The following is a 52198-nucleotide window of genomic DNA, read 5'->3' as shown; positions in this document are numbered from 1 at the left end:
TTCATCTGCAGCAAATTTTTTTTCCTGCACAGAATCACTTCTCATCTTTCCAAAGTGTGAAAACATTTGATTTAGGAGACAGGAAGTAATGCAAAAGTCAGTCTACACAAGTCACAGTCATGACACAGTCAGAAAACACATTAAGAGGATAGTTTCTACTCTTAAAATATACACATTTTTTTCTTGGTTATCTAAAATGGTTTGACTGTTAAAAATGTAAGCAGAAAGACATGCAATACTTTTGTATTCATGTTTTCAAGTTAATAAAACTGCTATTATGTTGACTGTAAATTAGAACCGATTATGTGCCGAAGTCCTGATCAAATGTCACCGCAAAAGGCCACACCTTGCTTTGAATGAAAAGGCCCCATATCGTGCAAGCTCAGTGAAAGAAAAATAAAATCATTCATTTAACCACGATCAAAGTGTTTTAGTAAAAGATACAGCACTGACTGTCACATCAACAAACAGGCCCATTGAAGTATTGTGGCAGTTTAACATGGAGTGACACCCTGCCTCGAGGCAAAGAAAATGGCTAAAAAAGATATCAGTTACTTTAATTAACATCGAAAACATCCAACTGGTGACAAGTCAGCAGACCTGGGATGGTGATCTGTCTGCATGATTTTTGATGTAAAAACTGAAATGTGAAGACATTTCTGAGCACTGGAGGCACTCTGCATGATTAACCACATTGTCAGATAATATTAAGCATTTTCACAAAGCCTCTGCATGTAGATCACATAAACAAACACAATGCAATAGAGGAATTTTGCACGTTGTCTTAACTTGTCACTAAGGAGCTTGTTTTTATTTATAGATAGCGGTGCTTCAATCAGCAGCCACTCAGCAGAGTGCAACTCACTTTGCTTTGGTGATAAGACAACATGTTGTTTAATCAGAACATTCCTGCAGGTTAATGTCAATACACTCTGGCACGCCATGTGGAGAAGGTGATGGGTAATTACATCCATTCAGACAACACACACGCGTACTCCAATGTGTTTGCTCAGTTTCTCTCAACAGCAACAATTACATGAGGCCCACTGTTTTCTTTTTTATTGCTTTGAGATCATCAGGTATGCACGAGTGCAGTAGAACGCACAGAAAAGCTCAAATGAATCCAGAAGAACTCAGTGTGATTTAACAGATAAGTAAGGGTTCATAAAATTAAACTGCAGACTAGAGGAGTCTATGTGATTGTGAAATGCATGAACAAATCGAAACAAAAAAGATAAATAGCATCTTTTGTGATTCATACTCCGTGTTGATCACGTGGTTTCATCAGAGCTGTGTAGGTGGTATTCAGTGTGTGTCAGTTGAAGCCTGCAGGTGAGGCAATAATGGAGTAATGGGCAACATGTTGCCAAAAAGAAAAACAGTAATAAAAGCACTGTGGAGTAGCTAGAGGAAAACCACCAAGATCTCAAATGACTGGAAGGGAAGCTGTGGAGAGAGAGAGGGGCGTAGTGAGCTGAGATAAGTGGTACGTTTGGGTGGTACTCAACTGGATAACTAGTCATATATCAGCACATGCTGACTGTATTCTAGCCCTCAAGTCTAAAACGTGGCGATAAAATATCAATCAATCAGGATGACATTCAGAGAGTAACTGGAATTTCTGCACAGTGCTGCTTTTCATATGGCGCCAAATAAATGGAGAGAAAAGTCTGATGTGAAAAACAAGAGGAATAAGTCAGGGGTGCGCAGCTATGAAGCTTTAGGTTGGATGTTGCATTTGTGTTACACTGGATGTATCTATTTTCATTAACAGGGGGTCTTGACTGATCTGGGAATGATAAATATTAAAATATTTACCAGTAAGTGGACCGACTGAGTTGCATTTAGAAAGAAAAGTCCTTCTGTTGACTTAGTGTGGACAAAGCTTGCATGTACATTCTTGACTTCATGATAGCTGCAAAAACATATTATTAAGTCAATCCAATAATTGCCACAGTCATCTATAATGTGCCTCGCTGCAGTGCGCCATGATCCCTGTGCATTAACAGTATGTGCCAGTAATCAGCAGTAATCCCAAATCTTATTGTCTTCATCCCCAACTTAGTTGAAAGTTGCTTATGGAGGTGGATGTGTTGACAAGAACGCTCAGTAGCTGTTGAACATTCTATCTGCAGATGTAAATGATGGAGATGTTTGGAAGTTCCAGAAAAATTTAGCAAGGCAGTCTTTTGTTAAACTGCCATTTCCAAAATTTCCAAGGTTACGATGCAACTTTCATGTTTGTCCAGTTTGATATGTAACATTCCCAGTAGAGATACAAATTACAAATTGACGGTTAATTTCTAACATAACTACTACTTAGATCGTTATTTTTCTATCTAAACTAATATTTTAACTTTTTGGTTTTGGCTTTACTCTATTGTCTATCACTGTGTGACCCTTACCAGGCTTGTTTAAAATATTCATGGATGTTTCTGTGTAAACTTTCCTCTTACAGACCTTGGACAATATTTGCTTTTTTGTATTTGTTCAGCCACATGAAGTGACTCTGAAAGCACAATTTCTCCTTTTAAGACACAAGACACTCTAAAATGTGTGTTGTCTAACCTTTATATAACAGGACTCACAGGGTGTCACAAATGAACGTACATACAAAGCAGTTTTACATGTATTATGGGATGTTAAAGCTCTTATTATGTAACACCTTGGACAGTATGTCTCTGTATGGTTTTATTTTATTAAAAAATGTTGAACAAAATACACCCAGAATTGTGTAGTTTTATTGAATTGCTTTTTGTGTGTGAACAATAAAAGAAAGGTGTGAAACTGCATTATTCTTTGGAAAACACTCATCATGCACCATATCAATCAAAACTTTATTGCTACAGTGAGGTGAAAGCATCTCACTTGGATGCATTTTATTTTTCTACTCATGAAACTGGGAGAAAAAGAATTTAATATATTCTTGTAAAAAAAAATCCCAACCTTTTGTTCATCGGGGCTACTCAAGAGTCATCGTCTATTTTTAAAATGCATGGTAATCAATCTTAAATGAGGGTTTCAAGTGTTTTTTTATGGAGAGCTCTTGATGTGCTATGAAATAAAAATTAGTGAACAACATAAACACCATAAATATACAGAGAGGTCAGCAGGTCGCTCTCTGTGACATCCAGTGCAAAAGTCTAAGTCAAAGTTCAAGACATGCCACCTTGACGTCTAATTTTAGTTCAGTATGTAGCCAAGCAGTCCCTTTTTGTTCCCTTGTCCTCCTGCTCCACCTGTCATCTTCACAACGTAGTGCTGAATGTCTTCACTGGGGCCTCAGTCAAGGTTTTTAAAGTCTTTCCTGAATTTGATCACAAAGGAAGATCCCTGCAATGAGATAAGAGCAGGAATTAGGCAGAGAAACAGCTGGGCCCAAAGGACAAAACTAAAACTAGGTTTAAAAAAGAAGAAGTCATTGCCATCATCTGCCACAGAAAAAGGCTGCTGGACTGAAGTCGCCTCAGATCTGAGTGAGGATTGGCTTTCCTTTGTGGGGAGTCAAAACTTACTCAGAGTCTGATGGAAACTTTTTTCTATTTCTGTGGAAAAAGTCAGTGTGTCATTGTAAAAAATAAAGGCAACAAATGAGCAACAATTTCACCAGTTTGTTTTCATCATTTTACTTGTGACAATGACAAAATTAAATGAATATCTGAGGCCTGTTTGTGGGATTCTTTATTTTCTCCTCCTGTGCTGTTCAACTTGTTCACTCTAATTTTTCTTTGTAGTCTTTTTGAAGGTCTATTCATCAGAGTGTCACATTTGCCGCCAAACTCTGACGCTGAACCAGTTTTGCAAAACAGGACTGAACAGGATTATCCGTTTGGTTTCTCTTTGTGAAGAAACTGATATGAACTCCTTGTGAAATAAAAGGTGAAGCCAAAGTGATGAAAGTGCTGCGCATTCCTGAAGGTGTGTTTTTGCAGATAGAGTCGAGTACAGAGCAGAGTTGCTGTGAAGAGCCCAGACAGATGCAGAGACAGAGAGCACTCATGACACTAACACTAAACACTGAAGCACAACCAAGGAGTCAGTCGCTTTTACTTACACAGAAACCACTGCACTCACTCACTGCAGAGCTTACTTCTTCTTCCCGCCTAATGACATATTTTCAGTTTTTTTCTTCTGTGCCTCATTGAACAAAAGACACACCTTTATGTTAGCAAGTGGTTTGAGGAGTGTGTGTGAATCTGTGTCCATGTATTTGCAGGTTATGCGTGTGTGAGACCCCACCCATGTGAAACAGATTGCATGACTGGCAGTAAAAAGCCTAAATGACACCATGCGTGACAGTATGGATTCGATCCTCTTTGCAGTAAGAATATAACCCCTTGTATTATGATTTTATTACCAATTTCCCCAGCACTAATTTAGCATGTTAACATGTGCCGCTGCATGTGTGTGCAGGTTCAACAAGTTATACTCCCAGTACTGCGACCTCTTATTCCCTGAGGTCACAGTATGAAATTCTCACACAAAAGCATGATAACAACAATAATATTCTCATGTTTTTGTAATGTAATGGAAAAAGCAAAACCATTTTTCAAAACCATTTTCTTACATTGTTGTTTGTACTCTATATTTTTAGTTTTATATTACCAAATTCTAAGTCACAACCTTGAAGCAAGCCTTTGTTATTTTGGGAAATATGTGCAGTTGCTTTCTGGCAGAGAATTAGCAAAAGAACAATTGTAAATATGTCAGCTGGGAGTTTTGCAGGGGATGTACAGGCCTGTTCCCTGGCTGGGAACTGCAGCTTCTTGGAGCCTCTGCTAATTGCCTGAAGGGTGTGAGGGTAGAAGGTGTTGCTTTACAGACTGTAGAGCATTTGAGGTAAACCTCTGAGTTGCGATTTTGGGCCATATAGACAAAACTGACTGATTTGCTTGCAACTTGCCAGAGGATCACAACATGGCAGAAGTGTAGCATCAGTTTATGCGTGGGTTAAAAAAATCGAAGCTGTAACGTGTTAATCAGAGAGCTGTAGAGCTGCTGGCAGGTGGCTGTTATTACCAACTGAAAAGGGAATCTAGCTGCTTCTCCTTATTTACAGTCTTTGCGCTAACATAAGCCAACCAGCTGCAGCCTTTTATTAAATTAACAGATATGAGAGCAATATTGATTTTCTCATTTAACTACGAACAAAAGAGCAAATTAACATACTTCCCAAAATGTCAAACTATTCCTTCCATGTTGTGAAACATCTCTCATCATCTGAAGTGATACAAACTATTGACAACATCACATCATCCTGATAATTAAATGTAACAGCCACTTTAGCATGCTGATAAATGAAGAGAAGTCAGAGAAAGTGTATGTGCAGTTTGTGAAAACTGGAATATATTTGTCTCTGTGGGTTTTAGCCATTTAGCTTTGTTATTATTCACCACATTTGTTCACATTTTGATGTTATATTGTGAACATAAGCTTGTGGTCATTACGATATACTCATTCAATCTCTACAGAGTGTCAGGTGATTGGCAGATCTGTTATTTGGCCATGATTTTACACAGAATAGGTTCTACCTCTGTCATGGCGTCATCAATCTGCTTCAGCTCCTCATAGTGGTCACGAGAGTCTCTCAAAGGTTGAACCATGATCTCTTCAATCTGAGGGAAAAGCTGGTGGAAAACAAAACTGTATAAAGACTAATTCATAATCAAAGACACTGTGTTTACATCAGCACACATTTGTGAAGACATGGTTCTACCTTCATGACAGTCTCAAACATTGGGATGAGGACAAACTTGATGAATCCAATCTGAGCAGTAGGTTTGGTGACTTTATCTCTGTCCATGAAGGGAGCCACTGGGAGACCCTCAGACTTCTCCCTGTCACTCTGGAAACCAAAGAAGTAGAAGCTTTGTCATCAGATCAAATGTACTCAGGCTTTTCTTCAAGTTGACATTCTTAGATCATGGATTTTCGGGTAAAAGCAAATGCTTTGATTGGTGTCACCTGCATGAAGTATTCCTCCAGTAGACAGTCCACCCATGGCTCAGCAACCTCAGTTGGTCTCACCTCATTGGAAATATCACAGCACTTGATCAAAACCATCTTCAGCTGAAAACACAAACACACATGTATAAACACATACAGAATACGCTCACAGACTGAGGATAGAGAAGTCTATTCATTGCTGCAGTAACAAACACAGATTTGCCTTCCAGCATCTACTGTATTTCTGTGACCAGTTTCCCAATTACACTAATACAGCCCATTTGGCTGCTGAAGATTACAGCACACTCAACAGATAAAGGCCTTCTTCTTTCAAGGTCACATCTCTTCAGTACTGTGCAATAAACTGTTGATGTCAGGTGGAGTTGCAACGTGATCTCGTAAGGCATGATGCATACATACGCATGTCACATGCTCCTCATTGGTGAAGTCAAAGTTGTCCACTTTATGCTTGAAGGAGTCTAGTATCTCCCCATGTCTGGCCATGTCAGTGGCCAGAATGAGGGTGATAATTGCCTGGAAATACAAGAGCAAAACCAAAGTCTGTCGGACATTTGCTCACATTAGAATCATAAAATCATCACATGCTTCAAACTGGCATGTAAATATGTCTCAAGTGTGTGCAAGATTGCAAATCTCACCTGTCTGATCTGTTTGAATGCCTCAGGATCCACATTTGCAAAGATATTGCACTCGGGAAGAGAAAGGATCTGGAAGGCCACGGCACAGTGATGGTTCTCCAGGGGAGAGATGTCATTGTAGCGCACTGCCAGCTCTGTGCGAGCATTGATTTGGTACCTGATAGACAGAAGACACGACTGAATGGATGATTTTAAGATGGATGGATAGTATACTTTCATGAAGCTTCCCTGATAAGAGAGGTTCCCACCTGCCTGAAACCCCAACCAAAAACAGCATGATAATCTGGATGTTTTCATACCTAAACTCTCTCCAAGCTGAACTAGTTTCACAGTTCATTGACAACAGTGTTGTGCAGAGGATGTCAAAACATGCTGGGGGTCAACGGGCATCTGCAGTGCTCGATCTGTCAGCACCTCTACAGACAGAATAGTGAATCTTACGTGTTGTTGTAGCCAGGGTGGTCCAGGTCATGACACACTGCAGCTGTCATTAAAATGCCCATGTCTGTGAGAGTCAGCTTCTCCTGGACAACAGTGTAAATTAAACGTGTTATCAAAACATGCAAGATGTCCAGTCTGGAAAAAGAGGATGATTCGGTCTTTTAAGAAAAAGAGGTAAAGGAGATGTTTTATTTTGCAACCACAAACATGCCCCATACCTGTAGGTTGCAGAGGTGGATCATGCCATACATCATCTGACTAACACAGAAGCAGTGACGAAAGTTGTGGAAAGGGTTGTTACGGTAGTTCTCCTGAATTGCCAACTATGAGACAGATAATTATTCATTCAGTGCTCTGACTGCAGAGTCTTAAATCAAAAGGGTTTCCATTGTTGTACCCTTTGATAATTACCTTGCAATCTGTGTCATAAATCTGATATTCCTCTTAGCAGAATCACTGCCTTTTAATTAAAAGCAAATTTGAAATCTGGACCGTGTGCACGGCAATATTCAATACATCCTGTTTTATTATATAGTTTTAACTTTACCAGCCAGCGTTTGAGAGTGATCGGGTTCATGTTGAACTCCTTCACCAGTCCCAAATCATGGTACATATACTCTAGACAGCTCAGCATCTGCAGCAACAACGAAAGAGGAAAGAAATACGACATTGGTGGCTTGGATAACACAGAATGGAAATGAGAGAAGGAGACAAACAAACCTCATTGTGTTCCCAGTGCCAGACATCAAATGTTGGCTTCTTCAAAGCCTCAACGGTCTCCTGAGAGAGTGTGTACTGTATATAGTACACAAAGAAAATCCTTAGAACCTTTTGATCTTCAGAAGCGGACATTATTTAATAGTGAAGACAGGATTCATCATAGGGAACAAACCTTTGGGTAATTGGGGACATCTCGTCGAGGAGTGACCTTCTTCCCATCATCTGAGAAGTTGTACTTGCACGGACAGTTTACCCTGAGATCAGAAGGGAGAAAGTTTTATCTCATACTTTGATAATATTTTACTTTCATATTTCATTTGACATTTTGCTGTTATAGAAGTGATATTAATAGGGGCGCATTGGCCTTGTGGCAAACTTCTTTTCACCTGCCACCTCCTCTTGAGGTCATCTCATCTCGTAGCTTCTTCAGATCATTTTTGCACTTCTCAATCTCCACCACTTTCAAGCCCTCCACTGAAACGTAACGAGGATATTGGCTTAAAAACTACGTTTCCTGCAGAATATCACAGGTTATATTGCAATATATTAAGATTTCCTTTCACAGCCTTTTATAAAATGATGTGCACAATATACTACTCACATTCCACTCTCTTCTCCAGCATTGCTAGCCGGTTGGTGACCTCAGTCTTCAGCTCGTTGATGCGAAAAGCCCTGAAAGAACGGCAAACAACGAGGACAGAGAATTATATAATAATGACGTGCACCTCATATGGCTCAATGGCTGTGACTGTGGGTTTATCATTGAAATGCACAGGTGTCAGGTATGAATATGTGTTATGTGTGAAGGGGGGAGGCTTTAGTCATAACATAACGTTGAAGGTGTTACCTGCTGAACTGATCGGCCACCTGGGACAACACGTTCTGAAACATGTCCTCCTTCTCTGCAGACATAAATATATGCCTCATACATCATCATGAACAGCAACTGCATAGTCAGGTTTAAATGTTTTCAAGCTCATTACTTTCGCTGTTGATGTGTCGCTGAGGCATGAATGTCTGTGAAAATGAGCTTGTTAAAATAAAAACGAAAGCTGTTCCTGAAACTTTACCTCCAAGCTGACCGGTAGACAGAGGGACAACTTTGTACAAAGAGCTGCAGGGAAATCAGATGGACAGGTATTATTTATAATCGTAGAAATCTATATTTACAGTACAGCACCATTAAAATCTAGTGGTGATTTTTAATGTATTTTTTTTTGTTTAAAAAATCTCAGCCTTGTGGTGTCTTAGCTGTGAGCTAATGCCAATGTGACATAGAGATGTTATCATCATTAACATATAAATCTAGTTTTTTCATGCTGGTACATTACTTTGGAGAGTTGGTGGGCATGGTGGGGTCAATGGAAACTAAGGCACCTTCTGGATCCACCATCATGATGGCAGTGTTCCTGCAATGTGGAAAGAAGAGGGCTGTAACCAGTACAATTCACTTTTTACATTTTAAATAAATAAATGATGTATTTATTGCATTTATAGCACATTATTTTTCATTACATCAATAAATATCTATAAAGTCTTTTGAAAATGAAGCTGTTTTTATCTCGATGTGAGATGGTGTGAAATACTACAGAAGATTTAAACAGAAATGATGAAAGCATATTTGTCACAATAAATTTGCCACAGATTTTTTTCATTTGCTGTTACAGACAAAACTTCAACTGTGCATTAAGCTTTCCAGGAGTGTGCTGTAACATATTAAACTTTACAGTGTGGAGTCAGTAAAGATGTCAACTTGTGCAGATTGGAAGAGGGAAAAAAGCCAAGAGGAACAATCTATACGATATCATATCTTACTCAGTAAAACAAAGCAGAAGGCAGACAGCAACAAAATCTTACTTTGTCATTTACAGTTTTCTGCCTGTGTGTCTTTATGATGATTACATGCATGTGTTCCTCTCTCTCTACATGTTTCAGTATCTGTGTTTATCACAGTTTATTGTGACTGCATGATGAACCTACTGTGCTATAATCTTGTGCATCAGGAAACAGGTAAACAAACAACAGACCTTGGAATGTTAGATGAGGAACACAGAAGCTCTTTGATGTCACATGGACTGCAGTGTCGGCTGAACACCACCTGCAGAGAGTAAACATGGAGGTTTTATTAAATCAGACAAATTTTTGGACCCTGATCTAAATTTGTATATGTCTGCAGTGGGACGCTGAAAGAATTTGTCACTGGGAAAAAGGTCACAAAAACAAAGCATTGCTATTATATAAATTTCAGTGGCACACATGCACACAAACAGCTGCTTTGGTTATCACTCGCCTTAGTGTTGTCTAATTTCATGTGCTTTTCAGGAAACCAAATCACATACAAACATAAAGTAAGTTCTCTTTCTATGTTTGAATGAGGCTAAGTTGGAAAGACCACTGGCAGAACAGTGTGAAAGAAAACAACAGCTGGAGTTGGAGATTTCATGGAGCTCTTTAAGATAGTAACATTTTGCACGCCTGTCATACGCAAACAAATCAGCCCAGTTTACAAGACCCAGTACAGTGTGTGGAGTGTACATAATCTGTGTGGAGGATGGACAGTGAAAGGGGCTGCGTATACTTGGAGCAAAAACTGCCATCTTGAAGTGAGCAGGTGTAGCAGACAAACAATCAGCGTCAGGCCGTGGGCTCGGGGCTCTTGAGCAGACATGTGTCATCAGCAGCTCTCTACTTGAAGCACTCTAAATCACCAGATCAACAAGTGTTTCGCTCATCTGTAACTCAGTATGTTTGGAACTGCGAGACATGAAACCCGAGCCAGAAACCATTTGTCACGACTGTTTTTATGATCACTAAGCTGTTGCTCTGTTGTTCAGAGAAGTCACAAATGTTACACTCCACATATTTTTCTTCTTCACCGCTGATTCACTGCAGACACTGTAAACACTGATGTAAAGAGAGAACTAGATCTAACGGTAGTGCAGCAGAAATGAATGCTGTTGTGTGAGCTGTTAGCAACAGGTGTTTGGTTCTGTCAGTAACACCTGTAAGGCAAGTTGATCTACATCACTGTCTAATTTTAGCTCCTCCCCTGGAGAGGTAAATCCACTGAGAATAGTTGCTATCAAGTCTACAAGATGAGTTATAAATGGAATTACTTAACTGCCATAGTTAAGATTGGTTTTATCAGTAAAACCACTATCAAATTCTCATTAACATTGTAGAAAAGCAAAATGAGTGTAAAATTACTGGATGTGTGCCCAAGGTGATGATTATTAACTTGTTTTCGACTTGTTTTCCCCACGTAGCATTAATTTAAGAAACTTGAAATGCGATTTTTATGCATAGTCTGATACATAATCTACATGAAAACACATTCTGATTAATATACGAATGATCAAAATGTTTTACATGTTAATGTTATTTATTTTTGCTCTAAGTGTTGTGAAGTAGCATTATTCAAACATTAATAAAATATTATATCTATCTTAAAGCTGCATATGTACAATCTAAACCATAAGAAATTACGATGCATAATTATGCAAAATGTTTTACATTTCTATCAAACAAAATGTCAAGATTGAAACAAACGAGAACATACCTGGAGTTTTACCCACCTTTTGCACCTTCCCATCCACATCCAGGTAAATGGCTTTGGGGGCATAAGAGGAGGAGCTGGAGCCCATGTTGACCTCCCTCTCCTCTCACACACCTGCAGAGAGTCTGTTCTGGAGCCCTTAATAACAAACCTGAAGGATTGTTTCCTTTGGATCCACTAGATTTACAAATAAAAGGACAACACATTTGTTTTCTTTCTGTAATTTTATGTATATATAGCTGAGTGCATACAAACACTGGTTATAAACAGTAAATCTTGACTGAAGGACATAAGAACACATCAGCCTGCTTAAATAACACTAAACTCTAATGCAAAACATTAGTATTCTAACAAGTGTAAAAGATAGTAAATAAACATTATTTTCCATAGTACACAGTCAATGCAATGCAATTTAAACTGTAAAACATTCACTTTAAATAAATCAGAAATCATTGTACTCTTAATATAGTTAATAAATCACAGTCAAAACATTGCAAAGCGTCAGCACATCTGTTGAACTCACAGTGTTGGTGATGCAGCTTCCCCTGTGGAGGCTGGAGGTAATGTCCCAGGTGCTGAGGATGCAGCTGACTCACATGCAGACACAAACGCACATATGCAAAGGGAAAGCTGAGGCGACAACAGAGGGAGAGAAAGAGAGAGGGAGAGGTTGTGAATGATGGAGCCAGTGAGGAAGGGTATGTGTGACGGAGCCAGAGGGGTATGGAGTACTGTGAATATAACTGGCACTTGTAACTGGTTGCCATGGTACCGTTGCTATGGAGAGAAAAAAAAGACAACCCTAATGTATTAAGTGGCTCTGGGCTTTTACCTGAGCTGCTCACAAAACCGCTTACCTGCATATTCTGAGTCACTGATTATTAAAAGAGAAAACAAACAAACATTATGACGTTATCAGATACTAAATATAAAGAATGCCCTAGCCTGCTATCTGGCAAAATAACAATAAAGAGCAATTATTAGGGGTTCAGCAGATGCACGCTGCATAACGCTAGCACTGATTAGAGCACTCAACCATATCTGGAAAATCAACGAAAATTATATCTTATCAGGGGGAATCCACTTCTAAGCTAAGGAAGGCCATATTTTCAAGTGGCCTTGATTTTTTTTTCGGCCAGTGAACTGCATTCAAATAAACATATATGCGAATGTTCATTTGATCCTGTGTGTGTTTTTGTGTTGTCCTCCCCAGTTCACTCATCCACTCTATTGTTGATAGCAGGTCTGGCAGATGGTTTGGTCAGATGAGTTCAGCCGGGCACTTGAGAAGATTTAAAGGTGCTTTTTATTTTTAGCAACACTTTCTAACCGATAGAGTGCAGCCTAAAATGCATAAAGCACATGTTCTGATATTATTTTGCAACATATTCAGGCAATGTAAAACACTTGGTAACAGTCTGAGATGACATTTCAGTTAATTTCATGCTAGTTTTATTTGTTTTGGCCTTAAATTTCTAATTTATCTGTCTGTATACGACACATTTCGATAAGTAGAATTTATCTTCAAGAAGAACATCTATATATTGTTGCAAGTATAAGCACAGGAGTATTGAGAAACTATTATACTACTATTATAGTATTAAAAGAAAATGTGGTTCTTACATAAAATATAAATGACTTATCATAAGTTTCAACACTTTTACTTCTGTAGTTGGCTGAAGTGCAACTAGTTCTTGCTTTTTTTAGATGGATAATTTATTCCCAAAGTTCCTAACTTAATGGTGATACTAGGGAGAATTAATTTTTTTTTCATCACCAGCTGATTTATGGGCTGGAAAAGAAGAATAAACAAAATTCTGTCATACAAATTACTATTGCATTCTTTAGGCTGTTCTTTCATCTTCTTTGATGTCTTTTTTGTAAAATATTAGATTACTTGACCTCTTTTGGGTCACCGACAGTTATTTAGATGAAACTCTGTGATACTCTAAAGGGGAATTGTTACTTTTGTGGAGCTACTATTAACTCTTAGACCAGGGGTGGGCAATTAATTTTCACACGGGGCCACATGAGAAACTTTGATGGTTGTTAAGGGCCGGACCAATACGCTTACAGCTCTGCTCAATATACACCTCAATAAAAACAGTAAATCAAACATTACAATGGTACAATGAAAATGTGGAACACAGAGCACAACTATTTAATGAAAGATTTAGTTTTTTTCATTTAAACTATGAATGCTGCCTATTGAGTTGTAGATATTTTTGATGGTGTGACTTCCTACAGTGTGGGCATGTGGATGAGAATGTTGCCCTCCAACTGGTTTGAGAGAAACTTCAGCTTTCTCATAAAAGTGGTCACCAGGCTGTACATTTCATGTGCAAAGAGGCCCTTGCCTTGCAGCTTGGTATTTAGTTCATTCATTAATGCAGTCACATCAACAGCAAAAGCAAGGTCTGATATCCAGTCTGCATCTGAGAGCTCGTGATGTCCCTGCCTTTCTTCTCACAAAACTGTTGAATCTCTGCTCTCAGATCCCAAACTCGTTTAAGCACCTTGTCCAGGCTGATCCATCTGACAGCTGTCTGGTAACCAAGGTAACCATGTTCACTCTCATCTCCTCCAAAAAGACAACAAACTGTCTGTAATTCAGTGCTCTTGCCCTGACGAAGTTAACTACTTTAGCTACAACATCAGTCACGTGGTTGATTTTTAGCATTAACTTACACAGCACCTCCTGATGTATAATACAATGCAAAAATATCAGTTTCTGTTCTGGGTTTATTTCAGTCACTTTATCTTGCATCCGTTTCAAAAGTCCAACATTTTTCCCTGTCAAATTTGGACAGCCATCAGTTGTAACACCAACCAAATTCTCCCATTTTAGTCCCAGCTTGTTCATGCATGTATTTACCTCAGTGAACAAATCACTCCCCGTCGTGGTTCCTTCATTGGCTGCACAGCTGCCAGCTCGTCTGTCATCTCAAAGTTTTTGTTAGTCCACATACAAAGATGAGTAACTGGGCTGTGTCACGGACATCACAGCTCTCGTCCAGAGCCAAGGAGAAAACGTCAAAATCGTCCACTTTGTTGCGCAGCTGAAGCTCCAGATTTTCTGCGCTGCTCTCCACCCGCCTCGTTACGGTTCGCCTCCAAAGGGCCACATTAACGAACGCTCCTTTCTTCTCCAGGCATATAAACGCTGCAGAGTCCACGAGACATTCTTTGACAAACTCTCCGTCAGAGAATGGCTTACTGACATCCCTTTATGTGTGAGCTTTGGTAAAAAGTCATTGCTGCTTTAGCAGTTTAGCTAGCAAACCTTCAGACATCCTCCCCGCTCTGTATCAGTCAAATGTTTGTACTTCTCCGCCATGTTTGGTCTCGTAATGTCGATTCAGATTATAATCCTTGAGCACCGCGACCTGTTCGCCACAAGCTAGCCCACAGCTTTACCTCTGACTGCAGTGAAGAAATACTTGGAAGTCCATGTCTTGTTAAAAACTCTGCATTCGGAATCAATCTTTCTTTTTTGCCGTTAGCTTCTCGGGCTGAAGCTGACCAAGAAACCAATCAGTGCATAAACCTTATGCTAAGTACTGAAAGCACGCGCTAAAACGTAAGGTCGCGCGTGACCTTACGGCCTAAGGTCACGCGCGAAAAAACGGTAACTTAGCAGATCTTTCAAAATAAAAGAGTGCAGGCGTACTGCTTGCATGTATTGTGTTGATACATATTTGCATGGACTTTTAATATTTTACAATGACCTCATACGGGCCAGTCAGGGTCATCCGGCGGGCCGGATGTGGCCCGCGGGCCGTACGATACCCAGGTCTGTCTTAGACAGAAATTGGCACCATTGTTGGTCGCAGACTGTTGGTTTAAATTTTAATGAAGCATTGCATTTTATGAACTTGTTTGTGAAGCATGTGGAAGGGAAAAAAGTACATTTGACTCTGTAATACAATGGACTGGTACAAGTATAAAATAAAATAGAAAAGAATGACCCCCAAATTGAAAACAGACATGCAAACGGTGTATGAGACAGAAGTAGGACATGATAAAAACAATGCAAATTTTAGTTAAACAATATTATGTAAAAATTAAGAGTTTCAGGTTATTAAGAGTTACAGGGAAGTGTAGCAGGTTTTTGAGTCACTATGTCAAGTAACTTCCTGCTGCCACCAAAAGCTCCTCTCTTCTACCTTTGTTCATTGACCTAAAAAGAGACCAAAGCCGGTGCTGTTTTGCTGTTATATCCTGGACTTGACACACACATACACACACACACACACACACACACACACACACACACACGCAAAAAGCTAGATAAGAGCTTTCCAACAATACAGTCACCCGCCTCTACTGGGAATCTCACATCAACAGGTTGGTGTGAACAAGGACGTTAGTAAGAAGGCTCAACCAGCCAGCAGGAGGAGGTAATTAATTAGATATGGAGAGCATCATGCATCCTCTCATTTCAACTCATAAGACTCCACCTCCCCAGATACCTGCCAATACACAAACACATACACACGTACTGTTTGCACAACACACAGATGTGATGCTGCTCCCCAGAGTCTCATTACTGCCCCAGCTTCCCAGCTCTTCTCCCACACTGGGGGAGAAGTGGAGCATGATGGGACTAATATACCAGTGACTAATACACAATATGCGAGATCTGAATAGATTAAAAGCGATTTGCAAGTTCAATAAGAATGACTCACTTTTATTATCTGAGGACATTTCATTTTCCACTTACTGTAAGCCACAAATGATTATGCACGTGTTTGTGCGTTTGCCCGCTGCTGCACCCGTGTGAGGCCACGATGATGCTGCATGTGTATTCATGAGCCTGTGTGCCAAGGAATAAATGGTGTTTCGAGCAGAACAAAGACAGCAAAGCCCAGATCAAAACAGGCAGATTATGCAACCGCAAGACTCGCACCTTTCGTGATGGAAGATACATTTCAGGATAAAAGCAATCGATAAAATCATGCAGATTTTCATGACAAAAGATGTCCAGCTGGAGCTCTGAAGGGAACACATTATCCTGATAATAGTGATAGACCGGACCACTTTATACACGTGTTTGTATATTCTTACACAAGCATGTACTTTGTTGTTTGAATTGTGTGTTTATCTCTTTTCAGGTGGGTAGGAGGTTGCTGTTTGACAGCACCTGAAAGCTGATCAAAATCCTGCTGAATGCTTCATATTCACATGCATATATTTTGAATGTATCTATGATTTTGTTATCCTGATTTTACATTCTGTAAATTTGCTAAAGTGGCTCATCTGTGCATACATGTTCGATGTCTTTCTGTCCAGGAAGAGGCATCATTTTCTTGTTTCTCCTCATGTTTTTTTTCCATTTAATCTTTTTGGGTGGGTGTTTTACTTGATCCAAACAGAGGGATCCATTTAAGAATAGAGAGTACATATACTGGACTGCAAGGCCCCTTGAAGCAAATCTGTGATTTTGTTTTGTACAGTTATATTTATAGAAAATCAAGTGACGGCTACATGATTGCATTGCATCAGAGACTGCCTGTCTTGACTGCACATGATTAGCTGAAAGCCTCCTCTTGAAGTTTGATTAGCTCCAATTTAAAAATATATTTATTTAATATTATTCATGAACACTTATGATATAACTGTTTAACTATTTTTAAAGCAAAGCTTTATTCCAATTGACCTCCTTACATCAAATAACCAATGATCAGTTACTCATGAAGGACCTTTAGGCAAAAAAAGAGCAAAATGCTCATTACACATCTGAAAGAATAACAGATGGCATTGCACAATATATTCCAAAATGTTAGATGTCAGCAGCTATACTGTATGGATTCAAAAGGTAGATTTAAAGCTTATAAAAAAAGAAATAAATGCACAAATAAATCTTTTTGATTCTTGACCAGTGTGCATTAAAATATATATTTATGGAAATGTGTGAGTGACACCTAATGGATTATAATGGAATTACACTTGGAATCAAGAATAGAAGATCACATTAGGGAACAAAAGAAACTAAAAGGCTGACTTGTGGTGTCATTACTTGTAGTGTGTGTGAATAACACCAGTAATAATACACTATTATTGCAGAAATCTAGTAAAAAAAAAAAAAAACAACAACTAAAAACCACAAAAAAACACTATTGAGTGAATGTTATGGTGCTGATTGTTATCAAACCAGATGACACACAAACTATTTGAATTTTCTTTATTACCTGAGGTTATATGATGACCTAATGTGGAACAGAAAACAGTGTGTGGTTTAATTGCTTAAAAGAACAAAACAAAACTCCCAACCCTTAAAAACTATTAACTTACATATGTACAGGCACGAAACATCAAAACATCCCAGTAAATTCTGAATTCAACAAGGAGCAAAATATATAGCAGAAGATGAAATTCTTCACTGCCTCAGTCGCATATATAAGATATACTACAACTTTTCTTGTAATCAAGAGACCACAGAAATACTGTGCATAGCCATAGAGAAAGAGATGATAAATAACAGATTATGAGGACAGACAGTTAGCTGAAAGTGAACTCATCTCTTACTCTAATGCATCAAATCCATTATTCTCATTGCAGAATACAACAGAAAACCAGCAAATTACACATAGAATTCACATGTCCAAGCAGCTGTCAGTGCTGTGGTGGACAGAGAGTCTGATCGCTGGGATCTGTGCACTCTGCCTCTACAGGCAGGTGGCTGGTGGGGATGCCTACTGGAGGACGGACCTTTCTGATGGGGCTGAAACTGCGTGGAGAGGAGCCTGGGGAGTGAGCAGGGGAGCGGATGGGGCGCAGGGGAGGACCTGGAAGAGGCTGAGGAAGAGGCTGTGCAAGCGGAGAGGGGCTGCGGGGATACCTGCGTGGGGCTGACCAGATAGGCCGCTCAGTTCTGTTGGAGGAAGGTGGAAGGACTGGAGCATAAGTGGCAGGGATACTGATTTCTGATTGGCTGACAGTGTTGCCGGAACATTCTTCCAAACGCTCCAGAGTCTCCTGAAATGAGATGATGATGACATAAGTCTAAAAATCATCATCAACTGTTACTTGTATTAATCATGTAAAGAAGCCAATATATGTACAAAAACATCAGCTGAAGCCATCATGAATCTATGGATGGCAGTTATAGTGTGTTGGTCAGTGCAGCACTTTGGTCCACATTAAAATATCTCAGTAACTAACTGATAGGTTGCTATGAAATTTTGCTCTGACATACATAATCCCTCCAGAATAAATCTTAATAACTGCTGATGATCCTCTGACTTTATGTCAAGGCCCACCAGCATAACCTTCAGCCTTCAGGAACATTAGTTTGACCATCATGATATCGTGATCTTATATTTTTTTCAGTGATGCCACAAGAACATTCACATTTTTGCCCAGAATTTTGTACAGACATTTATGTTTCCCTCAGGAACAACAGCTTGCATGGTCGTTTAACTTTTCATTTAGTTCCATCAGGTTGAGTCAGTTATTTATATAGCACATTTAAAACAACAGCTATTGAGCCAATAACAATAAATAAGGCTGCTATGCAAATTTACTTAAGTTTGAAATATTAACTTTAAGACCCCGAAGAGTTATTTGTAATGTAAATTACACCGAGTAATTAAAACATTGCAGTTAAAACTGTAGGAAACTATATGAAATACGAATTTAGCAGAATAAATTCAATAGTATGGCTAAGCCCTACAAAATTATTAATTCACCTTTATAGTTTGAAGAAAAAGTTACAAAATTATACATGGAAAACCCGTACAGTCATAGTTTACATTTTCCAAAATGTTGTGTTTCTGACCAACTACTTGCAAAACTAATGACAATCCCACCAGCCTCAACTGTACTTTGTGCTCAGAGCTGATTCACAAATGTTGGCATGCTAGCATTAAAAAGTAAGATGGTGAATATGACACATTACACCTGCATAATTTCTGAATTTGTGTACATACTACCATGACTTTAAACTCTTGTTTTTATTATTGCAAAGCTGCTAAATTGATTTTTTTTATAACAAAAGACTGCCTTACATCTTCGTTGAGAACATAAAGAGGCATGGGACTCCTTCGGCCAAGTGTGGTTGGTTTGGGTACAACATCAACTGCAAAAGATGGATTAACATTATTATCATGTGTTTTAAATTGACATTCTGTTCACAATTTAAGTTTGTAGTTTTTAGACATTTAAAAATGGCAAACTGTTACTGTTGCTCACCGTCATGGCCATTTTCACTTTGCTCCACATAGACTGGAGCTCTTTGGGGGACAGGTCGGTGCTTCTTTCTAATGCAGAGAAATGAACCGAAACATAAAAAACAAACAACAGCAACAAAAAATTGCATAAAACACACCTAAACAATGATCATTTATGGCTTTTTATGCAAACTACAGGTCACTGTGTTTATCATTTTTCCACCAGATGTCCAGGAAAGTACATTATGGCAACACTGTTGAGCTACTTGAGATTCTAGCCACATCATTAAGTGCAATATGGAAGCCAAGGAGAAAGAGAGGGAGAGAGGAGGGAAAGGGAGAAGGAGGTAAAAGAGCAGGCCTTACTTGGAAGGTTTCCAACAGGCACACACTGTCACCAGGGTGATTAGGAGGAATATGCCCCCGGTGGACAGGATGATGTATAGCGAGCTCCGTCCTAAACCCGAGCAATACAGAGAAGTGGACAGGAATACAAAGCAAGACAGAATAAAAGCGAGAGAGAAGGAGAGGGAGGTTTGTGTCAGTTACAATCTGGCTGAATCACTGACTTGTGCTTTTGCTTCACATATAGAAACTTCAAAGTTGTAATAAAACCTTTGCCAGTCCTCTTTTTATGTGCTGTTTGACAGGCAAAATGCGGGGTTTGCAGGATTAGATGAAGTTGCAACTTCAAGGGAATGAAACACGGCATAGATTTTACATTGCTCACCAAGTTTTGAGTGTGTTGGCATGAATAGGGAGCAGTCAAGCAGCACATTAAGGTAGTCACTGTGAGACTTTCTGTTGTGCATGCAGAGGGAACAGAGAGCAGTCTGAAGGCCTGTAGCTGTCTCTTCATGCAGCACGTCGGAGTACAACAATAATGAAGTCAGGATTACTGAGGTCCACTGAAGCAAAGCGTCCTACCCACCTGCCTTCTTTTTCTTCTCCCTCCTCATAAATAACTGTCCATTCATTGGATTAGAATGCCTCTCATCTCCCTCAGCCCGACATGTGGCTCTATACTGGCGCCCAGTGACTGCCACTCTGAGCCAACTGTGCTACAATCACTGCCTGGATTTGCACTAGTTGTAAACAACATTGTTAGAGAGGCCGGCGTGCTTATGTATGGGTCAGCATGAGATGATAATTGCTTCTGCTAGCTGCTGAAAATGGAGGGTTTATGAACAATGAGATTAAAATATGCAGTTTTCATAATCAGATACATATTTTCAATTTAGCTGGTATTGTTGAAAGAAATAACTGGGCCTGGAAACCACTAAGGGAATGTAATAGAAGTATATTTTCTCAATAACTGTGCCTAAATACAATTTTAAGAAAATTTCTGTTTCTATTTACTGATTCAACTCCATTTCAGAGCCAAATATTGTAACATTTTACGCTGACAGCAATAGCTAAACTCTAAAAAATCATGTCTGGGCTCAACAAAAAAAGTCAACACAACAATTTTGAAGCTAGGACAACTTCTAATGAAACAATGGTCGACCAACAAACTATAGTGAGTTAGGGAAATTTGTTTTTCCTCTGCTTCAAAAGCATTACCACTTAGTTAATAATTGGTGGCATTAACACAAGTTTCTAAATTGATTAGTCATAAAATTAAGTTGTTTCAAATAGTATCTACATGTTTAAAAAAAATTGAAACCTATTTTGTACTCAATTACCATAATTATGAAGACAAGCTTTTAGGTTGGCTATTTAAGTTGCTCTAATGTTAGGTAGGTATGGGATGGGGCTTGAAATCCAGACCTTAAGGTGAAGAAAAACATTGTTACAAAGCCAGTCTAATTAAGTTGTATCAATTTGAATTTAGTTCTGAATCAGCTAATGTGGAGATCTAAATAATAATTACACAGAATAGCAAGTTAATGCAATTACCAACATTATAATGTTGACCCAAACCATCAAAATAATGCAATCTAAATCACTATCTATAAAATTTTATTTGAAATGGTGAGTTCAAAAACGTGGTGAGAATAAGTCCCTTGAATTACATTTTACAATGTAGTTAGTTTGCAGATTAACATTTTACAGACAAAACATATCATGAGCCAATTAAACATGACACCTTTCTATGGATAAAACTGTTAAACCTTCAGGATTTATACTTCACATCCACCTATAACATAAATGCTGCAACAGGTTATAGAAAAAGTATTAATAAAACAATATTAGATTATATAAATAACAATATAACACTGACCAAGTACATTCAGTTTACTGAGTGTTTTTACATTTACGCCCTTAGATCAATTTTGCTGTATTTGAATCCAAAGCTTTTATTAGTTGTGGAGTATATGAGTCCAACACCCACCAGTTGTTACTATACCACCATCATCTCTTCACTCTTAATGTAAACTTGTATAACTTAAGATCCTACCAGTGTAGCGTGCCACCTACTGTAGACAGTGAGCTTGACGGGGATGCTCTTCATGCTGCTGATGGGGTTCTCCACCATGCAGGTGTAAATGTCATCATCCGACATCAAGACACGCGAGATGGTCAGCACCTTTTGGTCATGTGAGAGCAGCAGACGGGAATCATTGCTCAGCACCTTTCCTCCCTTCAGCCAGCCGTAGATGGGCTTTGTGCCGTTATCGTGGGAACAGTGGAGGTTGAAGTACTCGCTGTACTCCAGGACTGAAGAGGCCATCATCTGGATGTAAGGTTTGGACACAGGAACTGAGGAGGACGACAGGACAAAGACACAGGAGGCTTGAGATTCAAATTCAAACATTTGAGAGGGTGACTGGCCTCTTGTTATTTAAGAACAACTGATGAGTGGAATCCAAGTAAGTGTCTTTAACAGAACACCCCCCAAAACTGTGAATCACTCCGACTAACTGTTTTAAAAAGTAAACAACAGAATTATAAGTACAGTTTCTCTGGGCGAGATAATGTACCCAGTAAAAAGAAATACTGATAATATGGTAATGTTCAAAGACTGTAAAAACTGTGAAAATAAGAGAAAAGAATGTTTGTAATAATAATATCTGTAAAACATATCTGTATTTTTATTACTGATTTAAATACAATAAAAATACAGTAAACGGTGTTATGTTATGGTCACATTGTAAACAATGAATTACTATTTGTAAAAATGCAAATGTTTGATGTTGAGAATATGTACAATTTTGTGTATTTTTTCAGTCAACATATAAATTCAAACTTATTTCTATGATTTCACTAGTTTCTGTCTGCTATTTAAAAAACAAAAAACAAAAACAAAACAGAGAACATCTATGAAATAATACTAATTTTAAATGTATTTATTTTTTTGCCATTTCTTAATCTTTAATATATGTATTTTTTCTTTCAAATAATGGCAAATATGTGTAAAATAAAGATTTTTCTTTTGGTTTAAATCAAGAAAATCTGTGCATTTTTTAAGTAAAACATTATTTTTAAAAAATTACTTCTTTAAAAAGATAGATTTGTGATGTGGACATTACTTACACTTTTGGTATGTTTTTTTCAGGATTTTACATGTGAATGAACACTGTATGATAACAGTAAATTAAAAAAAATGTTGCAAACTGTCAAAAATGCAGTTTTTTAAAGCGGATTTTCAACTTGTATTGATTTTGTTTTAGCTTGTAACTCCTCCTCAGTGTCCTGCCCTGATTGCTCAGATGTTCTGAGTCATTCAAACACCCAGCTCTCTGAAAAGTGAGTAATTCTGTATACCGTCCACAGTGAGCTCAATGTAGTGCTCTCCAGTGAAGGTGTCATCTGTGATGGAGATTTCCACTTCGTACGCCCCTTCGTCTGACAGCTGCAGGTTGTGAAGCAGCAACGAGCCATTCTCAAACACCAGGATGCGGTTCCGGTACTCCGGCCTCAGGTTCCCTATGATGTCTGTTCCTATCGACTGTACCACAGTGACAGATTTCACTTTGTCCCTTTTTAGCTGCCACTTGATGACAGGTTTATCATTGCTGCTGCTGGAGTAGCTGACTGATAAGAGGGCCTCCTTGCCCACTGTGCCTCTCACCACCTGGGTTTGGCTGGTCACATTCACCCCAGACACTTCACCTGCAAAAATATCAAAAGACACACTAGTGAGGACTTCAACTAATAAGCAAATAGAAAAGAAAACGAGGGGAGTATGGTGTTGTTTAGGGAGACAGAAAACAGCAGTTTAGTAGCCTTTGATGCTCTGCCAATGAGCAGAGATCACAAACTGTGAAACAATACATGCAAAAATTATGCAACAACCATACAAATTACTGCGACACTAATTAATACAATTACTGCCAGTGCAAACATGAATGAAAAATCAGAAGAACAAAGAGACAATGGTCTTGTGCAGCAGGGGTGGGAAATAACATTTACGTTGTTACAGTGCATTGATTAGGCACTTTAATTTCACTGAAATATCTCTATTTGTGAGACTAGTTTTCCATTCCTATAATGAAGACATTGTATTTCCTCTTAAAATATTGTATTTACTGCTGTTCTTTGTTTATTTTCAGCTTTAAAAAATTCTCAACTTGGCAAACCAATGGTAAAAATTGGAAAATTCTTAAAACTGAGTACCTTCATTTGTGATACTTACACTGCAAGTGCATTTGATGTTGCACAGGTAATGTTTTTTTGTTAATAAAGATCTTCACAGTCACCACACACTGCTAAGATGCAAAAGGTCATTAATTCTGAATATGTAAATGCTTGCACTTGACCTACATTCTCCAGACTTTACTGGTAATTAAAATAGAAAAGGGGAATTTTTTTTTAGTGCTTTTACCACTCCTGCTTAAAACTTCTTGCTGCCATATTAGTAACAGTAATGATTATTTTTTATCCACTTCTTAACTAACACTAATTTTGGATGTCAACAATAAAACATTGAATAACATCCTGATTCCTTTTGTTTAAACAAGTACATCCTAAATTGATTCGATCAGAAAGGGCCTTCACTTTTTAACTCTGTGCAGGCTTAATGATCAGGAATTCTGTGTAATTTTTTTGCTTTACACCATTCATTAGTCAGCTCACTGTATGCCTTGCATGCAAACAAACTCACAGGTTGCTTTTACTCAAGCCCATGATAGTTAGTCATGTCTTGATCATTAATCTGTTCCTCAGAACTCCCCACCCCCAGGAATTCCTCACGACCTCTTGGAGCGAACAAGCAATACACTAATTTTGATTTGTGTTCCCCAGTTGTCCTCCACCTCCTGCAGCGATGCAGGAATAAGGTATTATAGCGTGAGACACATTTCAACTTTTATAGTGGAGCCCTGTCTAGGAAACCAAACACAGCAAAGCTATTATGTTCACAGTGGAGGTTCCTATAACTCAGCTGTAGCTGGACACATGGAGGTCTAAACATTGGCTGTGGGCCTGTGAGGGGCATCCTACTGTTCGGCCTCAGTGATGGAGAGATCAGTCCAGGAGAGAGAGAGGAGAGAGGGACTCTGCACTGTTCGCTATTCTTTGCAGCAAGGCAGTTAGTAGGGCATCGCCTCAATGCCGTGGTAACCATTTGGTCCGCCTGACAGGGGTTGCCAAGGCAATAAGACAAAGGGCATGATTGTTGGGACTAGTTTCCTCCCTTGAAAAGAGTGAGAGAGGGTTAGAGAGAGAGAGAGAGGCAGAGAGAAATTCTTTGTCACTGGTGAAGTTGGAGATAGACACAGGATCCAGTGATTCGAAAACCAGAACTGGCCTCGTTGGGTAAACTGGTTACATGGTACATTTTCGCAATCAAATCAAACCTTTGAAAACCAAAATCAGCACGTGGAAAAACTTCTGACTTCTGATCACTATTTCCCTCGAATGAACTCAACCAAAGCTTCCCACGCACACAAGTAGGCTCAATTCAACAGCTCTCCACAAAACCTCACAATCATCACACTTAACCTATATGTCCCCTTCTTGCACACCTTCAATGGCCTCTCCAGGCTCCTTTGAGCCTAAAATGGGGGTTCAATATTGAGCAGCACCCATGAACGAATCCATTGTGCTGTAAACCCATTGAACACAAGGACAAGAAAAAAAAAGCATCTGCGACTAACTTAACCTGGATTAACTTGATTTCAATAAGAGAAAGGATGTGAGTTTTGCTCTGGTGTCACAGAAAAGTACACAAAGGAAGTAATCCAAAGACTGTAAATGAAAACAGCAATTGAAAAAAGAGCTTTACTAGATTTCTAATTACTGAAAATGGGCTTATTGATAACTCTGATTATGTCAGTGTAAATTCCACTTGTTGAGTTGTGGTCTGACACATAGAAATCTCCAGGAGTCTTCTTACCATCTTTCCTCTGCATAGGCTAACAAATATTAGCACTTACCTGTGAAGAGAAGAAGGAGGAGGAGGCCAAGGAGTGTCAGTAGTGGAGGAATGTCTGTGAATCTGTCGCCTGAAGAGGAGGGCTTCCTCTCCACCTTCATCTTGTGTCCTGGGCAGAGTCTTTCTCCCACTTAGTAAGCATGGTTTATCCACCCCGGGCACGTCTCTGCGGCTCAACACTCTCCCCACTGCCTGCCTGCCTGCAACACTGGCCTCTGCCTGGTCACACTGAGCCCTACTTTCCTCACAGCACCCCAGTCACAGCCAACAACAGCCAACTGTGTGTGTGTGTGTGTGTGTGTGTGTGTGTGTGTGTGTGTATGTGTGTGTGTGTTCATGTGAGACAGAGACATAGTGTAGATGAGCTCCTCTTTTCCACTCCACATTGCCCTTTCAAAATGACGCTCAAAGAAAATAGTGTTTGCTTCTTCGGGGGGCAATTATTTGTCTTAAATTGTCTGTTACCGTTCAAAGATTCTCCTGTAAAAAAAAAAAACAACAAAAACTGTTTTTTAGACTTTAAGTAAATCATCAAAGCTTTAAATTCAATATTGAGTTCAACTACTTTGCAAAAAATCCTGCAGAGAAGAACTTCTGTGCTTCAGCAGCTCTAAGAGGAGCCCACTTGAGCTCAGAAATGTCCAAGATTGAAAACAACTCATTTCCCCCCTCTTTGGCCCACTTTGTTGCATTGTGTAAACTCCTCTCTGAACTGGAGCCTCCCAATAAACTCCCAATTTGTCACTTAGCAACCAACCCTGCAGTTGACCCACCAGCAGAAACATTAAGCCTCGACGCATTTAGTTTTTTCTTCTCTACCGTCTCACATGCATGATACTTGGTATTTCACCTGTCTGAGGGTGACATAATAGAAAAAAATAATAAAAAACACAAACAGAAACAAGGATCTGTACCTACTTTTGTCCTCTAGGTGGTGTAGAAGCTACACAAAGCCCGTGAACTGATGGAGAAGAAATCAGGAGCAGGAAAGAACATTTAACCCATGTGCGCAGTAGGGATGGGGGCGTAATCGCCCCCCAGGGTTTTAGGGTACAGACATCCACTCCTTCAGAATGTTTGTTTGTTTTTACTATTAGTATTTATGACTCGCGTACACGTACAGGGTGCAGTCGGTCGGGGTAGACGAAACAATAACCGACCCCATAACCTCCTTACACATGAGAGAGATCGACTGGATCTTTTTTTCGCTGCTGCTGCTGCTGCTGCCGCTACTGCATGACAGCAATGGTACCGCCGGTGCTAACAACAAGAACAAGAACAAGAACCACCTCAGAGTCCTAGAACCGAAACGGCCTCCTTTGGCCTTCCAGAGTCAGACGAAGGAACCACCGAGGCGCGATGGACACTGCTCCGGCAGCTCGATCCCGGGGATGAGAGGGGACGAGCCCGACGAGGAGCAGCACGACCGAGCCCGAGGAGCGCGCCCGGCGACGAAGACGGCGAAGCCCAGTGCCCAGGTCGCCCGGGGGCAAATGACGACGGCTTCAACGACGATGACGAGGCCGATCTTCACCTCCACCTGATCTCCGTCACCATGTCCACACAGTCAGGAGGGATCTGATTGGCTGCTGCAGGTCGTGTGGTTATCCAGAGGCGAGCAGAGGGAAGCAGCTTCCCCCTGATCAGGTTTGTCAGCAGCACATCCACTGAGGTGGACTCTCTAACATCAGTCAAGATCTCATTGTTGTGGAAGTCCAGAGGAAGGCGACACTCATCCAGACCATCAAAGATCAACACAACCTGGAAGTCTTCAAAGCTGGAGATTCCTGCTGCTTTGGTTTCACTAAAGAAGTGATGAACAAGTTCCACCAAGCTGAACTTTCTCTCTTTCAGCACATTCAGCTCTCTGAAAGTCAATGGAAACGTGAAGTGGATGTCCTGGTTGCTTTTGTCTTCAGCCCAGTCCAGAGTCAACTTCTGTGTTAACACTGTTTTCCTGATGCCAGCCATTCCCTGTGTCATCACTGTTCTGATTGGTCCATCTCGTCCAGGTGAGCCTTTAAAGATGTCTTCTGGTCTGATGCTTGTTTCTGCTCTGTCTGCTTTCCTGGATGCTGCTTCAATCTGTCTGACCTCATGTTCATCACTGACCTCTGCAGTCCCTCCCTCTGTGATGTACAGCTCTGTGTAGATCTCATTCAGGAGGGTCGGCTCTGAAAATGGAACCAGTCATCTCCACATTTAAACCACCTCGCTGTGACGTGGATGTTCACAACAGACAGAAACACTTTGGATTTCAGAGCAGGTCGGACAACGCGTCGTACAAACTGGTTCTGTTCTAGAATAAGTGACTCTTTCTGTCAGTTCCAGCTTACATCTGATCAGCAGATGAACGGACGTCTTAAAAGTTCATTAATTCATCCTTCGACTGGTCGCTCTTGAAGGACAGACAGCTGGGTTCAGGACAGACAGCTGGGTTCAGGACAGACAGCTGGTTTCAGAACAGTCTGGTCTCTGCTGCTGGATCCTCTAACAAAACCACAACAGAAAAAAAAATGATGAAAAACATCTTCAAGCTGTTAATAAACCCAACAAAAACTTTGAGTCTGAAATGTCTTTCTGTCAGTTTTACTGTCTCACCTTCCACCTGCAGATCGTCTGAAATGAAGGGGATGCTCCTTTGACCAGTCACTCTTCATGGACACACAGCTGGATCCAGGTAGGTCCAGGTCCAGGTCCAGGTCCAAGCCCAGGTGCAGGTCCAGCAGAGTGTGTTTTCTGCTGCTCTGGGATTCAACACACAGAGTTGTGAGTGTGAATAATGACAGCAGTGATGTGATGCTGAGCTCTGACAGAGATGTTCATCTCACCTCTGAGCTTTGCTCTGGTTCTCCTGTTCCCCACACAGAGATCTTCCCTCCTCTCTGTCCTCACACTGATGCATAGCAGACAATCACAACAACCTACTGGGAGAGTCACACATTAGTTCTCCTCCTTCCTCTCAGTCACATGACAAACACACTCGGCTCTGATTGGAGGAAACCTGTCCAGCTTTGGGACAGCTGCTTCACCTCAACATTCCATCTAAAAACTGAAAAGCTCTTCAACATCTGATATGTTTCTCTTTGTCCAAGTCCATTATATCCAGTCAGAGGCTGCAGTGGCAGCTGCTCCAATCATCCAGAGTCAATCATGTTACCTTGATGCTGATGAATCCACATCAGCTCCAGAGACGTTCTACCTTCATCTGTGGAGGAAACAGCCAGAGCAGAGCTGAAACAAGATAACTTCTCCCCACAGGAACAGTAAAGTCTGATCTGACCTTTAATGTTCACACGTTGCTGTGATTCTTCCTCATGTTCACATCAACCACATCTACATCCTTTATAAAAGCTGCTTTCTGTTCACATCAGCCTCTGAAACACGACTGTGGAGAGTGTGAAGAAGAAACGCGAGAAATGAGAAATGAATGACTGTGGATGTAGAAACTGGTCAGTCTGAACTTCTGATAGAAATGTTTCATTGACAGGTAGAAACGGTGAGTCAGACAGATCCTTCAGGCTCAGCAGGAGTCAGAGAGACAGTCAGAGTCTGTTGAAGGAAAAACCTGCTGATGTTCACACAGTCTGTTACCATTCTGCTGCCTGTCTGTCCTCAGTTCTACTGCTGATACCAAATGAGAAATGAAACAAGGAATCTGCACAATCCCAGATCAGACATTAGATGGAGTTTCTTTTGTCGTTTTTTTTTTTAAATCTTGAAACTAGAAAAAAGTTGATTTTAACTTGAAACAAAACACAAAAGAACAAAGACCACACACAGTTAAGTTTGTGTCGTCATGTCACAGTCAGAAACGAGGAAACAGGAAATGATGTCGTATTTACTAGTTTCTGCCACTTTGGATTGAATCCACTAATAAACTATCAGACGTCTGATCAGCTGAACTGGTTGGATTTAGTTCAGACACAAACACCAGCATTATTCTTTCTGCTGCTGGTTGTCAGGTTTGTTTAATCCTTCAGCTTCACACATGAATAAAGTTAAAGACATCTGGAACAGGCGTTCAACGTGTAGGGAGGAGTTTTAATGCTTTTATCTCCTTTTCTTCTACGTTTTGACTTTACTGCACTTGGCATGAATATATGTGATGTTGTTCTCTGCAGCCCTGCCTCAGTCAAAAGCTCACTGTTTGCGCTGTAATATTCACATCTTTAACAAACTCTCCTCATAGCTGCTGTTATGCTGACATCTGCTGGACAAACACAACAACTACAGTATACATAAAGAGAAGCACTTGGCTTCAGAAACAGGATTTTAAATGATTTATTGAGTCAACCTGCTGCCCATTCATTACAAAGATGTGTTTTACTGGATTTGTTTCACTGTTGAATCTGGTCGAAAAGCATTTAGGTTCATATTAAGGCTCCTTAACCCTCGTGTCGTCCTGTGGGTCAAAATTGACCCGTTTTAAAGTTTGAAAATGTGGAGAAAAAAACTATTTTCACAGTGAAACTTCTGATGTCCACATTTACAACATTTTTGGGAAATCTCTGAACATTTTTTGGTGGAAAAAAAGAAATGTTAAAAATGTTTCTTTAAGAACATTCACATAAAAATCAACCAAAATCCAGCGAATTTTGCTGGATTTTGGTTGATTTTTATGTGAATGTTCTTAAAGAAAATATTAGAGGTTTTACTGATATATATGTAGTCACTTTAGATATTTTTCAGATTTTTTTGGAAGATTTTTGCTCATTTTTTGAAAATATTTACAAGAATTTTCTTGCCAAATTTGGGGAATTTTTTTTTTTTAAATAAAATTTTTAAGGGAAATTTTTAAGGAATTATTGGAATTTTCTTCCTGAAGGTTTTGCATATTTTCAGAAATTTGGGGAATTTTTTTTGCTGAATTTTAAAAATTTTTTTCAGACAAGGAAACAATATTTTTTGGTGCCCATAAATGAGGACAACATGAGGGTTAATGAAACTGACTGAAAGAGAACACAGAAATTAACCACCTTGGAACAACATTTAGCTAAAAGGCAGCACACATGTGGTATCATTACACAAGATCTGTCTCCACACTACATACAGGTGCTGGTCATATAATTAGAATATCATGAAAAAGTTTATTTATTCCAGTAATGCCATTCAAAAAGTTAAACTTGTATATTATATTCATTCATTACACACAGACTGATATATTTCAAATGTTTATTTCTCTTAATTTTGATGATTATACCCGAATACTAATGAAAATCCCAAATTCAGTATCTCAGAAAATTAGAATATTGTGGAAGGGTTCAATATTGACTACATCTGGTGCCACACTCTAATCAGCTAATTAACTCAAAACACCTGCAAAGGCCTTTCAATGGTCTCTCAGTCTAGTTCTGTAGGCTACACAATCATGGGGAAGACTGCTGACCTGACAGTCGTCCAAAAGACAACCATTGACACCTTGCACAAGGAGGGCAAGAGACAAAAGGTCATTGCTAAAGAGGCTGGCTGTTCACAGAGCTCTGTGTCCAAGCACATCAATAGAGAGGCGAAGGGAAGGAAAAGATGTGGCAGAAAAAAGTGGACAAGCAACAGGGATAATCGCACCCTGGAGAGGATTGTGAAACAAAACCCATTCAAAAATGTGGGGAAGATTCACAAAGAGTGGACTGCAGCTGGAGTTAGTGCTTCAAGAACCACCACACACAGATGTATGCAAGACATGGCTTTCAGCTGTCGCATTCCTTGTGTCAAGCCACTCTTGAACAAGAGTGGTGTCAAAAGCGTCTCGCCTGGACTAAAGACAAAAAGGACTGGACTGCTGCTAAGTGGTCCACAGCTATGTTCTCTGATGAAAGTGAATTTTGCATGTCCTTTGGAAATCAAGGTCCCATAGTCTGGAGGAAGAGAGGAGAGGCACAGAATCCACGTTGCTTGAGGTGGAGTGTAAAGAATCCACAGTCAGTGATGGTTTGGGGTGCCATGTCATCTGCTGGTGTTGGTCCACTGTGTTTTCTTAGGTTCAAGGTCAACACAGCCATCTACCAGGAAGTTTTAGAGTACTTCATGCTTCTTGCTGCTGACCAGCTTTATGGAGATGCAGATTTCATTTTCCAACAAGACTTGGCACCTGCACACAGTGCCAAAGCTACCAGTACCTGGTTTAAGGACCATGGTATCCCTGTTTTTAATTGGCCAGCAAACTTGCCTGACCTTAACCCCACAGAAAATCTATGGGGTATTGTGAAGAGGAAGATGCGATACGCCAGGCCCAACAATGTAGAAGAGCTGAAGGCCACTATCAGAGCAACTTGGGCTCTCATGACACCCGAGCAGTGCCACAGACTGATCGAGTCCATGTCATGCCGCATTGCTGCAGTAATTCAGGCAAAAGGAGCCCCAACTAAGTATTGAATGCTGTACATGCTCATACTTTTCATGTTCATACTTTTCAGCTGGCCAACATTTCTAGAAATCCTTTTTTGTATCGGTCTTAAGTAATATCCAAGTGGGACTAATAAACTGCAGCGTGCGTCAACATATTAACATCTATCTGAGAATGTGCACAACTCTGAGAGTAAACTGAACACACATCATGTACTTCTGGATGCAACGTGTTCTGTACATATGCTGCGTTCCAAATCACTTCCTTCTTTTTACTTCCAGTCTGAACTCCAGCTGCCCTCATAAAGTCCTGATTGTTTCACGCAGCACGGATACGACTAATAATCACTTCAACTTTCACCGTCTGTGGAGTGAAACGGGCTGTCATCTGTTTGCTCTCTAAGCTTGTTGATACTCGTGTAATGTTGGTGATGTAACTGTGCAGAGGATTGTGGCTCAGAATGGACGGAAATGCATGTTGGCTGCACACTTCAGAATCCCTCCACATGTAGTAGAAATTCTGGTTTTAGTAAACTACATTTAAAATGCTGTGTATCAGGACAGACTAAATCTGTTTCTGGTGTCATACATATATGAAAATATTGGAATGCAGTCATAGTTTCAACATTTTCTTCAAACTCACTAAAAGTTTAAAGGACAAAAAATGAAAACTGCTTTAACAAGGGAGACAGTAGAAGTAAAAGTTTTTCACACCCACACCATGGTACACAGATACATGCAGACTGTGCAGTAGATCAGAGAGACACTTACATCCACCTCAACGTCTCCATTGAGGAGAAACTCCATCAGCACCTCTGGGAAGTCCTTCAAGGCTGTTGGAAAACCATCCAGGAGACCTCATGAAGCTGATGGAGAGAATGCCAAGAGTGTGCAAAGCTGTCATCAAAGCAGAAAGGGGGCTACTTTAAAGAATCTAAAATATAAAACATAATCTGGTTTTTTCAGTACACTACACAATTCCATATGTGTTCTTTCACAGTTTTGTTGTCTCCAGTATTCATTTACAAAGTGGACAGTAATTAAAATCAATAAAAACCACTGAATGAGAATGTGTGTCCTAACTGTTGACTGATATCCAGCAATTGTGTCCGCTTGCACTTGACAAAGGCTGCTAAAATTAACCGTAACAGTTAAAAATGAGGAAACCGAAAATGCTAGTGCAGTTGGATTTAATATGCTGCCACAGGCTAAGCTAGCAAAACTCTGTCCGACTTTGCTACTGCAGTGTGAGCCGCTGTGGCGCTCAGAAAACACTTTCTGTTCCACATGTCCCGCTGGTTTAAAGTCTTATCTGTTGGCCGACCAACAAAATATACAGAACAGGGCTAGCTAAATGGCTAACAAAATATACAGAACAAGGCTAGCTAACCGGCTAACAAAATATACAGAACAGGGCTAGCTAAATGGCTAAAGAAATATACAGAACAGGGCTAGCTAACCGGCTAACAAACTACACAGAAAAGGGCTAGGTAACTAGGCAGCACAATTTACCAAACGGCGCTAGCTAGCAAACCCGAGCAGTGGCGCCAAGGTGGTGACGTCATCGATCACGCTGCCTGCTCTGGACCAATCAGCAGCCGTAGCTCCACCGCTCTCTATATAACCTCGGTGTCTCTGCTCATCCGGCAGATGCAGCTTCGTCGTCGCCACGTCAGGACATGTCAGGACATGTCTACGTCAGCGGAGAAGTTGCTGCTGGCAGTACTTTTGGCGGTACATACGGTAAGAAGATAAATTCTTTTAACCAGTAGCGTTGTGTTTTATCATGTTTGAGCGCTTTTGGACTGCAGTTATTCCAGACTAAGAGGCTAATTGAGCTAGCGGGCTAATTTAGCTCGCGGGCTAATTTAGCTAGCCGGCTAATTTAGTTCGCGGGCTAATTTAGCTAGCCGGCTAATTTAGTTCGCGGGCTAATTTAGCTAGCCGGCTAATTTAGCTAGCGGGCTAAAGTAGCACTGGTGTTCAACGGCTAATTTAGCTAGCGAGTTAACTTGGCTTCTGAATACTTGTGTTAATTACTGTTGCAGTTGTCTATCATTATTAACGTGAGCTTCTCAGCTTGTATCTCTTAAAGTTAACTGAAATCCATTCAGCTGCACCAAAGTTCAACATCCACTGGTTTGAATTGAACTGCTCTTCACATAATATTGCACAATATTGCACAACATTACCTCTGATTTTTCATAATTTCATTACATCCCCTCTCTCTTCAACTGCTGAATTTTAGTACAGTGTGTTAAGTGAGATTAATAGTGTATAAACCAACAACCGGCCATTGTTTATTATTTATTATTTACTGTATTTGTAGTATAACACAAGATTGTCCTGTACACATTTTTTTTAAACTTGCAGTTGATAAAACAGCTTTCAGCATTTTCATGTGTGTGCGTTTTGGGTTGTCTTTGGTTGTTTTATTTGTCATTCCTAACAGTATTTGCTATGTATAGTATATTCTTTTAACAAGCCTTGCTAGGCATGTTGGTTCTATCATTTTTGGGTCTATTTCCTGTGTATCTGTTGTGTGCGTGTTGTGTGTCTGCTATGTGCCTGTGTCTCTAATGTGTGTGTGTGTGTGTGTGTGGTGTGTGTTGTGTCTCTGCTATGTCTCTATTGTGTCTCTATCGTGTGTGTTGTCTCTATCGTGTGTGTGTTGTGTTCACTTCTTTGTGTAGCCAGTTGAGCAGGTACTGTTGTGTCTCTTGTGTGTGTGTGTGTGTGTGTCTATGTGTGTGTGTGGTGAGTCTGTTGTGTCTCTATTGTGTGTGTGTGTTGTGTGTGTTGTGTCTCTGCTATGTTTCTATTGTCTCTGATGTGTGTCTGTTGTGTCGCTATTGTGTGTGTGTGTTGTGTTCACCTCTTTGTGTAGCCAGTTGAGCAGGTACTGTTGTGTCTCTTTTGTGTCTCTGTTGTGTGTGTGTGTGTGTTGTGTTTCTATTGTGTCTCTGTGTGTCCGTTGTTCCTATTGTATCTATTGTGGGTGTGTCTGTTGTGTCTCTATCGTGTGTGTGTGTGTGTGTGTGTGTGTGTGGTGTCTGTTGTGTCTCTGTTATATGTGTGTGTCTGCTATGTTTCTTTTGTGTCTCTGATGTGCTTGTCTGTTGTGTCTCAGTCGTGTGTGTGTTGTTTTCACCTCTTTGTGTAGCCAGTTGAGTAGGTACTGTTGTGTCTCTTTTGTGTGTCTGTTGTGTGTGTGTGTGTGTGTGTGTGTGTGTGTGTGTGTGGTGTGGTGTGGTGTGTCTGTTGTGTCGCCATTGTGTGTGTGTGGTGTTTCTGTTGTGTTTCTATTGTGTGTGTGTGTTGTGTCTCTGTTGTGTGTGTGTGTGTGTGTGTGTGTGTGTGTGTGTGTGTGGTGTGTCTGTTGTGTCTCTATTGTGTGTGTTGTGTCTCTGCTGTTTCTATTGTGTCTCTGATGTGTGTCTTTTGTGTCTGTATTGTGTGTGTTGTGTTCACCTCTTTGTGTAGCCAGTTGAGCAGGTACTGTTGTGTCTCTTTTGTGTGTCTGTTGTGTGTGTGTGTGTGTGGTGAGTGTTGTGTCTCCATTGTGTGTGTGTGTGTGGTGTGTTTGTTGTGTCTATTGTGTGTGTGTTGTCTCTCTGCTATGTTTCTATTGTGTCTCTGATGTGTGTCTGTTGTGTCTCTATTGTGTGTGTGTGTTGTGTTCACCTCTTTGTGTAGCCTTTTGAGCAGGTACTGTTGTGTCTCTTGTGTGTCTCTGTTGTGTGTGTGTGTTGTTTCTGTCGTGTCTCTGTGTGTCCGTTGTGTGTCCGTTTTCCCTATTCTATCTATTGTGAGTGTCTGTTGTGTCTCTATCGTGTGTGTGTGTGTGTGTGTGTGTGTGTGTTGTGTTGACCTCCTTGTGTAGTCGGCTGAACAGGTACTGTTGTGTCACCACCTTGAACCAGCTGGTTTGAATTAAACTGCTCTTCACTTAATATTGCACAACATTACCTCTGATTTTTCATAATTTCATGTTTAGTACAGTGTGTTAAGTGAGAGTAATAGTGTGTAACCTAACAACTGGCCATTGTTTATTATTTACTGCATTTGTAGTACAACACAAGATGGCACATCCTACTTGTAGATCTATAACTGCACGAGCCATAAAATCCACAAAAAGAGCCTACAATAAATCATCTCAAATAAAACAAATGTTAAAATCCGACATTTATAAAGAAGAAACCGTTTGACTGTACACATTTTTTAAATTTGCAGTTGATAAAATAGCTTTCAGCAGTTTCATGTGTGTGCGTTTTGGGGTGTCTTTGGTTGTTTTATTTATCATTCCTAACAGTATTTGCTATCTATAGTATATTTGCAGCTGGGCGGGTTTGGCCTATGGACTTGCAGCCGGGCGGGTTTGGCCTATTGGTGTTGCAGCCAGGCGGGTTCGGCCAATTGGTGTTCCAGCCAAAGTGTTCGAGCCAAAGTGTTCCAGCCAGTGTTCCAACCAATGTGTTCCAGCCAAGTTGAAAGCTGTGCAGGGAGAGGATCCAGCTAAAGCTATTTGATCACAGGTGTCTTTTCGCTTGCTCGCTCCGCCGCCCTTCGCCCGCCCGCTCGCTCCGCCGCCCTTCGCCCGCTAGCTCGCTCCGCCGCCCTTCGCCCGCTAGCTCGCTCCGCCGCCCTTCGCCCGCCCGCTCGCTCCGCCGCCCTTCGCCCGCCCGCTCGCTCCGCCGCCCTTCGCCCGCCCGCTCGCTCCGCCGCCCTTCGCCCGCTAGCTCGCTCCGCCGCCCTTTGCCCGCTCGCTCGCTCCGCCGCCCTTCGCCCGCCCGCTCGCTCCTCCGCCCTTTGCCTGCTCGCTCGCTCTGCCGCCCTTCGCTCGCTCGCTCGCTCGGCTGACACCGGTGAGAAAATAGCTTTAGCTGGATCCTCTCCCTGCACAAAAAAAAGAGCTCATTTTTTGCATTGTGTATTGTACCGCAGTTAATGTATACAAGCTCATTTTTTGCATGTTTGGTACCACAGCTAATGTATACAATCTCATTTTTTTGGATCTATTGTACCGCAGCTAATGTGTACGAACTCATTTGTTGTATCTATTGTACGACAGCTAATGTATAAGAGCTCATTTTGTGCATGTATTGTACCGCAGCTAATGTATAAGAGCTCATTTTTTTGCATCTACTGTACCACAGCTAATGTATACAAGCTCATTTTTTTGCATCTATTGTACTGCAGCTAATGTCTAAGAGCTAATGTTTTGCATCTGTTTTACCGCAGCTAATATCTAATAGCTTATGTTTGGCATCTATTGTACCGCAGCTAATGTATAGGTGCTCATTTTTTGCATGTTTGGTACCTCAGCTAATGTATAAAAGCTCATTTCTTTCTTCTATTATACTGCAGCTAATGTATACGAGTTCATTTTTTGTATCTGTTGTACCGCAGCTAATGTATACGAGCTCATTTTGTACATGTATTGTACCGCAGCTAATGTAAAGAGCTCATTTTGTGCATCTATTGTACCGCAGCTAATGTATACGAGCTCATTTTGTCCATGTATTTTACCGCAGCTAATGTATACGAGCTCATTTTGTCCATGTATTTTACCGCAGCTAATGTATACGAGCTAATTTTTTGCATTGTGTATTGAACCGCAGCTAATGTATACGAGCTAATTTTGTGCATCTATTGTACCGCAGCTAATGTATGCGAGCTCATTTTGTGCATCTATTGTACCGCAGCTAATGTATACGAGCTCATTTTGTGCATCTATTGTACCGCAGCTAATATTTAGGAGCTTGATTTTTGCATCTGTTGTACTGCAGCTAATGTCTAAGAGCTCATGTTTTGTATGTATTGTACCGCAGCTAATGTAAAAGAGCTAATTTTATGCATCTATTGTACCGCAGCTAATCTATACGAGCTCATTTTATGCATGTTTGGTACTGCAGCTAATATATACGAGCTCATTTTTTGTATCTTTTGTACCGCAGCTAATGTATACGAGCTCATTTTGTGCATGTATTGTACCGCAGCTAATGTATACGAGCTCATTTTTTGCATGTTTAGTACCTCAGCTAATATATACGAGCTCATTTTTTGTATCTATTGTACCGCAGCTAATGTATACGAGCTCATTTTGTGCATGTATTGTACCGCAGCTAATGTATACGAGCTCATTTTTTGCATGTTTAGTACCGCAGCTAATATATACGAGCTCATTTTTTGTATCTATTGTACCGCAGCTAATGTATACGAGCTCAATTTGTGCATGAATTGTACCGCAGCTAATGCAAAAGAGCTCATTTTTTGCATCTATTGTACCACAGCTAATGTTAAAGAGCTCATTTTTTGCATCTATTGTACCGTAGCTAATGTATACGAGCTCATTTTTTGCATGTTTAGTACCGCAGCTAATATATACCAGCTCATTTTTTGTATCTATTGTTTTGTATGTATTGTACCGCAGCTAATGTAAAAGAGCTAATTTTATGCATCTATTGTACCGCAGCTAATCTATACGAGCTCATTTTTTGCATGTTTAGTACTGCAGCTAATATATACGAGCTCATTTTTTGTATCTATTGTACCGCAGCTAATGTATAGAGCTCATTTTGTGCATGTATTGTACCGCAGCTAATGTATACGAGCTCATTTTTTGCATGTTTAGTACCGCAGCTAATATATACGAGCTCATTTTTTGTATCTATTGTACCGCAGCTAATGTATACGAGCTCATTTTGTGCATGAATTGTACCGCAGCTAATGCAAAAGAGCTCATTTTTTGCATCTATTGTACCACAGCTAATATATATGAGCTCATTTTTTGCATGTTTGGTACCGCAGCTAATGTATAGAAGCTCATTTTTTTTCATCTGTTGTACCGCAGCTAATATTTAAGAGCTTGATTTTTGCATCTATTGTACCGCAGCTAATGTCGAAGAGCTAATGTTTTGTATGTATTGTACCGCAGCTAATGTAAAAGAGCTCATTTTTTGCATCTATTGTACCACAGCTAATATATACGAGCTCCTTTTTTGCATGTTTGGTACCGTAGCTAATGTATAGAAGCTAATTTTTTGTATCTATTGTACCACAGCTAATGTTAAAGAGCTCATTTTTTGCATCTATTGTACCGCAGCTAATGTATACAAGCTCATTTTTTGCATGTTTAGTACTGCAGCTAATATATACGAGCTCATTTTTTGTATGTATTGTACCTCAGCTAATGTATCCAAGCTCATTTTGTGCATGTATTGTACCGCAGCTAATGTATACGAGCTCATTTTTTGCATGTTTAGTACTGCAGCTAATATATACGAGCTCATTTTTTGTATCTATTGTACCGCAGCTAATGTATACGAGCTCATTTTGTGCATGTATTGTACCGCAGCTAATGTAAATGAGCTCTTTTTTTGCATCTATTGTACCACAGCTAATATATACGAGCTCATTTTTTGCATGTTTGGTACCGTAGCTAATGTATAGAAGCTAATTTTTTGTATCTATTGTACCACAGCTAATGTTAAAGAGCTCATTTTTTGCATTTATTTTACTGCAGCAAATGTATACGAGCTCATTTTTTGCATGTATTGTACCGCAGCTAATGTATACGAGCTCATTTTTTGTATCTATTGTACCGCAGCTAATGTATAGAGCTCATTTTGTGCATGTATTGTACCGCAGCTAATATGTACGAGCTCATTTTTTGTATCTATTGTACCGCAGCTAATGTATGGAGCTCATTTTGTGCATGTATTGTACCGCAGCTAATATATACGAGCTCATTTTTTGTATCTGTTGTACCGCAGCTAATGTATAGAGCTCATTTTGTGCATGTATTGTACCGCAGCTAATGTATACGAGGTCATTTTTTGCATGTTTAGTACTGCAGCTAAAATATACGAGCTCATTTTTTGTATCTATTGTACTGCAGCTAATGTATACGAGCTCATTTTGTGCATGTATTGTACCGCAGCTAATGTTTAGAAGCTCATTTTTTTAATCTGTTGTACCGCAGCTAAAATTTAAGAGCTTGATTTTTGCATCTATTGTACCGCAGCTAATGTCGAAGAGCTAATGTTTTGCAGCTGTTGTACCGCAGCTAATGTCTAATAGCTAATGTTTTGCATCTGTTGTACCGCAGCTAATGTTTGAGCTAATTTTTTGTATATTGTTGTGCAGCTAATGTCTTAGATGTAGTGTGTTACAGCTAATGTGTTATGGCTAATGTACTACTAATGTGCAGTTGTTCCAGCCGAGGTGTTCCAGCCAAAGTGTTCCAGCCAAAGTGTTCCAGCCAAGTTGAAAGCACCACAGCTAATGTATACGAGCTCATTTTGTGCATCTATTGTACCACAGCTAATGTATACGAGCTCATTTTGTGCATCTATTGTACCACAGCTAATATTTAAGAGCTGATTTTTTGCATCTATTTTACCGCAGCTAATGTCTAAGAGCTAATGTTTTGCATCTTTTGTACCGCAGCGAATGTTTAAGAGCTAATTTTTTCCAGCTAATGTATGAGCTAATTTTTTGTATCTAGTTTACAGCAGCTAATATAAAAGAGCTCATTTTTTGTATCTATTTTACCGCAGCTAATGTATACGAGCTCATTTTGTGCATGTATTGTACCGCAGCTAATATTTAAGAACTTGATTTTTGCATCTATTGTTCCGCAGCTAATGTCGAAGAGCTAATGTTTTGTATGTATTGTACCGCAGCTAATGTAAAAGAGCTAATTTTATGCATCTATTGTACCGCAGCTAATCTATACGAGCTCATTTTTTGCATGTTTGGTACCGTAGCTAATGTATAGAAGCTAATTTTTTGTATCTATTGTACCACAGCTAATGTTAAAGAGCTCATCTTTTGCATCTATTGTACCGCAGCTAATGTATACAAGCTCATTTTTTGCATGTTTAGTACTGCAGCTAATATATACGAGCTCATTTTTTGTATCTATTGTACCGCAGCTAATGTATACGAGCTCATTTTGTGCATGTATTGTACCGCAGCTAATGTATACGAGCTAATTTTTTGCATGTTTAGTACTGCAGCTAATATATACGAGCTCATTTTTTGTATCTATTGTACTGCAGCTAATGTATACGAGCTCATTTTGTGCATGTATTGTACCGCAGCTAATGTAAAAGCTCATTTTTTGCATCTATTGTACCACAGCTAATATATACGAGCTCATTTTTTGCATGTTTGGTACCGTAGCTAATGTATAGAAGCTAATTCTTTGTATATATTGTACCACAGCTAATGTTAAAGAGCTCATTTTTTGCATCTATTGTACCGCAGCTAATGTATAGAAGCTCATTTTTTTAATCTGTTTTACCGCAGCTAATATTTAAGAGCTTGATTTTTGCATCTATTGTACCGCAGCTAATGTCGAAGAGCTAATGTTTTGCATCTGTTGTACCGCAGCTAATGTTTGAGCAAATTTTTTGTATATTGTTGTGCAGCTAATGTCTTAGATGTAGTGTGTTACAGCTAATGTGTTATGGCTAATGTACTACTAATGTGCAGTTGTTCCAGCCGAGGTGTTCCAGCCAAAGTGTTCCAGCCAAGTTGAAAGCACCACAGCTAATGTATACAAGCTCATTTTTTTTCATCTGTTGTACCTCAACTGTCTAAGAGCTAATGTTTTGCATTTTTTTACCGCAGCTAATGTCTAAGAGCTAATGTTTTGCATCTATTGTACCGCAGCTAATGTGTACGAGCTCATTTTGTGCATGTATTGTACCGCAGCTAATGTAAAAGAGCTCATTTTGTTCATCTATTGTACCGCAGCGAATGTATACGAGCTCATTTTTTGCATTGTGTATTAAACCGCAGCTAATGTATACGAGCTCATTTTTTGCATTGTGTATTGAACCGCAGCTAATGTATACGAGCTCATTTTTTGTATATATTGTACCGCAGCTAATGTATACGAGCTCATTTTGTGCATCTATTGAACCACAGCTAATATATACGAGCTCATTTTTTGCATGTTTGATACCGCAGCTAATGTATAGAAGCTCATTTTTTTTCATCTGTTGTACCGCAGCTAATGTCGAAGAGCTAATGTTTTGTATGTATTGTACCGCAGCTAATGTAAAAGAGCTCATTTTTTGCATCTATTGTACCACAGCTAATATATACGAGCTCATTTTTTGCATGTTTGGTACCGTAGCTAATGTATAGAAGCTAATTTTTTGTAGCTATTGTACCACAGCTAATGTTAAAGAGCTCATTTTTTGCATTTATTTTACTGCAGCTAATGTATACGAGCTCATTTTGTGCATGTATTGTACCGCAGCTAATATATACGAGCTCATTTTTTGTATCTATTGTACCGCAGCTAATGTATAGAGCTCATTTTGTGCATGTATTGTACCGCAGCTAATGTATACAAGGTCATTTTTTGCATGTTTAGTACTGCAGCTAATATATACGAGCTCATTTTTTGTATCTATTGTACTGCAGCTAATGTATATGAGCTCATTTTGTGCATGTATTGTACCGCAGCTAATGTAAAAGAGCTCATTTTTTGCATCTATTGTACCACAGCTAATATATACGAGCTCATTTTTTGCATATATGGTACCGCAGCTAATGTATAGAAGCTCATTTTTTTAATCTGTTGTACCGCAGCTAAAATTTAAGAGCTTGATTTTTGCATCTATTGTACCGCAGCTAATGTCGAAGAGCTAATGTTTTGCAGCTGTTGTACCGCAGCTAATGTCTAATAGCTAATGTTTTGCATCTGTTGTACCGCAGCTAATGTTTGAGCTAATTTTTTGTATATTGTTGTGCAGCTAATGTCTTAGATGTAGTGTGTTACAGCTAATGTGTTATGGCTAATGTACTACTAATGTGCAGTTGTTCCAGCCGAGGTGTTCCAGCCAAAGTGTTCCAGCCAAAGTGTTCCAGCCAAGTTGAAAGCACCACAGCTAATGTATACGAGCTCATTTTGTGCATCTATTGTACCACAGCTAATGTATACGAGCTCATTTTGTGCATCTATTGTACCACAGCTAATATTTAAGAGCTGATTTTTGCATCTATTTTACCGCAGCTAATGTCTAAGAGCTAATGTTTTGCATCTTTTGTACCGCAGCGAATGTTTAAGAGCTAATGTTTTCCAGCTAATGTATGAGCTAATTTTTTGTATCTAGTTTACAGCATCTAATATAAAAGGGCTCATTTTTTGTATCTATTTTACCGCAGCTAATGTGTACGAGCTCATTTTGTGCATGTATTGTACCGCAGCTAATATTTAAGAACTTGATTTTTGCATCTATTGTTCCGCAGCTAATGTTTTGTATGTATTGTACCGCAGGTAATGTAAAAGAGCTAATTTTATGCATCTATTGTACCGCAGCTAGTCTATACGAGCTCATTTTTTGCATGTTTGGTACCGTAGCTAATGTATAGAAGCTAATTTTTTGTATCTATTGTACCACAGCTAATGTTAAAGAGCTCATTTTTTGCATCTATTGTACCGCAGCTAATGTATACAAGCTCATTTTTTGCATGTTTAGTACTGCAGCTAATATATACGAGCTCATTTTTTGTATCTATTGTACCGCAGCTAATGTATACGAGCTCATTTTGTGCATGTATTGTACCGCAGCTAATGTATACGAGCTAATTTTTTGCATGTTTAGTACTGCAGCTAATATATACGAGCTCATTTTTTGTATCTATTGTACTGCAGCTAATGTATACGAGCTCATTTTGTGCATGTATTGTACCGCAGCTAATGTAAAAGAGCTCATTTTTTGCATCTATTGTACCTCAGCTAATATATACGAGCTCATTTTTTGCATGTTTGGTACTGTAGCTAATGTATAGAAGCTAATTCTTTGTATCTATTGTACCACAGCTAATGTCGAAGAGCTAATGTTTTGCATCTGTTGTACCGCAGCTAATGTTTGAGCAAATTTTTTGTATATTGTTTTGCAGCTAATGTCTTAGATGTAGTGTGTTACAGCTAATGTGTTATGGCTAATGTACTACTAATGTGCAGTTGTTCCAGCCGAGGTGTTCCAGCCAAAGTGTTCCAGCCAAGTTGAAAGCACCACAGCTAATGTATACAAGCTCATTTTTTTTCATCTGTTGTACCTCAACTGTCTAAGAGCTAATGTTTTGCATTTTTTTACCGCAGCTAATGTCTAAGAGCTAATGTTTTGCATCTGTTGTACCGCAGCTAATGTATACGAGCTCATTTTGTGCATCTATTGTACCGCAGCTAATGTATACGAGCTCATTTTTTGCATTGTGTATTAAACCGCAGCTAATGTATACGAGCTCATTTTTTGCATTGTGTATTGAACCGCAGCTAATGTATAAGAGCTCATTTTTTGTATATATTGTACCGCAGCTAATGTATACGAGCTCATTTTGTGCATCTATTGAACCGCAGCTAATGTATACGAGCTCATTTTGTGCATCTATTGTACCGCAGCTAATGTATACGAGCTCATTTTGTGCATATGTTGTACCGCAGCTAATATTTAGGAGCTTGATTTTTACATCTATTGTACTGCAGCTAATGTCTAAGACCTAATGTTTTGCATGTATTCTACCACAGCTAATGTATACGAGCTCATTTTGTGCATGTATTGTACCACAGCTAATGTAAAAGAGCTCATTTTTTGCATCTATTCTACCACAGCTAATATATACGAGCTCATTTTTTTGCATGTTTGGTACCGCAGCTAATGTATAGAAGCTCATTTTTTTCATGTTGTACCACAGTTAATATTTAAGAGCTTGATTTTTGCATCTATTGTACCGCAGCTAATGTCGAAAAGCTAATGTTTTGCATCTGTTGTACCGCAGCTAATGTCTAATAGCTAATGTTTTTCATCTGTTGTATCGCAGCTAATGTTTGAGCTAATTTTTTGTATATTGTTGTGCAGCTAATGTCTTAGATGCAGTGTGTTACAGCTAATGTGTTATGGCTAATGTACTACTAATGTGCAGGTGTTCCAGCCAAAGTGTTCCAGCCAAAGTGTTCCAGCCAAAGTGTTCCAGCCAAGTTGAAAGCACCACAGCTAATGTATACAAGCTTATTTTTTTTGTGTTGTACCTCAGCTAATGTCTAAGAGCTAATGTTTTGTTGTACCGCAGCTAAATTTTTTAGCTAATTTTTTTTTCTATTGTACTGCAGCTAATATTTAAGAGCTTGATTTTTGCATCTATTGTACTGCAGCTAATGTCTAAGACCTAATGTTTTGCATCTTTTGTACCGCAACGAATGTTTGAGCAAATTTTTTCCAGCTAATGTATAAGAGCTAATTTTTTTGTATCTAGTGTACAGCAGCTAACGTAAGAGCTCATTTTTTGCATCTATTGTACCACAGTTAATGTCTAAGAGCTAATGTTTTGCATCTGTTTTACCGCACCTAATATCTAATAGCTTATGTTTGACATCTATTGTACCGCAGCTAATGTCTAAGAGCTCATTTTTTGAATGTATTGTACCGCAGCTAATGTAAAAGAGCTCATTTTTTGCATCTATTGTACCACAGCTAATGTATACAAGCTCATTTTTTTACATCTATTGTACCGCAGCTAATGTCTAAGAGCTAACGTTTTGTATCTGTTTTACCGCAGCTAATATCTAATAGCTTATGTTTGGCATCTATTGTACCGCAGCTAATGTATAGGAGCTCATTTTTTGCATTGTGTATTGAACCGCAGCTAATGTATACGAGCTCATTTTTTGCATTGTGTATTTAACCGCAGCTAATGTATACGAGCTCATTTTTTGCATTGTGTATTGAACCGCAGCTAATGTATACGAGCTAATTTTGTGCATCTATTGTACCGCAGCTAATGTATACGAGCTCATTTTGTGCATCTATTGTACCGCAGCTAATGTATACGAGCTCATTTTGTGCATCTATTGTACCGCAGCTAATATTTAGGAGCTTGATTTTTGCATCTGTTGTACTGCAGCTAATGTCTGAGAGCTCATGTTTTGTATGTATTGTACCGCAGCTAATGTAAAAGAGCTAATTTTATGCATCTATTGTACCGCAGCTAATCTATACGAGCTCATTTTATGCACGTTTGGTACTGCAGCTAATATATACGAGCTCATTTTTTGTATCTATTGTACCGCAACTAATGTATACGAGCTCATTTTGTGCATGTTTGGTACTGCAGCTAATATATACGAGCTCATTTTTTGTATCTATTGTACCGCAGCTAATGTATACGAGCTCATTTTGTGCATGTATTGTACCGCAGCTAATGTATACGAGCTCATTTTTTGCATGTTTAGTACTGCAGCTAATATATACGAGCTCATTTTTTGTATCTATTGTACCGCAGCTAATGTATACGAGCTCATTTTTTGCATGTTTGCTACCGCAGCTAATGTATAGAAGCTCATTTTTTTAATCTGTTGTACTGCAGCTAATATTTAAGAGCTTAATTTTTGCATCTATTGTACCGCAGCTAATGTCGAAGAGCTAATGTTTTGCATCTGTTGTACCGCAGCTAATGTCTAATAGCTAATGTTTTGCATCTGTTGTACCGCAGCTAATGTTTGAGCAAATTTTTTGTATATTGTTTTGCAGCTAATGTCTTAGATGTAGTGTGTTACAGCTAATGTGTTATGGCTAATGTACTACTAATGTGCAGTTGTTCCAGCCGAGGTGTTCCAGCCGAGGTGTTCCAGCCAAAGTGTTCCAGCCAAGTTGAAAGCACCACAGCTAATGTATACAAGCTCATTTTTTTTCATCTGTTGTACCTCAACTGTCTAAGAGCTAATGTTTTGCATTTTTTTACCGCAGCTAATGTCTAAGAGCTAATGTTTTGCATCTATTGTACCGCAGCTAATGTAAAAGAGCTCATTTTGTTTATCTATTGTACCGCAGCTAATGTATACGAGCTCATTTTGTGCATGTATTGTACCGCAGCTAATGTTAAAGAGCTCATTTTGTTCATCTATTGTACCGCAGCTAATGTATACGAGCTCATTTTTTGCATTGTGTATTAAACCGCAGCTAATGTATACGAGCTCATTTTTTGTATATATTGTACCCAGCTAATGTACGAGCTCATTTTTTGCATTGTGTATTGAACCGCAGCTAATGTATACGAGCTAATTTTGTGCATCTATTGTACCGCAGCTAATGTATACGAGCTCATTTTGTGCATCTATTGTACCGCAGCTAATGTATACGAGCTCATTTTGTGCATCTATTGTACCGCAGCTAATATTTAGGAGCTTGATTTTTGCATCTGTTGTACTGCAGCTAATGTCTGAGAGCTCATGTTTTGTATGTATTGTACCGCAGCTAATGTAAAAGAGCTAATTTTATGCATCTATTGTACCGCAGCTAATCTATACGAGCTCATTTTATGCACGTTTGGTACTGCAGCTAATATATACGAGCTCATGTTTTGTATGTATTGTACCGCAGCTAATGTAAAAGAGCTAATTTTATGCATCTATTGTACCGCAGCTAATCTATACGAGCTCATTTCATGCACGTTTGGTACTGCAGCTAATATATACGAGCTCATTTTTTGTATCTATTGTACCGCAGCTAATGTATACGAGCTCATTTTGTGCATGTTTGGTACTGCAGCTAATATATACGAGCTCATTTTTTGTATCTATTGTACCGCAGCTAATGTATACGAGCTCATTTTGTGCATGTATTGTACCGCAGCTAATGTATACGAGGTCATTTTTTGCATGTTTAGTACTGCAGCTAATATATATGAGCTCATTTTTTGTATCTATTGTACCGCAGCTAATGTATACGAGCTCATTTTGTGCATGTATTGTACCGCAGCTAATGTATACGAGCTCATTTTTTGCATGTTTAGTACCGCAGCTAATATATACGAGCTCATTTTTTGTATCTATTGTACCGCAGCTAATGTATAGGAGCTCATTTTGTGCATGAATTGTACCGCAGCTAATGCAAAAGAGCTCATTTTTTGCATCTATTGTACCACAGCTAATATATACGAGCTCATTTTTTGCATGTTTGGTACCGTAGCTAAATTATAGAAGCTAATTTTTTGTATCTATTGTACCACAGCTAATGTTAAAGAGCTCATTTTTTGCATCTATTGTACCGCAGCTAATGTATACAAGCTCATTTTTTGCATGTTTAGTACTGCAGCTAATATATACGAGCTCATTTTTTGTATCTATTGTACCGCAGCTAATGTATACGAGCTCATTTTTTGCATGTTTAGTACTGCAGCTAATATATACGAGCTCATTTTTTGTATCTATTGTACCGCAGCTAATGTATACGAGCTCATTTTGTGCATGTATTGTACCGCAGCTAATGTATACGAGCTAATTTTTTGCATGTTTAGTACTGCAGCTAATATATACGAGCTCATTTTTTGTATCTATTGTACTGCAGCTAATGTATACGAGCTCATTTTGTGCATGTATTGTACCGCAGCTAATGTAAAAGCTCATTTTTTGCATCTATTGTACCACAGCTAATATATACGAGCTCATTTTTTGCATCTATTGTACCGCAGCTAATGTACAGAAGCTCATTTTTTTAATCTTTTGTACCGCAGCTAATATTTAAGAGCTTGATTTTTGCATCTATTGTACCGCAGCTAATGTCGAAGAGCTAATGTTTTGCATCTGTTGTACCGCAGCTAATGTTTGAGCAAATTTTTTGTATATTGTTGTGCAGCTAATGTCTTAGATGTAGTGTGTTACAGCTAATGTGTTATGGCTAATGTACTACTAATGTGCAGTTGTTCCAGCCGAGGTGTTCCAGCCAAAGTGTTCCAGCCAAGTTGAAAGCACCACAGCTAATGTATACAAGCTCATTTTTTTTCATCTGTTGTACCTCAACTGTCTAAGAGCTAATGTTTTGCATTTTTTTACCGCAGCTAATGTCTAAGAGCTAATGTTTTGCATCTATTGTACCGCAGCTAATGTGTACGAGCTCATTTTGTGCATGTATTGTACCGCAGCTAATGTAAAAGAGCTCATTTTGTTCATCTATTGTACCGCAGCTAATGTATACGAGCTCATTTTTTGCATTGTGTATTAAACCGCAGCTAATGTATACGAGCTCATTTTTTGCATTGTGTATTGAACCGCAGCTAATGTATACGAGCTCATTTTTTGTATATATTGTACCGCAGCTAATGTATACGAGCTCATTTTTTGCATCTATTGAACCACAGCTAATATATACGAGCTCATTTTTTGCATGTTTGATACCGCAGCTAATGTATAGAAGCTCATTTTTTTAATCTGTTGTACTGCAGCTAATATTTAAGAGCTTGATTTTTGCATCTATTGTACCGCAGCTAATGTCGAAGAGCTAATGTTTTGCATCTGTTGTCCCGCAGCTAATGTCTAATAGCTAATGTTTTGCATCTGTTGTACCGCAGCTAATGTTTGAGCAAATTTTTTGTATATTGTTTTGCAGCTAATGTCTTAGATGTAGTGTGTTACAGCTAATGTGTTATGGCTAATGTACTACTAATGTGCAGTTGTTCCAGCCGAGGTGTTCCAGCCGAGGTGTTCCAGCCAAAGTGTTCCAGCCAAGTTGAAAGCACCACAGCTAATGTATACGAGCTCATTTTGTGCATCTATTGTACCGCAGCTAATGTATACGAGCTCATTTTGTGCATATGTTGTACCGCAGCTAATATTTAGGAGCTTGATTTTTACATCTATGGTACTGCAGCTAATGTCTAAGAGCTAATGTTTTGTATGTATTGTACCACAGCTAATGTATACGAGCTCATTTTGTGCATGTATTGTACCACAGCTAATGTATACGAGCTCATTTTTTGCATGTTTAGTACTGCAGCTAATATATACAAGCTCATTTTTTGTATCTATTGTACCGCAGCTAATGTATACGAGCTCATTTTTTGTATATATTGTACCGCAGCTAATGTATACGAGATCATTTTGTGCATCTATTGAACCACAGCTAATATATACGAGCTCATTTTTTGCATGTTTGGTACCGCAGCTAATGTATATAAGCTCATTTTTTTTCATCTGTTGTACCGCAGCTAATATTTAAGAGCTTGATTTTTGCATCTATTGTACCGCAGCTAATGTCGAAGAGCTAATGTTTTGTATGTATTGTACCGCAGCTAATGTAAAAGAGCTCATTTTTTGCAAATATTGTACTACAGCTAATATATACGAGCTCATTTTTTGCATGTTTGGTACCGTAGCTAATGTGTAGAAGCTAATTTTTTGTATCTATTGTACCACAGCTAATGTTAAAGAGCTCATTTTTTGCATTTATTTTACTGCAGCTAATGTATACGAGCTCATTTTTTGCATGTATTGTACTGCAGCTAATGTATACGAGCTCATTTTTTGTATCTATTGTACCGCAGCTAATGTATAGAGCTCATTTTGTGCATGTATTATACCGCAGCTAATATATACGAGCTCATTTTTTGTATCTATTGTACCGCAGCTAATGTATAGAGCTCATTTTGTGCATGTATTGTACCGCAGCTAATGTATACGAGGTCATTTTTTGCATGTTTAGTACTGCAGCTAATATATACGAGCTCAATTTTTGTATCTATTGTACTGCAGCTAATGTATACGAGCTCATTTTGTGCATGTATTGTACCGCAGCTAATGTAAAAGAGCTCATTTTTTGCATTTATTGTACCACAGCTAATATATACGAGCTCATTTTTTGCATATATGGTACCGCAGCTAATGTATAGAAGCTCATTTTTTTAATCTGTTGTACCGCAGCTAAAATTTAAGAGCTTGATTTTTGCATCTATTGTACCGCAGCTAATGTCGAAGAGCTAATGTTTTGCAGCTGTTGTACCGCAGCTAATGTCTAATAGCTAATGTTTTGCATCTGTTGTACCACAGCTAATGTTTGAGCTAATTTTTTGTATATTGTTGTGCAGCTAATGTCTTAGATGTAGTGTGTTACAGCTAATGTGTTATGGCTAATGTACTACTAATGTGCAGGTGTTCCAGCCGAGGTGTTCCAGCCAAAGTGTTCCAGCCAAGTTGAAAGCACCACAGCTAATGTATACGAGCTCATTTTGTGCATCTATTGTACCACAGCTAATGTATACGAGCTCATTTTGTGCATCTATTGTACCACAGCTAATATTTAAGAGCTGATTTTTGCATCTATTTTACCGCAGCTAATGTCTAAGAGCTAATGTTTTGCATCTTTTGTACCGCAGCGAATGTTTAAGAGCTAATGTTTTCCAGCTAATGTATGAGCTAATTTTTTGTATCTAGTTTACAGCAGCTAATATAAAAGAGCTCATTTTTTGTATCTATTTTACCGCAGCTAATGTGTACGAGCTCATTTTGTGCATGTATTGTACCGCAGCTAATATTTAAGAACTTGATTTTTGCATCTATTGTTCCGCAGCTAATGTCGAAGAGCTAATGTTTTGTATGTATTGTACCGCAGCTAATGTAAAAGAGCTAATTTTATGCATCTATTGTACCGCAGCTAATCTATACGAGCTCATTTTTTGCATGTTTGGTACCGTAGCTAATGTATAGAAGCTAATTTTTTATATCTATTGTACCACAGCTAATGTTAAAGAGCTCATTTTTTGCATCTATTGTACCGCAGCTAATGTATACAAGCTCATTTTTTGCATGTTTAGTACTGCAGCTAATATATACGAGCTCATTTTTTGTATCTATTGTACCGCAGCTAATGTATACGAGCTCATTTTGTGCATGTATTGTACCGCAGCTAATGTATACGAGCTAATTTTTTGCATGTTTAGTACTGCAGCTAATATATACGAGCTCATTTTTTGTATCTATTGTACTGCAGCTAATGTATACGAGCTCATTTTTTGCATTGTGTATTGAACCGCAGCTAATGTATAAGAGCTCATTTTTTGTATATATTGTACCGCAGCTAATGTATACGAGCTCATTTTGTGCATCTATTGAACCGCAGCTAATATATACGAGCTCATTTTGTGCATCTATTGTACCGCAGCTAATGTATACGAGCTCATTTTGTGCATATGTTGTACCGCAGCTAATATTTAGGAGCTTGATTTTTACATCTATTGTACTGCAGCTAAT

General features: G+C 39.2%; 2 protein-coding genes across 4 annotated transcripts; both read right to left on the bottom strand.

Moving 5' to 3' along the window:
* Positions 1–2719: 2719 nt before the first annotated feature.
* Positions 2720–12034, bottom strand: pde9ac (phosphodiesterase 9ac). 3 transcript variants are annotated; one of them, XM_023291327.3, is made up of 20 exons: positions 11846–12034; positions 11342–11499; positions 9794–9864; positions 9098–9175; positions 8837–8880; positions 8614–8668; positions 8368–8438; positions 8153–8240; positions 7939–8020; positions 7767–7841; positions 7594–7680; positions 7265–7369; positions 7047–7129; positions 6606–6762; positions 6367–6480; positions 5965–6069; positions 5717–5845; positions 5532–5627; positions 4055–4137; positions 2720–3333 (listed from the first exon to the last, which is right to left on the bottom strand). In XM_023291327.3, the coding sequence occupies exons 2-19, from the start codon at positions 11408–11410 to the stop codon at positions 4087–4089; spliced, it is 1560 nt and encodes a 519-aa protein (XP_023147095.1). In that variant the 5' UTR covers positions 11411–11499; positions 11846–12034; the 3' UTR covers positions 2720–3333; positions 4055–4086. The 3 variants fall into 3 exon arrangements, with proteins under 3 accessions (XP_023147095.1, XP_023147098.1, XP_023147097.1); XM_023291330.3 differs by having other exon boundaries at positions 4055–4131; XM_023291329.3 differs by lacking the exon at positions 4055–4137.
* Positions 12035–17492: 5458 nt separating this feature from the next.
* Positions 17493–26067, bottom strand: hepacama (hepatic and glial cell adhesion molecule a). The gene is made up of 7 exons (XM_023291331.3): positions 25814–26067; positions 23202–23549; positions 21915–22196; positions 19860–19950; positions 19516–19583; positions 19332–19402; positions 17493–18300 (listed from the first exon to the last, which is right to left on the bottom strand). The coding sequence occupies exons 1-7, from the start codon at positions 25911–25913 to the stop codon at positions 17938–17940; spliced, it is 1323 nt and encodes a 440-aa protein (XP_023147099.1). The 5' UTR covers positions 25914–26067; the 3' UTR covers positions 17493–17937.
* Between the last annotated feature and the right edge of the window lie 26131 nt (positions 26068–52198).

Source organism: Amphiprion ocellaris, chromosome 7, assembly GCF_022539595.1.
Source record: "Amphiprion ocellaris isolate individual 3 ecotype Okinawa chromosome 7, ASM2253959v1, whole genome shotgun sequence".
Lineage (NCBI taxonomy): Eukaryota > Metazoa > Chordata > Actinopteri > Pomacentridae > Amphiprion > Amphiprion ocellaris.
This window is presented reverse-complemented; position numbering and strand designations above follow the sequence as displayed.

Coding starts and splice junctions, on each gene's coding strand:
- pde9ac (XM_023291327.3), bottom strand. CDS start 11,410: ATGGGCTCCAGCTCCTCCTCTTATGCCCCCAAAGCCATTTACCTGGAT. Junction 8,021..8,152: donor ACCTCAAGAGGAGGTGGCAG/GTGAAAAGAAGT, acceptor TTCTGATCTCAG/GGTAAACTGTCCGTGCAAGT. Junction 4,138..5,531: donor TTGATGACGCCATGACAGAG/GTAGAACCTATT, acceptor TTGTTCAATGAG/GCACAGAAGAAAAAAACTGA.
- hepacama (XM_023291331.3), bottom strand. CDS start 25,913: ATGAAGGTGGAGAGGAAGCCCTCCTCTTCAGGCGACAGATTCACAGAC. Junction 19,403..19,515: donor AAGTGAAAATGGCCATGACG/GTGAGCAACAGT, acceptor CATCTTTTGCAG/TTGATGTTGTACCCAAACCA. Junction 18,301..19,331: donor TTTATGTTCTCAACGAAGAT/GTAAGGCAGTCT, acceptor ATCTCATTTCAG/GAGACTCTGGAGCGTTTGGA.